We start from the raw sequence: 72,089 nt of genomic DNA, 5'->3' as shown, positions 1-72,089 counted from the left end.
TTTGAATTATTTAAGTCTTTGTCCCCCGAGCTTCGCCACTCGCCTCACATCATTGTCACCTAAGGCGATCCGAAACTCTAGACGATCATCCACATACACCAGAACTCCACACACCTTCACTTCCCCGACGGTAGACCTTATGCCCCGCGGGAAAGCTGCAGAAGCTCCGAAAATGCCCTTTGACATCTTTTCGGAGCGGAAGAATCCTAGAGAATCAATAACAACCGACTTCTCCTTGCCTGCCTCAATCATCGAGATATGTCAACATCCACTCCTCAGATCCAGCACGTTAAACCATGTCGCACCACACAAACAAACCATAGCGTTCTTGACCCTCAGGGCCGTATTCTGGTCAATGACAGTGCGTCTGGTCAGAGTCCTATAATCGACAGATACGCTGCCTACAAATTCCACGTATCCAGGGGCCAGTCGCCGCGACCCCTCTTTCATCGAGGTGTCTTCAGCGGTCAACTCTCCTCCCTCACGAAATTTCGGAGCGTCTACTAAGAGGGTCCTATCCTCATGTACTTCCTCAAATCCGTACCACCAACGGCTCTCGTTTAAATTTCGTACCAGTCCAATGCTGCTACACACGTCCTCACAAGCAGCTCGAAACACTGGGTGCACAGAAACGCCCCTGACAGCTCTCACCCGCCTCCTCCTGGCAGGCACCCATACGCCTCGTCGTCGGCCGGGTATCGGTCCCCTCCGGAATCGAAACGCTGCCCGTCTCAACAGTGTCCGGTCAGGTCAGCATTAACGATTCACGAAACTCAGAGACCTCCACCTTTTCACTGACCCATAATCGTTTGCTGGGTAATCCCCACTACTCATGTTCCGAATTTACAGAGCCCCGAATGGTTTCGAGAGTAAATGCTTCAAATACCGGTTGTAAAACGAACTGAACATCAACTACACTTGCACCCCAGTGTCGAGGATTGCCTTAGCATAGCTTCCATCTATCCGTAACGACACACGTGGGCGGGGTCACTCTAAGCCTGAAAAAATAGGGTATTTTCCTCTCGCAAGTTCCTTGGTACATTGCTGGGAGCGTGTTCCCCAGAGACCCCAAGCCGTTCCCACACTGGGCCTCCACTGAGTTTCCTGACACCTCTCTGGTCAGCTGAACAACTGAGGTAGGGGCTGATCCACTGAAACGATCCCCCTGGCACTGCAAGCAATTTACCTGCCCTCCTAGCCAGAGGAGATACACTGAAAGCTTTTCTCCAAATTCCTGACACAGGTATGGAAAGCACCCCCCACCCACCCCGCCAGATGCTGCATTTTACTTCCAGTCAAAACAGACGCATCCCCCCCCCCCCCCGCTTCAGATAACTGACCGCTGTCACTACGGGGTAATTGAACCTGACAATTCTAACACCATCAACAGCCCGACTACTCAAACTTTCAACCAATCCCTGTTGCTCTCCCTCAACTGAGCACTGCCACTCATCCACCAACTGAGAGATCCGCTCCGCCCAAACCATCCGCCCCTTTAGGGTGGACATTATTCTAAAGATAGGGGCCGAGCCCACCATAGCAGTAAAAATCCGACCACTATTCCCCCTCCCTCATGACAGCATGGACAGGCCATATCCCCGCCTCATGTGGGGAATCAATAGACACTGGCAATCCCAGCTTCGTGGAGTCAGCGCTAGCCCACGCTGAAGCAAGTTCTGAGCCCGACATTTTATCAAACTTTTGTCCTGGGGTTTCAACTTCACCATCAGCTTTAACCGTACCCAAAAATCGAATTAACAGTTCATCCAAGGTACGAATATCCACCCCTCTCAACCCGTTACTAACCGCAATCCCACGGAGGTACTCAGTATTAACTGCAATTCGAAAGACACACAGCAGTGACTTAAACAGGGCAATCACAGAGCACGCTACAAAAATCCATATCCAGGACGAGCCGCCACAATGTAGGCCTATAATAAGCCTCAGACTCACTGAGCTCGCTTTCGTCTGGGGAAAGCAGCCTTCGGCCCCGCCGCACTGGGCAATAAAGTTTGGCTGGATGATGTGTGTTGTGTCTCTCGTGTAACATCAGTACCCAGAAATAACATTCATAGAAACATAGAAAATAGGTGCAGGAGTAGGCCAATCGGCACTTCGAGCCTGCACCGCCATTTATTATGATCATGGTTGATCATCCAACTCAGAACCCCGCCCCAGCCTTCCCTCCATACCCACTGACCCCCGTAGCCACAAGGGCCATATCTAACTCCCTCTTAAATGTAGCCAATGAACTGCCCTCAACTGTTTCCTGTGGCAGAGAATTCTACAGATTCACCACTCTCTGTGTGAAGAAGTTTTTCCTAATCACGGTCCTAAAAGGCTTCCCCTCTATCCTCAAACTGTGACCCCTCGTTCTGGACTTCCCCAACATCGGGAACAATCTTCCTGCATCTAGCCTGTCCAATCCCTTCAGGATCTTATACGTTTCAATCAGATCCCCCCTCAATCTTCTAAATTCCAACGAGTACAAGCCCAGTTCATCCAGTCTTTCTTCATATGAAAGTCCTGCCATCCCAGGAATCAATCTGGTGAACCTTCTTTGTACTCCCTCTATGTCAAAGATGTCTTTCCTCAGATTAGGGGACCAAAACTGCACACAATACTCCAGGTGTGGTCTCACCAAGGCCCTGTACAACTGCAGTAGTACCTCCCTGCTCCTGTACTCGAATCCTCTCGCTATAAATGCCAGCATACCATTCGCCTTTTCCACCGCCTGCTGTACCTGCATGCCCACTTTCAACGACTGGTGTATAATGACACCCAGGTCTCGTTGCACCCCCCGCCCCTTTTCCTAATCGGCCACCATTCAGATAATAATCTGTTTTCCTATTTTTGCCACCAAAGTGGATAACTTCACATTTATCCACATTCAATTGCATCTGCCAGAAATTTGCCCACTCACCCAACCTATCCAAGTCACCCTGCATCCTCTTAGCATCCTCCTCACTGCTAACACTTCCACCCAGCTTCGTTTCATTCGCAAACTTGGAGATGCTGCATTTAATTTCCTCATCCAAGTCATTAATATATATTGTAAACAACTGGGGTCCCAGCGCTGAGCCTTGCGATACCCCACTAGTCACCGCCTGCCATTCTGAAAAAGGTCCCGTTTATTCCCACTCTTTGCTTCCCGTCTGCTAAACAATTCTCCAACGAGAACAATACCTTACCCCCAATACCGTGTGCTTTAAGTTTGCACACTAATCTCCTGTGTGGGACCTTGTCAAAAGCCTTTTGAAAATCCAAATATACCACATCCACTGGCTTTCCCCTATCCACTCTGCTAGTTACATCCTCAAAAAAAATTCCTATGAGATTCGTCAGACATGATTTTCCTTTCACAAATCCATGCTGACTTTGTCCGATCATTTCACCGCTTTCCAAATGTGCTGTTATCACATCCTTGATAACTGACTCCAGCAGTTTCCCCACCACCGACGTTAGGCTAACCGGTCTATAATTCCCCGGTTTCTCTCTCCCTCCTTTTTTGAAAAGTGGGGTTACATTAGCCACCCTCCAATCCTCAGGAACTAGTCCAGAATCTAACGAGTTTTGAAAAATTAACACTAATGCATCCACTATTTCTTGGGATACTCCCTTAAGCACTCTAGGATGTAGACCATCTGTCCCTGGGGATTTATATGCCTTCAATCCCTTCAATTTACCTAACACCACTTCCCTACTTACTTGTATTTCGCTCAGTTCCTCCATCTCACTGGACCCTCTGTCCCTTACTATTTCTGGAAGATTATTTATGTCCTCCTTAGTGAAGACAGAACCAAAGTAATTATTCAATTGGTCTGCCATGTCCTTGCTCCCCATAATCAATTCACCTTTTTCTGTCTGCAGGGGACCTACATTTGTATTTACCAGTCTTTTCCTTTTAACATATCTATAAAAGCTTTTACAGTCCGTTTTTATGTTCCCTGCCAGTTTTCTTTCATAATCTGTTTTTCCCCTTCCTAATTAAGCCCTTTGTCCTCCACTGCTGAACTCTGAATTTCTCCCAGTCCTCAGGTGAGCCACTTTCTCTGGCTAATTTGTATGCTTCTTCTTTGAATTGATACTATCCCTAATTGCTCTTGTCAGCCACGGGTGCACTACCTTCCTTGGTTTATTCTTTTGCTAAACTGGGATAAACAATTGTTGTAGTTCATCCATGCAACCTTTAAATGCTTGCCATTGCATATCCACCGTCAATCCTTTAAGTGCCATTTGCCAGTCTATCTTAGCTAATTCACGTCTCGTTCCTTCAAAGTTACCCCTCTTTAAGTTCAGAACCTTTGTTTCTGAATTAACTATGTCACTCTCCATCTTAATGAAGAATTCCACCATATTATGGTCACTCTTACCCAAGTGGCCTCTCACGACAAGATTGCTAATCAACTCTTCCTCATTGCTCAAAACCCAGTCCAGAATAACCTGCTCTCTAGTTGGTTCCTCGACATGTTGGTTCAAAAAACCATCCCGCATACATTCCAAGAAATCCTCTTCCTCAGCACCTTTACCAATTTGGATCACCCAGTCTATATGTAGATTGAAGTCAGCCATTATAACTGCTGTTCCTTTATTGCACACATTTCTTATTTCCTGTTTAATACCATCTCCGACCTCACTACTACTGTTAGGTGGCCTGTACACAACTCCCACGAGCGTCTTCTGCCCCTTAGTGTTACGCAGCTCTACCCATATCGATTCCACATCTTCCCGGCTTATGTCTTTCCTTTCTGTTGCGTTAATCTCTTCATTAACCAGCAACGCCACCCCCACCTCCCCTTCCTTCACGTCTATCCCTCAGTCCTATCATTCAGTCCACAATGTGCGGTTAAACGAGTAAGATTTTATTTTTAAGTATGGAGTTAGTAGAGAACAAAAGAAAAGGAAGACAAATAAATGGCGCCAATAATCTCATATAGATTTCCAATGCACAAACGTTGGAGCTCACGGATTCCCTGTTGCTGATCCTCCTTCGCTCGTCGTCGAACCGTGGGCTCCTGCCCTGTCCCCAGGCCCCAGCCGGTCTGGCAACCGTCTCCTCTAGCCACCTCTTCGCTCTTCATCCTCCTGCGCCTTCTCCTCAAAGCCCGCGCAACTACCAGCTTTCACACAGGCAGAAAGAATGACATCTATCCCTAATTGGTTAATACATGAATAAAAGTCCGGTTATCACTAATTATAACCCAGACATACTGCTATAGATAATCTCTGTCTCAGCAATTAACTCTACAGAAAAAAAAAACAATTTATTGACCTTAGCAGTAACAAATAAGAAGAACCCTTTACACCTGTTTATCTAACATCGCTTTAAGGTATTTCCCAGTGAAACAAGACACTCATTTGTTGCGTAATGAACCAGCAGTGGCAGAAATTTGACCTTGTACTTTTGGAAAACAATAATATTTGTGATTTCACTGCAAAAAAATAAATAAATAAATACATAAATAAAAGTCGCAAAGCCCTCTGCGTGTTCTGCAGCTCATGGCTGTACATTTTTTTTTCTTTTTTCCCAAACACATTCTGAGCGTAATTCGAATAACTGCGTATCAATCCTGGTTCTGTTATTTACATACACTGTAGACAGAATTCTGTAAGTTGACCTTCTGCGAATTTTGATAATGGTGGGAAGATGTGCCTGGATGCTGTGCAAGTTAGCGAGGTCCTCATTGAATACTTTTTTTTCGGTATTCAACAACGAGAGGTAACCTGATGAAGGTGAGGACAATAAGAGTGAGGTTGGTGTTTCAGAGCATGCTGATATTAGGGGACAGGAGGTGTTGGAGTTGTTAAAATACATTAGGACGGATAAGTCCCCGGAACCTGGTGAAATATTCCGAGGCTGCTCTACCAGGCGATGGAAAAGATTGTGGAGCCTCTGGCTGGGATTTTATGTCCTTGTTGTCCACGGGAATGGTAAGGGAGGATTGGAGGGAGGCAAATATTGTCCCCTTGTTCAAAAACAATGTAGTAGTGATAATGCGGGTAATTATAGCCTAGTGAGCCGTACGTCTGTGGTGGGAAAGTTATTGGAAAGGATTCTCGGAGATAAGATCTGTGGGCATTTAGAGTAGCATGGTCTAACCAGGGACAGTCAGCATGGCCTCGTGAAGGGCAGATCGTGTCTAACAGGCCTGACAGTCTACTTTGACGAAGTGATCTGGCATAGAGATGCGGTTAATGCAGTGGCTGTTATCTACCTGGATTTTAATAAGTCATTTGTCAAGGATCCACCCAGTAGGCTTATTCAGAAGGTCATAAGGCATGGGATCCAAGGAAGTTTGGCCAGGTGGATTCAGAATTAGCTTGCCTGCAGAAAAGCCGAATGTCGTGGTAGAGGGAGTACATTCGGATTGGAGGGTTGTGACAAGTGTTGCCCACAAGGCTCGTTTATGGTACGTCTACTTTTCGTGTTTTTTATTAAGGACCTAGATGTCGGAGTAGAAACGTGGGTTGACAAGTTTGCAGACGACACTATTATGGATAGTGTAGAGATTTGTCACAGATTGTAGAGAGACTTTGATAAGATGCAGATATTTGCTGAGAAGTGGCAGATGGAGTTGAACCCCGAGAAGAGTGAGATGGTAGACTTCTGAAGGACAAACTCCGAACCAGAGGACAGAGTAAATGGCATGATACTGGGAAGTGTGAAGGGGCATAGGGACCTGGGAGTACATGTCCACAGATCCCTGAAAGTTGTCACATAGGCAGATAGGGTAGTGGAGAAAGTTTATAGAGTGTTAGCTTTTGAGGGATAGAGTATAAGGGAGGCGGGGTAATGATGCTGATCTATAAACCTCTGGTTAGGCCACACTCGGAGTACTGTGTCCGATACTTGTCGCCTCACTATAGGAAGGATGTGGAAGCTTTGGAAAGGACATAGCGAGATCTGCCAGGATGCTGCCTGGTTTAGAGAGCATGCATTATGATCAGAGATTAAGGGAGCTAGTGTTTTACTCTGTGGAAAGAAGGAGGATGAGAGGATATATGATAGAAGAATACAAGCTATTAAGAGGATATTTGCGAATAAATATCATTTCTGGATGTATATTGTATTCATTTCTCTGGCACTAAATTTGACCCATTAACCTTCGAACCTTTGCACCTTTGAATATCTTGAATCTTGAAATATTATGAAATATTTCCAAATTTAAAAAAAAAAGCAATTCCAGAACAAAAACAATTTCCAAAATTTATTTCATCAGCAGTTTGAACTGAATACGACTGCACAAACGCGGGGACGTCAGCCAGTGACAACAGCGAGAAGAGTTTTGAAAAAGGACAGATTTATACAGCGGTCGTTCCAGAAGCGGACGACGGTGTAGAGCTTTGGATCAACGGGGCTTCGAAGATAAAGGGACGAAACGATGTAGCTTATCTGTGTAGAATGCAGACAAGACGTATATGTGTTAGACTGGATTTCTGTCCTCGCTGTCAGACGTGGGAGGTCCTGGAAACACCCAACCTTCCAAACGGCCAAATCTGCACCAGGGGCGTCGATCTGCAGCACTTAAGGACCGGGCTGGGGAACTGGAGATGCAGCTCGGTCAATGTCTTCTGGTCAATGAAAGTGAGGAGGTGATAGAGAGGAGCTATAGGGATGGAGTCACTCCAGGCACTGGGGAGACAGATAAGTGGGTAATAGTCAGCACTTTTGTGGCTGTACCCCTTGACGATAAGTGTCCTGCTTGAGTACAGTTGGGAAGAGGGTGGGGACGGTCTAGCTGGGGAAGCAACGGTGGTCCCGCCTGTGACACAGATTTGGCCCTGCGGCTCACAGTGGTAGGGACAGGAAAAGGATGGCAGGAATACAGGGGTCTCCAGAGCTAGGTGGACGCAGGAACGAAACGCGGATGGTATTTTGCCTTCCAGGTGCCAGGGTCCGGGCTGTTTCTGATTGCGTCGATGATGTTCTGAAGTGAGACGGAGAACATATAGCGGTCGTGGTCCATATTGGTACCAACGGCATTGGTAGGAACAGGGAGGAGATCCTGAAAAAAGATTACTGTGTTTACGAAAGAAGGACCTCAAAGGTATTAGTAAACTCGGGATTACTGCCGTTGACACGTGACAATGAGTATAGGAATAGAGGGAGGTGGAGGATAAATGCGTATCTGAGGGATTGAAGCAGTGCAGGGATTCAGATTCCGGGATCATTGGGATCTCTCCTGGGACAGATGTGACTAGTACAAAAAAGGACAGGTTGCACTTGAATCTCAGGGAGTCAATATCCTGTTGGGGAAGTATGCTTAGGTTATTAGGGAGACTTCCAACTACAATTTCTGGGGGAGCAGGAGTGCGAACCAAACTGAAGTGACGGAGGAAAGGGGGTTTGGTTTGTAAATAGTGAAAGCTTGGAGATAATCCGAAAGGAGGAATAGGCAGTAGATGGAGAAGGGATGGTTTGAGATGTGTCTATTTTAATTCATGGAGTATTATAAACAAAGCGGATGAGCCTAGAGCGTGAAACAGCACTTGGAGCTGTGATGCTGTCGCCGATACAGAGACTTGGATGGTGCAAGAGCAGGAATGGCTACTTCAACTGCCAGGATTTAGGTGTTTTAGAAATGTCAGGAAAGTATGCAAAAGAGTTGGGGGTGTGGCTCTGTTGATCAGGGGCAGTGTCACGTGTGCAGAAAAGGGAGGAAGTCATCAAGGGGTTGTCTACGGATGTTCTTTGGGAGAAAATTAGGAATAGGTAAGGATAAATAGCTCTGCTGACTGTTTTTGTTTTTTTTACAAAACAGTCAATAGGGACAGGGATATCAGGAGCAGAGAGGGAGACAGATTCTGCGAAGTTGCAGTAATAACAAGATTGTTGTGGTATGAGGTTTTAATTTCCCAAATATTAATTGGCAACATCAAAGAGTGAGGTGTTTAGATGGGGTTGAACATGTTCGGTGTAATCAGGAGGGGTTGTTTTTTTTTTTCAATACAAAATCCAGATAAGCCTACAAAAAAAGAAAGGCTGTACTGGACGTGTTTTTGGGAAATGAACCCGGTTATGTATCAAGTCTCGCAGTGGGAGAGCACTTTGGAGATAGTGATCACAATACTATATCCGTTACCATACCATTGAAGAGAGATAGGAACAGACAAGTTACAGAAACGTATAAGTGCAGTAAGGGGAAATATGAGGTTATCAGGCAGGTATTTGGAAGCCTAAATAGAAACAGTTGTTCTCAGGAAAACGTAGGGAAGAAACATGGCAAATGTGCAGGGGATATTTACGCGGGCTTCTGCATAGGTACTTTCCAATAAAACAGGGAACGAGTGGTAGGACACAGTAACTGTGGTGTACAAAGGCTTTTGTAAATCTAGTCAAGAAGAAAAGAAGAGCTTAGGAAAGGTAAAAAAAAAAAACTGTGTAATTATACAGATCCAGAAGATATAAGAGGATGCGCTGGACCTTTATGAAAGCATCAAGTTGAATGTCACCGGGACCGGATGGGATGTAATACTGTCTACTATGAGAAACGAAGGAGGGGATTGTTGCTACTCTGGTGATGATTTTTACATCATCAGTGAGGATGGTACAGATTCCGGAGGATTGGACAGTTGCGCATGTTATTCCCTTATTAATGAAAGGGGGTAAAGATAGTCCACGAAGTTAGAGATCAGTGAGCCTTACTTCAGGAGTTGTAAGTTGATGGAGAATATCCTGAGCGGCATGATTTATGAACATTTGGAGAGGCATAATATGATTGTGATAAGTGAACATGGCTTTGTGAGAGGGAGCTCGTGCCTGATGAGCCATATTGAGTTTTTTTTTTTCAGGATGTGACTAAACACATTGATGAAGGTGGAGCCGTAGATGTAGTGCATATGGATTTCAGAAAGTCATTTGTTAAGCTACCCCATGCAAATCTTATTGATAAAGTAAGGATGCATGGGATACAAGGGGACATTGTTTTGTGGACACAGAACTGGCTTGCGAAAAAGGCTAAGAGTGGTTGTAGATAGGTCATATTCTGCATGGTGGTCAATGTCCAGTGGTGTGCCTCAGACATCTGTTCTGGGACCACTACTTTTCGTGATTTTTAGAAGTGACCTGAATGAGAAAGTGGAGGGATGGGTTAGTAAATTTGCTGAAGACAGAAAGGTTGGGTGTGTTGTGGAGAGTGTGGAGGGCTGTCAGAGTTTACAGCGGGACATTGATAGGATGCAGAGCTGGGCTGAGAAGTGGCAGATGGAGCTCAACCCAGAGAAGTGTGAGGTGCTTCATTTTCGTTGTCAAACATCCTGCAGAATATAGCACTAATGGTAAGACTCCTGGCAGTGTGTAGTATCAGAAGAATCTTGGTGTCCGAGTACATCATAGGACACCCAAAGCTGCTACGCAATTTGACTCTGTGGTTAAGAAGGCACACCGGTCATTGACCTTAATCAACCATGGAATTGAGTTTAGGAGCAGAGAGGTAATGTAGCAGCTCTGTAAGACACAGGTCAGACCCGTCTTGGAGTACTGTGTTCAGCTCTCGTCACCCCATTACAGGAAGAAAGTAGAAACTACAGAACGGGTGCAGTGGAGATTTACAAGGATGTTGACTGGATTGGTGTGCATGCCTTGTGAGAACAGGTTGAGTGAACTCGGGCTTTTCTTCTTGCAGCGACGGAGGATGTCAGGTGACCTGATAGAGCTGTACAGGATAATGAGATGCATTAATCGCGTGGATTGTCAGGGGCTTTTACCCATGGTTGAAATGGATAAAACGAGAGAAGTTAATTTTAAGGTGCTTGGAAGTAGGTACAGAGGGGAATTCAGGGATAAGTTTTGTTACACAGGGAGTGGCAATTAGGTGGAATGGGCTGCCAGCGGCGGTGGTGGAGGTGGAAACGATTACATCTTTTAAGAGAGTCCTAGATTGTTACATTGTCTCGAGAAAAAGTATAGGTTGAAGGATACGTCTAGCTAGTAGTAAGATAAGGACATGATCTGCAAGGCTTTGTGGCCGAACGGCCAGTATCGTGCTGTAGGTTTTGCATGTTTCTCTGTTTTCATGATTCTGGTCCACAAAGGATAAAACAGATTGAAAGAAAATAATAAAGAAAATTTTCGAAAACACTGGTCGCATTCCAGCGAACTAACAAAAAAAAAGATATATTTATATAACAAAGGCACAGACCAACAAGTTTGGAAACATCTTTTGGAAACATAGGTCTTAGCGATATACTGATATTTCTGTCAAGCTAACATCGTTGAGTACAGACACTTTTCCTCCTATAAACATATCAGTTACTGACGTTCTAAATGATATAACACATTTATTCTGCGAGCATGCTTGATCATGGGAACTTACGAGTCGGTTTGTCTGAAATAACCTAAGTTAAACAGATCACTGACTTATATTTTAGAAAGAATTAATAAAGCAGGTGCAGTGACTCTCTACAAATGTAGAGCTAATTTTTTAAAATTGCTTTCCATAGAGTGCTTTGATATCTTCAAGCTGCTATCTATTTCCATATAACAAATTGAAGACGAACTTCCATTTAAATCCAGAAGTAAAAAAAAATGAACAACAAACAATATAACTGTTGTTTAATTACAACTGCTGGTTCCCTTTCCAGTTGCAGCTGCTACTGGAAAAGCATGCTTAGCAAACCTCAGTTAAAATGATTATCTTCCACGCACAGATTTTATGGGTATACCTCATCGTTTCAGCCACATCTGTAGATTTTGTGCTGAATAATTGTCAATAAGTATTAGGGATATTGAGGGCGCAAAAAAATTGGCAGTAAAATTGAAGTCTCAATGCCATCAATCATATTATTTTGGCAAATTCCCAAAATCTGCCTGCTTATCTGCTCCTTCTTCTCCAGGTGACCACAAGGAGGTCTTTGGAAGTTCTGGTCGTCTCCTAACAGGAAGGATGTGGACACTGTAGCGCGGTGCAGAGGAGATTTACAAGGATGTTGCCTGTATTAGGGAGCATACCCTATAAGACGAGGTTCAGTGAAATGAGTTGAGTGAATAGATTGCTTTCCTCAAGTTCCCGACTTCTGCGCAGAACGTTTTTTTTTATATGTCCCTTCGCTACTTTCGACAGCATCAACATTTCTGGTCATACATTCAGATCCACCGATCTGCAGCCCTGGGCCCGAAACCAAATGGTCAGCAATGCATTTATCTGCCTGATAATTATATTCTTACCATTACCGGTACACGCCACAAACTTGAATGAAGAGAGTACTACCCACTGGATTCTGCGCTTCTTTCCTTTCCTGTTAACTGCATTCTCAATTCAGAACAATATTCTTTATCCAATTTCTGCCATTGTTACTATTGCATACCATGCTAAATATCTGAACCGATACGCCTCAAGAATGCAGTGTCATTTACCCAATATATCCCTGACGTTCAGGCCTGAGAGCAATATACCATTCGGGAGATTCGCGACCGTTAATGGAATCTGTTCCCAGAACCAATGAATCGTCTAATACTGTTAGTCTTCTTTCCTCTCGCATCTCCACTTTCCTTGACAGACGGAGGAAGTGCCAAGGACCTGACTACTATGGTACTCTTATATAAGTTTGCGAAAGTTAAAATAACATGTGATAACGAATTGTGATTATTGAGTATGGTTATGCTATGGCTAACAAAATGGAACAATCCAATATGCTGCGTCAGGAAATCATTTATTTTGTTTTTGCTGCACAAGTGCACTGGATGCAAGAAAACAGGACTAATGTCGTAGTTAAAGAAATCGAACATATGACATAATTCATGGAAAGAATCGACTTAGGTGTACATGTTGTAAAGCTTTATGAATTACTGTGCAGTTGCAGTGATGAGCATTCCAGTTTTAAAACAGAAATTCAGACCATGACTTTGCTAGCTTCAAAAGGTGGTACATTCCGGCACGTTAACTCAGATGTCAAGAGTTCAATAGGAAAAAAATCGACTTTTTCCTATGTTCATACTATCACTTCACCTGTGAAAACAAGAGAAATAGAGAAAATACAAATGAAGTAATGGTTGTGAGATTTCAGCCCCCGCAAGAAATTAACGTCATGAACATTTGGTCATCATCTCCAAATGCGGGGAAAGATAAGTGGACTAAATGTTCTGACCTTCACTAAAGTTAGGGCAGCGCTGTAGGAAATGCTCAGGAAGAACAAGATTATGAATGTGGAAGCAGTTGTCCATAAGTTGTCTGTGTCTTCCGCATAGCCTTCAATCCGGATGTCTTCTGCAAAATCTGCCGAGAGCAGAAATGATAGACATTCACGTTTTTTGTCACTGCAGGATTTCATTTACTTCTTGCATTGCTTATTTTTAACATGATATAGGTAAATTTACATAATGAATTTCCCATGAAATGTCGGTATCAATGTCGTAATTATCAATAATTGCTAAAAGCAATTATAAGTTGATTTCTGAATTGCAGTGAAAATGCACTAATTGTTAGATTTATAAAGTTCTTGCTTTTGAACATTCCTATTTGTATAACACTTTGGGTAAGAATTAACTTTGGTTATTACTGAGCGATATTTGAAAGTAAATAATGTTGCTGTGCTCAAGAGATCATTGGATTATCACGTTTGATAATTCACACCTGAGAAATCATTGACACAATTTGATGGACAGAAATAGAGAGCGAAATAAGGGTGACAAAACATTATGATTAAAATAGCAATTAGAGAGAAATTGTAAAATATTGCCATTGGGATCATGAATTTCTGTATATAATTTAGAGATATTTCGTGTTTACTATCAAATGTTTGTGTATCTGCTGTAAGACTCAGTCCGAAATCCATTTGGCATGAATTGCGCTGAAGCATTTTTTTTAGTGTAAGCTTATCTGATTTTTTTTTCCCCCACAGGGATGTTTGTTTCTATATTTATTCACCACCTTGTCTCTATAGGTGCACATGTACAACAGACTGGTGGCCTTGTGCACATGTTTCCGAACATGTCCGATGAAGCCATAGTGGCTTCAGCTTGTCCATTTATGAACGTCCTCTCAAATTTATCTGTTTATGTGCAACAAAGGTGGTAATTTTGCTTGTGTGTATGCTATGATTAAGAATATACGGACATGATTATCTCTAGTATTAATGAAAGTTTAAAGTGAGAATGTCTGGATTTCGGTAACCGTAATGCTGATGTAAGCTTAAACATCATTATGTATATCTCTAAACTAATGTTTATATGTTTGCATTTTACAGAGGTTTCATGCACCGAGGTGTAATAAAAGAGAATAACGAAAGAATGAATGATGTAAAAGTATATGGATATATTATTTCTCCTAAATTTGCGAGAAAGATATGTTAACAGAAGTGCTCAATCAGACTAATCTAATCAGAGAACTGATCTTATATTGACTGAGTTGGTACTTGAATCTTACCATAGATCCTTAATTAAATTTCATATTTTTGCCTCAACAGATCCACTAATACGATGATGCAGAGCAGTGCATTTACGGAGTAGAAAATTAAAAGCACAAGTTGAGATTCCTCGACCTTTTGTTCTCAACTGTTGGTCCATTTTCCTTAACTTGTATGTCTTAGATATTTATTCATGAAAACGAATTGACAATGCCTTCTCTGCCCCAGACTTACATAGCAAAGTAGTATATTCACTTTTTGCAAATTCTAGGGATACAAAATTCCCCCTTTTTTGATAAATATATAGTTGCGTGCTTGTTAGTGACTGCGACTTAGTGCAGAAGTACTTGAGTGATGTGCAGATGTACCTTGTTGACCTGCTGTTCAAACCATATTCCTCCGAAGCTGTGTTGTGCATATATTTCACTTGTTGGAAAGAGCATTTGAAAAGACTTTAGCATCAAGAACTTGATATCCATTTGAGTGCACTCATATTATCAGGCCTGGAAAATAATTTATTTGATTCCGACAGTTTTTTTTTTAATCCGGAAGTGCTTTTGCATTTTCGGGTACGCATGAGAACCTCGTCACCGTATAGTGTAAAAATTCTGTGCTCCTCTCGGTTTGCAAAATGTGTTACACATTTCTCTTAGGACCGATTTTCACTGCAAAGCACAATAACTGAATCTATTCTACAGTTGTGAATAAATGGGACGCGAGAAAACGGCAATAGGTAGTTCCAGTACTCTGGATCGTATCTGGCGAAATTGCGTTCTAACATGTCTTGTAATCCTCTGAGGACGGAGCTATCAATTGTCTTATAACACCTGGTGTATAGGGGTCCACGTTTAAAAAAAAAACAACTCGGGACCCTCGAAGGTCTTATGTTTTGAAGCATCAGAAACCATTAAACGCTGTTGTGGACAGTTGAAAATTTGCTGGAAAGAATATTTATTGATATTTATTTAAACATTTAATGTAAATGATAAAATTATCATTGACAATAATCGACAGTATCCATCAGTACAAGGGATACGTTGACAAAACTGGGTTTACCACTTGATCGATTAACGGTTCTTGTGATGATCTTCATCGGGAGGGTTTCATGTGCTACAACACAGGAGAAAGAAGCACCTCGGGACCACTGTTCGAATCGAACAGGCAACAGACTGTACATGAAGAACGAATTGCTGCTGTTCTCTGCCGCAACTGCAGTATTCGAGTAGTTGCGTGAATCCACCGGTGCGTCATCGACTGTCCATGTGACGAAAATCCTTCGAGTCGAAAACCCTCTCACTAAGCAGGTAAGGATGACGGTGTTTTTTTGTGGACTTTTCACTTGTTGGCGGAAGGAGGACAGAGACGGAAGGTTCCTGAGGATTCACAGCTGCGTACAAACGGGGAGAACAATAATTATACCGGGAAGTAATAAAATGAAATGATGATAGTTTAGACTAGACGATACGGTGATAATTTGTGAAATATGTAAAGTACAGCATTTCTCTACTGTGAATGTTTACAGTATCCGAGCTTGTGTTCTGGGGTAAGAAGAAGCTGTCATGGAGGACAGCATCACTTTCCTGTAAAAGGCACAATTGTTTGAAACACGAGGCGCATTACGTGAGTATTTGGCCCCTCAGATGAATGTTAATATTCATGCCACTTGGTCCTCTGCTGAGAGTTTAAACATATATTTTAAAGCATTCTTTTTTTTTTTTGGGTGTCGGGAATATTTCAGTTATCCAGGTCACTTGAATTAAACTTTATCAATTCCTCGTTATGTCACAGAACATATTCACAAATGGTAAAACTGAGTTAAACGTTCATTGGAGGACTGTTCCGGTGACGTGATAAAGGACAGCTAATTAATGTTAATTTGCAGAGATGATGAAAGCGGAAGTTATCGTAGAAAGGAGGTTGGACATTAATGGAGTGATAAGGTATACAAAATGGACATCAACAAGTTCGCTCTGCTCTACCTGTAGTTTCCTGCAGGTCTTACACGCACTCAGACTGAATAGGATTAAGGAACATCTAATATTCCGACGATGTGTTCAGCAGATCAGGCAGTGAGGAATAAGAAGACCACATGGTTTGTCGAGGCACTCCAGCCGGACTATTTTCCGGAGATATTGGCAATCTGCTGAGTGGTCTCCACCAGTTGTTTTGATTAATCCCAAAGAAAAAGAGTGCCACCCACCCCCTCTCCACCCCGACGAAAGACATATATTACCAGCCCCAGCTTACGTTTTTCCCAGCGGATGTATGCTCTTCTTGGGGTCGGCCATTCCTCGTGGCTTACCACGCATTCGACTAAGTCCCCACTCAGCCAAGCTTGTGTCGATATATTCAGTTGGCTGATCACGCTATGGTGGGAGTCTCCTGGCTGGTAGGCAGTCTCTGTTTTCAACTCATTTTCTCCTTGCCTCCAGGACACTTGGACGTCGTAAGGCGCATTAGTGATGACGCAGGTTAAGGTGACGGTCGCCTCCAGTAACACCTGCTCCGCTGGTGGCTGTTCAATTGTTACTTTTACTTCTTCGCATGGGCATGTTTCTATGGCAAATGAACATCACTTAAGTTTCCACAGCTGAATCAGGAATCTGAAATTAATCTTCTGAGTTTGAAATAGGTCAAAAACATTTCCGATCTCTCGGTTTCTGTACAGTTCCCCCCCCCCCCAAAAAAAAAACGGCTATAAACAAATCATCTCACTGATCAGATGCCTACATTATGAACAGAATAACATGCAGTTCCGTGTTTCTCTTAATGTCAATGAAGTTCTGACTTTGGGCTGAGGTCGACACTGACAGTGGCATGCTACTTTCCCCGGATACGTCTCTTACCTTGAGATTTGCTGATATTTCGGCTTTGCATATAATTTTTGTGTGTAACCTGGCATGTATACACATAGTCTGCGAACCATTCCGTCGCCGTGAAAGTCACCTGGCTTGTCGCTGAGAAGTTCCCATTCACCGCAAAAGCAGGGGAGGTGACGACGCCGGAATTCAACGGCTGTCCATTTTTCAGCCAGATCACGGTGAATTGCGCCGGTTGGAAGTTAGTCATAGAGCAGACTGCGGTCCCTTTTCTGGTCCTCTTAATATCTTCAAGGGAGTTCACGGAGATAACGACGATTGGATGACGCACATCATCTGGAAGAAAACAAATGTGTTTGAAATTGGTTTTAATATAGTAAGAAGCCATTGAGGAAGGAAAACGTTAATCATCGAGGATTGCACAACACAAGCAAGAAACGAATCAATTGAATTTCCCTTTCTTCCGACGCAATATGGGCACATGCCTCACAATATTCTAGTAAATAGCTGAAGTACAGATAGGTATTAAGTTGTAGAAAATTGCATGTCTTTTCTCTGCAATGCATTTTTCCATCTCCATGATTGTGGGGATCCCGCCAAGGCACTTAAAGAGGCCGCTTCAAATGGTCAATGAGGCAGAGAGTTCAACATTTCAGTTACATTTGAAGAGATAAGCTCGAGTACCTTCGGGTAAAGGGTTGGCAGCAGACCTGTAGCAGGGGATGGAGAACTAAAATATTTTATTGAAAATTTTGGCCTGTACAAGAGGGATGTGTTCAACCAGAAGTCATAGGGGTCTTTTTAGAGCTGTTGGGTAGGGTTAATTACTGTTCGCTGGGGCTGGGCAGAAAGAGTGTAAAGAGACTATGAGGAAAGAGTCTGTTGAATAGCTTGAAAATTAAAAGATTGTTAAGCTAAAGTATGATATAATCAGATCATGCATCAGTTCTTGGAAAAGAGATGATGTTGTAATTACAGGAGGGATCTGCCTCAAGGGCAGAAATGGCTGCTGTATTTTTCCCTATTTCGATTCTTCAAAATAGAGAGGGAAAGAGTTAACAGAGGGGTGGAGTAGCATTGGTTATGAGTGATTTTGTCACAACTGCGTCTCAGGTGAAGCCATGGAATTATCGTTTAGTGAGATATTCCGAGAGAGGGTTTTGAAGAGATATAATGGAATCAAGCTGTTGGATGTATTCTATTAACACCACCCAGAGTAAAACAGAGCAGATGAGTAGGATGGGAGGCAGAATTTGAAAATTTGCAAATGTAACTGGCTTGTTGTCATGCGCTCGAAAAAAACAGTTCTTAATATTGTTTGAGACCACCCTAGTTTAATATAATTTGATGGAGCAGAATGTGATAGCTATATCCATGATAGATTGCTGATATAGTAAGAAGACCTGCCAACTAGAGGAAATGACGTACTGTCTGGAACTTGCTGCTGAACCTTTTGAAGTGACAGGTCTCCTGTTGGGTAAGCATTTAATAGGTTGCAACTATGACTTCCTGACCAGTAGCATAACATTGGACAAATGTGAGCAGTCAGTATATGAAAGTGTACAACCGTAGGAGAGCCGATTCTCATGTTGTTAAGAATAAGCTTGAGTCTGTAAATTGGAAAATGATATACTCAGGGAAATATCAAATGGAGACCTCTTGGTAGTTTAATGCGCATCTGTAAAAGAGCTCTGGAAGGCTTGCCGCGTTGAAGCAAGGAAAGGACAGATGGGTAAGGGAGCATGGATGATATGTCGATGGGGCATTCGATCAAGAAAATGATGAATACATACATAAGGGGTGTAAATGGAAAGTTCAAATAGGGCTCTTGAGATTTCTAAAGCCGGCAGGAAACGACTAACTAAAGGTCTTGCGAGTGCAAGATTGAAACAGGAGAATGATAGCCGAGTGGGATTAACGAATCATCAACGTCGTTCTGCTCATATAGGAATAACAGGTGTGTAAGCATATGTGAGTATAGGGGTGGTCAGTTATGAAATAGGAAACATATATGCAGTACCGGAGGAGGTAGAGCACCCATTTAAATAATAATAATAATAATAAAAGTATAATTTAGTGTTGACCGGCAAACTGGAAAATGGCGAATGTGAAATCAGCATAGAATTGGCTATTCCGCCAAATAGTATTACGTTTGAAAAGTTCAGTGCTGAAACAAACAAAAAAAAATGGATATATGAATCTGATGGGATGGAGGGCTATAAAGGACAGGTATATACAATATTACAAGATAAATCAGTGGAAGATATACCTACACATTTGGCAGTGGCCTTTATTTTCTCAATGGTCAAAGGATTACTACCAGAAAATTGTAGGCCAGCGAATATGTGTGTTTTGCTGATGAATGTTGATAGGGATCATTACCATCATTGTCTGCAGTGTTGTATGACTTGGAAAATGGTTTCCAAGAGAATGATTACTTTGTTTCCTTGGAAAAGACGGCAGAAGTGGCTTGCGATTTCTTTCTTCTGGCCTGTGACTTTACACGAGGACTGACTCCAGCTATTATCATACTCTTCAAAAATTTCCAGTCTGGCTTCCGTGCACACAACAAGGACGTTCAATCCAACATTTGCTCATATGTCAATCACCAATTGCTCTCACTGCTTCAGTTAACACTGATTGTGGGCTAATCAGATATCACATCTTTCCCAATAGTAGCATTTAGGACAGCTGAGTGAAATTGCGCCTTATATCGGCTTTGGTGGAGACTTTTTTCTCCAACCTACCTCCCGTTAAGTGCGAGGTAGGATGGAAATTCACTGAAGCACAAAGTTTGAACGCCTTGGAAATTGCAGAGACAGATATATTGGAAGAATGTTAGAGAGTGTAATGCTCATGCATCAACAAAATTTTGAGAGCTAAATCGGATGAATGTGTTGGATTGATCTTGAAGTGGTTGAAAACCTCGGTGCAATAGACAGGCCTATTCTGCGCTGTACTCATTTCTGTGTTATATTCAGTGTCCTTTTGAAATAGATGGAAAGTGTCAGTAATTAAATTTATTGATGCTCGCATGTTTTTGAACAGTGCGCAAAGAGAAAAAAAAAAGTGTTTCAAATTCACGACGCACTTCGCGATTTCTGCACAGTTCTTATTACTTTAGAGAGGAAAAAAAAAGAATAACGAGTTGCTCAGACTTCCAGTCTTTCTCTTATACGTCTGTTCTGCGAAAAAAAAAACTCGCAGTGGAGGTTCAAACAACTAGGCGTTATGTAAGTATAGAGCTAGGATAAAGAAAAATGAACTGCAAACGTGTTGCCACCCATGGTAAAACATCTGTGGAATAGTATCTAAATGTGCGTTACAAAATAGTATTTGATGGTCCAAAGCCACCCTGCAGATGGAATGTGGCTTGGAGAATAGAATCTTCTGAAGACGTTAATGTACTTTCAGTGCAATGAAAACATATCTTGTCTTGTGTTTGAACCTTACATTCTCTACATTACTTTTACCCACAGTTATCCCAACACTAACCTTTCACTGGGATTTCCTGAGATGAATTTTGATGCTGAACGACACAATAGATGGTGCTTCTCCCTGCTTGTGTCTCGGTGATAGTTAACTGGCTGCTCCGTGTGTAAGTTCCTTTCTTGTTCAACACAGCCGGATAGGTGCTCACTCCTGTTGTGATTGTCGCTTCATCATTCTTCCAGGAGACGATGATTCCCACCGGGGAGTAATCCGTCGCCAAGCAGCCGAAGGTGATTGTTTCAGTGGCACTGGATTGCTCACATGAAAGGAGAGGGTAAACGGTGGGGTGGGTATTTGCCACTGAAAGAACATGATCACATAAGTAAACTAAATGTTTTATTTTTGGCTTATTCGATACTCAAATAAATAGAATGTTTAGTGCTCAGGAAATAATTTTCTAGGTATGACACGGACATAACCATATCTTAAACCATCGGCTAAGCCTTCAAAATGTGTTTCAATCATAGCGAAATACAAATAGCATCTACATAATTTGATATGCTTGCCACAACTAAATACGCAAAGCGTTCTCCGGTCAACGCGGCAGGATAGATCTACGTCTCAGAATCAAGTCACTTTCACCTGTATATGCTTGCGCTCTCGTTATCATGGGAGGAAAACACCTTTACACTTCATTTTGATTTGTGTTCCTTCCTGCACCAATTCTCTGGAAACCAGCTGTAACGATGCTTACACAAGAAATAGCACAAAGAACGGACATACAGGTACCTATACGTTCCAAATTTGTATAATAGAATCGTGGATTAGCTAGTTTAGAACTTCATGTTCTTCGTGTCAGTCAGCCATTTGAAAGTGAGAGATTATTTGGGAAAAGAGTCGTAATTTAGTTGGAGAACACCACCTTGAGTGGCGACGATATTGCCTTCCCTGTAATTCCGTGTGCAGATCAGCAAAACTCTTTCTATATATATATATTCAATACATGCAGATAAATCAAAAAAAAGTTGTTAAGTGCTAAAGTGCTATTCCATACAGTTCAGCGTAGCATTCCTCTAGAATGACCGTTGTCTCAATTAGTTAACTTGAAGGACATTCTCCAAGCTTGTAAATTCCACACAATGCAATCTTGTGCACAGGTTTACTCGAATGATTGGTCGTATTCACGCAATTCACTTATTTATGTTTTCAGAGCTTCCAAACAAATTTGTTTTTGGAACGATCAGATAGATGATACTAGTCGAGGAAATGTTGCTAAAAGTTTCCCAGTTATTGGCATCCGTTAGTCTCGAGAGAGCATGGATTTGCGCATCGGAAGGCCTTCCAGTGCGCAAGCCTGGGCAAGATTGAAAGGGAGACCGGCATTTGCCCATGCTGCAGGTCTCCCCTCTCCACGCCAACGATGCTGTCCAAGGGAAGTCATTAGGGCCGATACAGCTTGGCACCAGTTGCGTCGCAGAGAAATGTGTGTTTAAGTGCCTTGCTCAGGGACACAATAGGTTGCCTCAGCAAATGCTCGAACTAGTGTCTTTCAGATCACTAGACCGACGCCTTAAGCACTCGGTCGCACGCCAACAGCTTTCCTCGTTAAATCTGATATCTATAAAACTGGCACACAGTTTGAAAAGATTGCATTTGTGAGTTTTAAAGGAACACTCTCGCAACAGTATCTAACAGAGAACTATAAAGATTGCATATTTTCTCAGAAGAAATCCTGCACAATTAAATCTATGAGCAAATGTCCACGTTGTCAAATCGTACAGAGCACAACAGCAGACAGCATCGCAGTTACACGTTTTTTTTTTCTTTTTTTCCCGTCCGGCCGTATTCGAGACCAGGGCTATTCCTCTCGAAGTCCAGTTCAGATGCCACTACAACCCCGGCCAGCACAGTCACACCGCATTAGAATAACATAGATATCCGTACAGATGTTAATAACGATATTTCGATTTGTCTATTTGAACTGTAATGATTTATACACAGACTGGTACGTCCTTGTACACTCTACGAATTGTAATAGGAAAGACACATTTAAGAGCGACATATAACACACTATTAGACACCCACATAGATAGAGGAAAATCTCTAGTATTGTACAGCAAGTTAGGTTGATTGGAGAGCAGGTGAAGAAGTCTGGACAATTTTGTGAGCCGCATGGCCGGAATGTTCATATTTCCCAGTCTTATACATTCGAATTATTAGGGGTAAACCAATAGACTTTATTTATTATAAAACGCAAACAACAGGATTTCTGCAGATTCAGGAAATTCAAGCAACACACATCAAAGTTGCTTGTGAACGCGTCAGGACGAAAGGTCTCGGCTTGAAACATCGACTGTACCTCTCCCTAGAGACGCTGCCTGGCCTGCTGCTTTCACCAGCAACTTTGATGTGTGAGACTTTATTTATTTAGTTTTTTTATGCTTAAAGACCCTTCAGTCACACTCCAATCAAATTATTGTCAAGATGAAATACCAAAACTGTTTCTTCCTCCATCGATGTTGCATGATCAACATATTTTTTTTAAGAAAAAAAAACGGGGTTCATTTAGTTTTAGGCATTTTCTTTCTGCACTTTTAAATGCTCATACTTAAGCTAATATATTAAATAAGAATGTTTAAATCAACAGCTTTTGGATAATAAATTAATTGTGCTTTTGCGGTAATTTCATGTGACAATTTATAAAGTAGAAACACTTGCTGCCTCTCTTATGGAGTGAACAAGACCCTCCATAGAATCCCAATAGTACCCGCATTTATTAAACAATGCCACTCCCGACCAGGTCTCAAAATGGAACCTTCAAAACTACTTCAGTGCAATGACATTGAGAAGATTATTTATCTATTCAGTATCATTGATCTGTCTTCAGTTTACAAATTATTCAAATAGCCCACAATATCACAGTAAGAATTTGATTCCAGGGACTGTATTTAACTCTGTAATGCCGTATTTGCATTACTACAATAGTGCTTAAAGTTTCCAGATCACATGATTTCAAATTATCAGTAATGATTTGTTCGTGTTTGATGAAACTCTTTGTTTTCATATACGATTCACCTAATATATGCTAGTGTTTGAATCAATGGGTAGCAATGTAATTCGGCAGTATAATTTATACTTTTAAAAATGTAGCTATTTTAACTCCAATTTGTCGGTTTTCTTTTTGTCCTCTAAGTACAAAAATATATCAATACAAACTGCCTACATCTGATGATAACAAAAACAAAATCAAATACATATGTTCCAGATTAATCAACAGGATCATATGACCATAAGGTTTATGAGATGTTTCAGATCATTTGGGCCACAGCTTCTGCATTGCCTATCGGTTTTGCTTTTTTATGTCCATTTTTCTACCTCCTCATAATCCCCAGTTGCACTATTCCTCAGGCGACGCTCGGAACCGTATGTATAACAACGGACTTTGCAGAATCCATATTTCATACCGAAATAAACTGCTTCTCATTCATGATATGATGGACTTACTGGTTAATTTCAAATCAAATGAAATGGCCTTTTAAGTTTCGGATACTAGTTTTTTTTTTCCCCCGTGGAAAAAAAAATGTTCTGCACATCGATTTTATCCGGGCCTTTGCAAACAAAGAATGCCTAATAGCTTAAAAGCCTGAAGGCAGTGAGAGGAACGAGAACACGCATTCCCTGAGATAACGCTAAATATCCGACAATCCTTGAATTATTGTTCCATGGATCGCTTCATAAATATCAAGATTTTGTTCTTACTGTGATATTACTTCTAGTTGCAAGACCACGATAAATCAATTTAGACAGATGCATACATTTTTGAGTCCATGATTCTTGAAGTGCTGCAGTTTTTGGTAAAATAAAAACTTCTCCTCTGCAAGCCATGTTGGGAGCTGGTTCACTGGTCGATAATGCAATTCCACTAATGAATGCATATGTTCCTAACGAGGTTCTATTATACTCTCATTCGTGTTCTGTTTTATTCTCCGTAGATAGGAGAAACAGTTTGAAATGAAATGTCTTCCATTGTACAGAATGGACATATATTGTTTAGGTTTCCCAAATTTGGAATTCCTAACAAACTGAGAGCATCGGGATGCTGAAATGGTGATCGGTCATTATTTAATTCAGTAAATGAATAGTAAATCATGAATATTTTAGTATCAAAGAGTCGAAAATACGCTGAATTCCACAATATAATTGGACAGAATCACAAATTATTTAACAAAGCGACATTAGTCGAGAGTTCACTTGAAGACAAAACATAATCAGAAGAAAGAATAATCAAAATCACAAACTAACCATAGAATTAAATTTCAATTGGAACACTTTTTGAAGAACAAGTTTTTCCTTCTTACCGTTTGTTACCGTTAACATGGTGCCTCCTCCCCAGTAATCTAAATAGTCACGGTGCTATATTCCCTGGTCTGCATCACACAATTACCGGCTCTGTAAATAAGAAGGACAAGTTCGACAATTGTGCATATAGCCATAATCCAAATAAATTGAAGTTATATTTGATTATTAGAAAACAGGAGGTTGTAAAAAAAAAGCTTGCTTAACCGACAGAAGATCAGATAATACTGTATTTCAGACACGCTGCCGAAATTACATGAGACTTCTTGAGAGATAAATCATGAACATATCCAGGCTGGTTCATTCAGACTAATTAGTGTTTTATGCACATGTAGAATAAGTGCATCAAGACTTATACAGAAATATCGAATGAAAGAAGAAGAAATTAAAAAAAAAACAACAACTAAAGCACACAATTAGCGATCAGATTTTTTTTTTGTATTGGAGCCACACACTGTGCCATCCAGTATACACAGTGAGACAAACCCTGATAAATATTCTGCAGGTTGTCCGCTCATGTTGTCCTCTCGCATCCTGTCCATAGATGCCTCCGCTTTCGTGGGCCAGAACGCCATGTTTTTTTTGATTTTGTTCCTTTTGTAGCTATAAATATACAACTCAACATCGATTTATTTCAATATCCATTCGGTAGCCTCTCCTGCTGTGTTGGCATGGTCAAGAGGCAGTAGACTACCTATCCAGGTTTTTGGACGAGAAATGCGCCGCTTACAGCACAGTGTACCCACTGTATACGCACAGTGAGACAGACCGTAACAAAAAAACTGCAGACACTATGAAGCACAAGATTCTCTTGAAATAGGCTTTGAATCTATTTTAAATTATCCAGCAGTTCACAAACATATTTAATTTTAAATCAACCCATCCTTTCTCTCTCCCTGCACCTTTCACATTGGATCCAATAAAGTGTTCTTCTCCACAATTATGAACAGCTGGTTTCAAACAGGAGAAACAGGAATAAAATGCCACATCAGTGTATTTGATATTATGTGTGATACTGCGAATATATCATGGAGGAACATGTGCGCTCATTTTATGTCCTCCCATTGTTGCAAATAGAATAATGACTCACTGTTAGTTGATGATATAAAATATAGTCTTTCATCTCACCGTTATTGTACAGGCTCGACTCCTGTTCGCCGCACTGTGTCTCTCGCACAGTAATAGACAGCGGTATCGTCCGTTTGTAGCTGGGTCACATCAACGGTGAACATATTGTTTGTGGAGTCTTTGGACGGAGTGAATCTGTTCTGGATCCCTGGGGCGAAATACTTGTTTGAAGGATTCCTGTATGAAAGGAGCCATTCCAGCCCCTGTCCGCTCACCTGACGTACCAAGCTCATATAGTAGCTACTGAGATCAAACCCACTGGTTTTACAGGTGAGCTTCACTGATCCTTCGGGTCTGGCAGTCTCCGACGTGGGCTGAGTTAACACGACATCGGAATGGACACCTGTATGTTAAATACAAAGATAAAAACCTGAAAATCAATTTTGCGACAATGACTCTTATCGTTAGAACTTATAAATTAAAACTCTAGAGACTGAATGCAATGGAAGAATAACTGAATCAGAGAAAGTGAGAAATATTTCAACCCAAATTACGCACGGGTTAATAAAGCCAGGAACACGCCGACTGAAGCAAGCGATTTCATCCTACTGACGCTTTCAAACGGAGCGACTCTGCACAGCACTTGACGGCATCCGACTGCGGGGAGTTTGAACTATGCAACGATGGCTGACATTTAAGCAACAGAATATATGGGCGTGATTATGGGCGGAGCCTATAGACTGAGACCTCTATTTGCTTAAGCGATGTTACACCACCCACATAACAACCAGCTTGAGTCACACCTTCAAAATAGGTAGCAATTAAAAATAAACGCAACGTCTACACTTAACATTTAGCAGCCTTCTGCCACGCGATTCACGGCTCTAATGATTATCATCCTACTTATTGATATAAATATCGGTGTTCCACATCACGAATGGAATAATGTTTTTAAAGAAGATCAGTCAATTGTGATTTTCAAGTTCAGTACATTTCTCAGTAATTTCGAGCTACTGATGCTGAAAGTTATTCTGAGTAAAATAAACATCAATGCCCAGAGTATGTGGTGGGTGAAGGCGAATTAATTGGTTACATTTGCCACGCATGAAAAATGAAATCAGTGCAGATGCATTTCAACATATTTTTTTTGTTTTGTTTTTCTGTTATTTCCCTGCTTCATTTTTTATGTTAATAAGCCACATCTGCAAACACCCCATGCCGGACTGTATGGCAACTTAAATATGGAAATTTGCTTAAGATTGCACTTCATTCGGTAAGACATAGATGATGTCAACAGTGCTATCTTTGCGCATCCAGGTATTTGTAAGGATATGCTGTGATTCAGACCTGCTATGGAACTTAAGCCGCTTTGCCCACTTTTAAATGCTACTTAATAAATACCAACGGTTAAAAATGTCATTGCCAAAGATGCAATTTCAATGATCTTGGTCCGTCTAACACAAACATTTGCAAAAGTGTATGCATGCACGGAACTAGTTTCGAAAGTAATAGTTAAGGGAAATTCATGTTTAGGCGAAAAAAAATATATATATATTTTCTCGCAGTTGGCTCTTTCTATGAATGGCAGTTCAAATCGTTGAGGCGATCGAGAGCATCTACTTCGAATTCCATGCAAAAACCAACGTACCTGGATTATTTTATGTTCTGTAGATGTGTTAAGATATTTCTAAAATCTGCATAATACGAATAGTGAGAACTATTTCCAATAAACTACAAGCACAGGTCGTCACAAGCACAGAGACAGTGAGATAGGTAAATATTTAGATAGATAGGCAGGTAGATAGACAAGTAGATGGATATAACCTGTCAGAAAGACCTACAGTTATTTCTGTGATTATACAGATATAAATGAAATTCTGTCTGTCTGCCAAATGTGAATACTGAAAAGTTGGGGACTCATACATACTGTGCCGTCATTCTCTTGTCTTTCTCTTCATACATATCTATTGACTTTATAGAATTTTACTCCTTCCACGAAAACTCGGTCTATTCAACGTCTGCTCAGTCTAATGTACACAGTGCTTCAGCAATGAATTGTAGACCAATTCAAACATAAACAAAAAAAAACAAACAAACATATACTCTGCTCTCAAAGTTTCGAAACCAATCGTTACACTGTCTTGGAGTCTAGAAATCAGTGAATTCGAATTAATCGAGGACAGTGGAAGTAGACTAACAGATTTTTTTTTCATCCCTCGTGCTTTGTGATGAAGGCAACCAATTTGTGAAACACTGTATTTTCCATTTTGTCAGCTGGAAGTGCTTGGCATGGTCAATATTTTGCAGATGACTCAATGGTGCTCCAGGTAAATTTCTGGACTAGATTCTATTTCCAAAAAAGAAAAATAAAATCTATTTGTATAATGCTCCTCTGTTGCATAGAACATGCAAGTTTGTGAATGTTACGTTTGGTGCTTGCTTGTAGTTATTCGAACTGATTGGTGACTGAGAGAAAAAAAAGAGACATAAATCATCGACTGTTTTTGATGGCAAGAGAACAATAAATGGATGATGGGTTGGAGCAGAGCAATAACAAGTAATTAATGGTCAGGGACATAAACTATGGCCAATGACACTGGAATGCAATATTTAATTTGATAAAGAACGATATGAATGTGGACACATCCTGTATAATGTCAAAGGTAATTTAGAAGAAGTACCATCGCGGACGCAAGTGTGTGCAACCCTGTTTGGAATACGTGGCGAGTAAATGGGGACTACGAGAAACGCGTGGACAGCGGAGATCCCTTTGCCCAAGTAATTCCTCTGGTGTTCTATGACTATTCAGAAAAATCAAGGAAAGAAACTGCGTGCAAACATAAGACATCTATTGTGTGAATTCACGTACTGCTTACGTTAAGCAATAAAGGTTCATGTCGGTAAATACGGACCTGCCTGTACCTCACTGACCATTGTTATAAGGAGTAACCCTGACAACAGGATAGTTTCACTGATACCATAGATATATTCAAATAAATATTGTGTGTAGGCTTCAACGAGAACGTTGAGCAGCGAGAGGAACTCTAGAGGCCTGGATTTAAAAAAAAATGAAAAGAGCATTTCTGACTGTTCTGTGGAAGATGCCTTTCGTGACATTTGTACTTCCACGGTAAATAATGCCGGTAGCTACCGATTTGTTGTAAAACATGAGATTCAAACATTTCATAGGTAAAGATAAAATAGTGGAGCAAGATCGAACTAATGTGTGGCCTCCACTTATTATTAGTTATTCTTGGACAGAAATGATCATTAAAATATTTAAAAAAAAAAGAACTGTGAAGAATGTTGACGAATGATTTTGCATTTTTCTCTTATTTATGTTGTATTCTATTGGGGAAACGTCTATTAAGAATCTGTCTGTCAGCTGCTGTACTTGGGTCTGTTTCTGATAATGTTGGTACTTATCTAAATCAGCCCTTATGGTTTTCCTCCTATGTTAATTAGAGAGGGAAAGAGAAAGAGAGAGAAAGAGGGAGAGAGGGAGAGAGAGAGAGAGAGAGAGAGAGAGAGAGAGAGAGAGAGAGAGAGAGAGAGAGAGAGAGAGAGACAGATGTGGGGAGAGATTTAGTTAACGCATGAAACGATTCCGTTCAACGGGGACATTAGTTATTTTACATATACTGACACTTAGTGGCATTTTAGCGGGATTAATGAGTATTCCGTAGATTTACTTTTGTTCAGAAGACATTCGTTGATGTATTCCCTTTAGTGTATATGTTTCATTGCAAATCATTTTCCGATTAGTACGTTATTGAAATCGATTAGATAACTCCCTATGTACCAAAATGAATGTCGATTTGAAGGAAGGAATGGCAGGTACAAATACAGACTTGATTGGAGGGCGCACCCTGATAAATATAATTCTAATAATGCTTTATGTCCCTGGATAGCAGGCCGCTTCTACACGGGTCCTACAAATTCTTCAGAACCTAACTGCTTATTTATCTTCCCTGGCAGCGCTCACAAGGCACCTAGCATCATTATCTATGAACCAACAAAAACACAGCTTCGTAAACAAAATATCTGTACAGTTATATGCACTCTCGTATTAAATATGTAAACACAGAAAAAAATACTGTAATTTTCCCTATCCTTTACGTCTTTCAATAACATTATACCTTTCTGTCAGGTGTCGCCTGAGACTCCGCAGTTTTAGTGGAAACAAACTGCAACCGAGCACGTCCAGTCTGATAGCACATACATTTCATTCTAGCAGGGACATAATACCTCATTATTGAATCTACACGTAGTCTCCACAACCTGCCTATACTCTGGGAACCAGTATTAGCTTATACATCGTCGATATACAACGATATAACACAGCACAGGTCATTCGGTACACGATGGTGAAATTTAGATCTGCTCTGGGAGTAATCTAACTGTCCCGCATACAACGTCCTGCATTTTCCTATCAGCCATGTGCCTTTCTCAGAATTTATTAATTGACCCTGCATCTACCACTACCATCACCCTTGGAGCTCTTTCCACGTACTACCGCTCTCTGTTTATCTATTTCTTTACTTATTGACATTTAGCGTGAAAGAGACCTGACAGCTATTCGATCCACGCCGCTCAGAAATTCCCCAGTTTAACCCGAACCTATTCACAGGAAAATGTCCATTGACCAATTAACCATACTACCGGCAAGTCCTGGGACTGTGGTAGGAAATTGGAGCACTCACAACTACTATGCTACAGTATCGCTCCAATACCTTTATCATGCCTCCTATGCTTCTTTCCAATCGCCTTGAAGACTCGGTATTTGCCATTTTTGGGCTGGGAGAAAATGTCTCTCGCAGTCTACATGTGACTGTGTGTCACTTATCGCCTTGTACACCTATGTCATGTCATCTCTCATTTCCCTTCGTACCTCAGAGAAAAAGCCGAAGTCCACAAATAGCCATTCCGAAAGATTTTCTGCAAACCAGGCAGCATCCCAGTACATCTCGTCTCCAACGTCTCCCAATATTCTATGTAATTCTTATAATGAGTAGATCAGAACTGAGCAACCGTTGTCCATTTTATAGTGATGCTGTATTATCTCACGGCTCATCAATCCAAAAAGCAATGCAATTACATTAAAATAAAATCTCCAGATGAGGATTTTGTAGATATATTTAAAACTGCAGCATAAACTCGAGACTCATAAAATCCAAAGCACGAAGAATAAAGTCAAATATTTGGTTATGTACGGACGGAATGATGGTGGTCTTGGTACCAAAAAACTCCGTCACGCTTTCTTCAATAATTTGGTGTATGTGCAATCATGATTTGGGATCCTATCTATTTTAACGTTATTTCACCGAGCAGCCTTACATTTTAGTTTATCATAAAATGTCTGAATTCACTCGGCCTCCACTGTTGTCGCTCTTCTGCCATCTGCGCCATTTGCAGATAATGTTGGAGAGTACACATTTCGGAACGAGCCCATAGCATACTCTTGCAGGAACAACTAGCCTTCCTTTACCCTAGTTTCGTCCACGCATGTCAGCCGTTAGCCTCCTACACTTTATATATATATATATATATATATATATATATATATATATATATATATATATATATATATACCTCGGGACGTTATCGCGACACTTGCCTGGAATTTTCATGCATCTCTGCAGTCAAAGAGAATAGCAAATGGACGATACACGTGCCGAAATGTAAAGGCGTACAATATGTAAATACGGTTTCCTGAAAGCATTTACTGCAAATTAAAACTAATACTTTAAATATTTGCTATAAAAGAAGTTACAAAAAAAAGATATATAAGCAGAAACAGACATATAAACCTTTCAAAAAAAAAAGACAAATTGGGCAAAGAAATACATGAGAGCATGAGCAGTAAAAGTGCTTGAAAGCGAATCTCTTGGGTGCAGAATCTGCTCTGGATTCTACTGAGTTAATTTAATCATGCAGATTCAGGAGCCAGATAACTTCAGAGCAATGACTGCTCCTGAAATCGTCCGCGTGACATATGGCTTCTGTGTTTCCTGCTTGATTGTCGTAGCATGGCTACAGAAGGGAGCATGGCCAAGGTAGTGTGAGAGTTTGAGGATGAATGCTTCCACATCCTTCCTATAGTGAGGTGGCCAGAACTGGACACCATACTCGAAGTGTGGCCTAACCAGAGTTTTATAGAGCTGCATCATTACATCGCGACTCTTATACTCTAACTCTCGACGTATGAAAGCTAACACCCGATTAGCTTTCTTTATTACCCTAGCCACCTGTGAAGCAACTTTCTGAGGACATGTACCCCGAGATCCCTCTGCTCCTCCACACTGCCAGGTATCCTGCCATATACTTTGTACTCTCTCTTGGAGTTTGTCCTTCCAAATTGTACCACCTCACACTTCTCCAGGTTGAACTCCATCTGTCCCTTCTCAGCCCACTCCTGCATCCTATTAATGTCTCTCTGCAATCTTTGACAAGCCTCTACACTATCAACAACACCACCAACCTTTGTGTCGTCTGCAAACTTGCCAACCCACCCTTCTAACCCCGCATCTAAGTCGTTAATAAAAATCACGAAAAGTAGAGGTCCCAGAACAGATCCTTGTGGGACACCACTAGTCACAATCCTCCAATCTGAATGTACTCCCTCCACCACCACCCTGTGCCTTCTGAAGGCAAGTCAATTCTAAATCCACCTGGCCAAACTTCCCTGGATCCCATGCCTTCTAACTTTCTCAATAAGCCTACCGTGTGGAACCTTGTCAAATGCCTTACGAAAATCCATATAGATCGCATCCACTGCACTACGCTCATCTATATGCCTGGTCACCTCCTCAAATAACTGTATCAGACTTCTTAAACACGACCTGCCCTACACAAAGCAGTGCTGACTGTCCCTGATCAGACCATGATTCTCTAAATGCCTATAGATACTATCTCTAAGAATATTTTCCAACAGCTTTCCCACCACAGACGTAAGGCTCACTGGTCTATAATTACCCAGACTATCCCGACTATTTTTTTGAACAAAGGGACATAATTCGCCTCCATCCAATCCTCCGGTACCATGCTCGTGGACAACGAGGAGATGGACATCCTAGCCAGTGGCTCAGCAATTTCTTCTATCGCCTCGTGGAGCAGCCTGGGGAATATTCCGTCAGGCCCCAGGGACATATGTGTCCTAATGTATTTTAACAACTCCAACTCCTCCTCTCCCTGAATATCAACATGCTCCAGAACATCAACCTCACTCATACTGTCCTCACCATCATCAAGTTCCCTCTCATTGGTGAATACCGAAGAGAAGTATTCATTGAGGACCTCGCTCACTTCCACAGCCTCCAGGCACATCTTCCCACCTTTATCTCTAATCGATGCTACCTTCACTCCTGTCATCCTTCTTTTTCTTCACATAATTGAAGAATGCTTTGGGCTTTTCCTTTACACTACTCTCCAAGGCCTTCTCATGCCCTCTTCTTGCTCTTCTGAGCCCCTTCTTAAGCTCATTTCCTGCTTCCCTTCATTCCTCAATAGACCCATCTGATCCTTGCCTCCTAAACCTCATGTATGCTGGCTTCTTCCACCTGACTAGATTTTCCAACTCACTTGTCACCCATGGTTCCTTCACCCTCCCATTCTTTATATTCCTCACCGGGACAAATGTAACCCTAACATCCCGCAAGAGATCTCGAAACATAGACCACATGTCCATAGTAAATATCCCTGAAAAAAAAACATCCCAACGCACACCCGCAAGTTCTAGCTTATAGCCTCATAATTTGTCTTTCCCCAATTAAAAATGTTCTTATCCTCTCTGATTCTGTCATTTTCCATAATAATGCTAAGGGCCAGGGAGCAGTGGTCACTTTCCCCCAGATGCTCACCCACTGAGAGATCTGTGACCTGACCCAGTTCATTACCTTGTACTAGATCTAGTATGGCATTCCCCCTGGTCGGCCTGTCGACATACTCTGACAGGAATCCGTCCTGGACACACTTAACAAACTCTGCTCTATCTAAACCCTTGGAACGAATCAGGTACCAATCAATATTCTGGAAGTTAAAGTCACCCATAGCAACTCTGTTATTTTTGCACCTTTCCAAAATCTGCCTCCTAACCTGCTCCTCTGTACCTCTGCTGCTGCCAGGGGGCCCATAGAATATCCCGCAATAGAGTAACTGCTCCCTTCCTGTTCCTGACGTGACGTCCACCCATATTGACACAAAAGAGGATCCTGCTACATTACCCACCCTATTTTTAGGTGTAATAGTATCCGTGACCAGTAATGCCACCCCTCCTACTCTTTCTTTACGCCCTCTCTATCCCTTTTAAAGCACTGAAATCCAGGAATATTGAGAATCCATTCCTGCCCTGGTGCCAGCTAAGTCTCTGTATTGGCCACTACATCATAATTCCATGCATGTATCCAAGCTCTCAGTTCGTCACCTTTGTTCCTCAAAGGCTCTCTGTACGTTAGATCTGGCTTTACTCCATGCACGTCTATCGCTGCTCTATTGCTCTGGGTCCCATAACCCTCGCAAATTAGTTTAAACCCTCCCAAACCATGCTAGCAAACCTACCAGCAAGGATATTGCTCCTCCTCGAGTTCAGGTGCAACCCACCCAATCTGTACAGGTCCCAAATTCCGCAGAATAGATCACAATGATCTAAAAATCTAACACCCTGCTCCCTGCACCAACTCCTTAGCCACGCATTCAACTGCCATCTCCTCCTATTCCATAGGCGCACCATGTGATATCATCGTTGCAATCAATGCTTCCACTTTATCTTTCTTTCAAACTGAACACAACATCTTTTCCGATATATGACCATACGATATTGGAGCAGAATCAGGCCATTCTGCCCACCAAGTCCTGTCCGAGATTCTATGTTGTCGGTTTTATTATCGCTTATTATTGCTCTTAACATTTGGCAGACTTGCCAAAGAAGAATCAATTAAATGTAACGTTAATAATCTAACAATTACAGCCGTCTATGGCAATGCATTCCGCAGACTGCTCGTCCTGTAGCTAATTAAATTCCTTCTTTTCTCTATCTAACGTGTCGCCCTTCTATTTTGCAATGGTATTTTCCGATCCAAGATTATCTAATCATTGGAAAATTCATATTCATGTGCACTCTATCTAGGCCTGTTAATGTTTGGTAGGTTTCAATGAGATTTCACCATTTTCTCCAATTCTATCGAGTAGAGTTTCACAGCCAACAAGGGATTAACAAACGTTTGGTTCTTACTGCGCGAATTATACTGGTGACATGCTCCAAACCCTCTCCATTGTGACCTCATCATTTCTAAGATATGGGGTCGAAATTGCTTAGAATTCTCAAGGTGTAATCTGACCAATGCCAAAAAAAGTTTCAGCATTGGACATTTGTTTTTTTTCTCTATACTAGTCCTCTCGAAATGAATACGATATTGCTATCTGCTCCTGACGACTGACACAGCATGCACGATAACCTTTACTGTTTCCAACACGATGACTCACAACGCACTACCAATTTCTCAACTTTCCTCCACCATCTGTTTATTCCTTCCACCAAGGTACCTGAAGATATCGGCCACTGCTCTATAACACATGGGCCACGGCGTTGACAATTCTCCTAAGCTGTTTTCGTATTTGCTCCAACTTCAGGTCTCCTGAACGCCCTAAATCCGAATGTCCAGAAGAACGTTTCCTTCCTTTATTCTGTCTGGCCTCATTCATCGCCACATACGCCTTATCTCATTCACTCATAAATGTTAATGTTTTTCATGATTATTCCTTAAATCATTGTCAATAGTGCTGAAACATTCCTTTCTGCCCATCCTACTTTCGCATGTTCGCCCTAACTGATATAGCCATAGACAATTTCACTGATATATAGACTTTTAGAATAACAGAAAACATGAATTTTAACATATTCGATATCACTGATGTGAAAAGAATGTTCAGCACATTTGATATATCTTTCCACGTTTTGCAATGCAGGCATAAACACACTGCCACATACTGTGCCAGAATTATCACATTGAAGGAAGTGTCGATTAGGTGATTGCAGAGTCCTCTACACAGCGCATTTCGATTCTCCCTAACGGAGTATGCTTTATATGTCGATCTTTCTTCCTTCATTTCTATGACACCAATCATTATTTGATGCGATTTAGAGTAGGCTGTTAAACCTATCAAATAAGTTATGTCTAGATATATTCCATTTTATATCGAAGCCCAAAGGAATCCATTACACAGAATGCCACTCAGTACTATAGTACATTATATTTTTTGTGATACCATACTGATCCCAGAAACCCTGCAAATATTGGTGTGGCTGCATAAAGCTGCAGCTGTTTCACGTTTATGCTGCTTCGTTTCCAATGTTTGGATTAATGTAATATGCACTGATCTACTGTATTTCCGTGAACTAGTTGCTACCCGGCATCATAACTAGTGTTGGTAAGGGACATTTTGAATAAACACAAATGGAGGGATTACTAAATAAACTTTTATCTCAAACTTCACATTAAAAAAAAACATGTATCATAGGGAGTTATACGGGATTAATCAATTTATCACTGGAGGAAATTAGTCTGTAGTTAAACGCTGTTGTTAGCCTACATTGGATCTGATGATATGTACAACAGTGTCATGAAGGAAGTACTTATGGAAATTAGAAATATGCGACAGACGGTCAGACGGTGCTGATGCTTTGTGTATAGGGGTAAGGAACTATCAGGGTAAACAGTTCCTGAAGGGCGTGGTGCACAGACCACCCCAAGCAGTAGTCAGCGAGTGTTAGAAAATCAGAACTGGATATAGACAATACATACAAAATTGATAATATTACAATATATATGGGGGAATTAAATATGCATGGATATTTGGAAGATCTATTAGTGCTAGATTCGAGCAAAGGGAGTTTCTACGGTGCCTACGAAATCGATCTTCAGAGCACATCATGGATGAACCCAAGTGGTGATCTGATTTCTGCTTTGTGTGTACTGCAATGAACCAGATTTAATGGAAACCTTAAGGTTAAAGTACACATCGAGGAAAATGATCATAATATGATAACGTTCACCCTGAAAAATTGAGAATAAAAGTCAGATGTATCAGTATTCCAGTGAAATAAAAAGGAATGACAGAAGTATCAAAAAGGAGTTGGTCAGATATACTTGGAAATCACAATGCAGGGCTGGCAGCAGAGAAGGAATGTCTGGAATTTCTGGAAGGTATTCGGAATCTGCAGATTCTATGTATCGCAAAGACGAATATATATTCTAAAGGGAAGATGGCAGAACGTTGACTAACAAGAGAAGTCAAGGCCAACATAAAAGCCAATCTTAGGGCATATATTGCAGCGGAAAAAATAGTGCATATTTAGAGCATTACGAAACCCTAAGTAGATGCAACTGGGCCTGTGTGTACTCCGAATAATTCAGTATGTTGAGGGGCTTGCAGGTTGCATACTTAGAAAGGTAGTTTTACCCACGGGGCAGGACACAGGAAACTGGGTGATACTCGCGAAGGGAAAGGTGTTAAGGAGCCAGTATTTCACCTCAATAACTTTGGATTAGGTTCAGGTGGATGTCCTAACAGAGCAAAGATTCAGAGTTCGAATCTATACCACCGAGTCGGCCTATATGCCTCAGGAAGGAGGAGGGAGAACAAGAAAGTGGTATTGATAGGGAAATCGTTATTTAGGTATACGGACAGTAGGTTTAGTTGACGGAAATAAAAATCAAAGGTTCCCCAATAGAGTGGATCCTGCTGGGGTCCAGGGTCCAGCATATTCTTAAGTGGGAGCCTAAATATCCAGTAGACGTTGTCTAGGTACAGTAGGTATCACTCAAATGGGCATGATGAGTGACGATGTTCTGAATAGCTTGTTCAGCGAATTTGGTACAAATTAAAGAGCAGGATCTCAGGTTTTGTGATATCAGGATTGCTACACGTCCGACGTGCAGGTGAGGCCAGAACTGGAGAAAATATAAAGTTTGATCTGTGGCTCAGAATTTGGTAGTGGAAGGGCGGCATAAGATATTAAGATTATCTAATGTCATCGACGGATGTTTTCTTAATGCTGTACTATGTGGTGTAAACTAGAGTTGCAGGGCGATGGGAAGCCCAGTGTAAGAACATTCAGTGTAGACCTTCTGGTGACAGATGATGCTACGTCCTTTGAAAAATATTAATAATCAAAAGTTGAAGCATCGTGCGATTAGGTCCGAGCTATGTTTATTTCAAAGCAAGAAATATTGTTGGCATGGCGGACAGCAGTGCTGAAGAGAGTTAACTGACTTGAAATCAACCAGGTAAGGTGCCGTGTAAGGTACGGAAAAAAAATCGAAAATGGTGCAGTTCCTGTGCTCCAATCCGCGCAGTATACAATATACAGAATAAGGTAGATGAACTTGCAGCACTGTTGCAGATTCGATGTTATGATGTTCTAGGCAACACTGAAGAGTGACTAAAAGATAGTAACTGGGAATTTAATGTCCAAGGATACGTATAGCATCGAAACAATGGGTAAGCAGTAAAGGGGGCAGCGTTGTTCTGTTGGTATGATATATATATATTTTTTTTTAAATAGAGGTTACAGAGGTTCAGAAACTATTAAATCATTATGGGTACAGCTAGAAACTGCAGTGGTTAAAATACTTTGATAGGAGTTGCATATAGACCCCTAAACGTTCGTAAGACTTTGGCTTACAAATTAAGGTTGCTTATAGAAAATGCATGCCAAAGGGTATTATTACAATACTCATGGGGGAGCTTAAAGTGACAGTAGATTGGAAAAATGAGGTTGGTGCTGAATTAAAGAAGTTTCCAAAGTGTCAACAAAATGTGTTTCTTTTTAGAACAATTGTAGTTGAGCCCACGAGAGGATCAAGTATTCTGCTTTGGCTGTTGTGCTACGAACCAAGATTGATTGGAGATTTGAAGGTAAATTCACTCTTCGGGGCAAGTGATTATAATATTATTGAAAATACCCTGAAATTTGAGAACGAGAGGCTCAATCCATATGGATGATTATTCCGTGTGCAGTGAAGGCAATTACAAAGGCATGAGGGAGGAACTGGGCAGAAATCGTTGGAAAATAACACCGGTAGGTATGACGGCAGAGCAGCAATGACTCTAATTTCCCTCAGCAATTAAGGAGGAACAGAATATACACATACTAAGCAGGAAGATGCATTCTAAAGAAAAAAAATGACAAGACTGTGTAAAAACAGAAACCAAACTTAACGTAAAAGTAAAAGCGCGGGCATATCATAGAGCAAAAACTGGTTTGAGGGTAGAAAATTGGATAACTAAAACGTTATCAATAAGGAAAAGAAAGCATGTTAAAGTAAGCCGGCCAATAATATGAAAGAAGATACCAAAATGTTCTTCAAATGTCAAAGTGGATATCAGAGTGCAGATTGTCGAAGTGATTCAGAATAGAATTTACGGCGTCATTTAATAAAGAGCGCAATAATTGTATTTTATTTCACGTCAGGAAGGCCCCGGGAGCTGTAACTGTATAGTATCTATTTCGAATATTTCGTTTTTTTGTGGGGATTGGCGGGGGGGGGGGGGTGGGGGCGGGATTCTGGTGAATATCTGTAAGGTGCGATATTCCTTTGTTGCAGACACAGTCGTGTTTACCGTATGTTTTCAGGGCCTGGCGTACACATTAAAGATTATGTATTGTGGTCACTCATATGGAGCCTCCGGAGTGATGAAATAAATAAAATATTTCGGTTTCTGCAATCGATTGGCGGCTAAATACGGTGAATAGTTTTATTCAGATGTTTCCAGAAGTAAGGGGCGACGCTTCACATCGAATCGACGTCAATGATAACGACGAAGTTTACCATATTCTTTCAGAGATAAGTGATACTTTAAATATCTATCTCAATGGAAGTGCAGAAGGAAACTCTCAATAAGTTCAACATGGGAATTTGTTGAAATTTAAATCACAAGGGAGATAATTGATACGGGATCTATTCGAAAAGTGGCACCAAGACTAACACATTTTATACAGAGGAAGATTAAAAGCGAGAGTTGGTCCGAGAGGTGAACTACCCTCCTGCGATCTTTTTTTTTAATGAATGTCCGTGTGTTTGGTCATTTCCATGGTACTGCTTGCCTCGTTTAGTCCATACAGCATGTTACTTCTATATTTTTATTTTTTTGCAAGATAACTTACCATGCAGGTACGATACCAGTATTGTACCGCATCCTCAAGAAATTTAAATCACCTAAGGTGAAGTAAAATAAAATCATTGCGCCATTTTTACAAATAATGTCGGGCATTGTCTCCCTAATGACATGGTTCCAAATAGTTACTCACACGGTGTGACGACATTCATTATTTAAATGCGGTGATATGTATTTAATTATGAATGATTTAATGTTTAATTGGGGAACTTCATCGAAGCAGGAAGACCGAAGCAGCAGAAGACCATACGGCAGTTCGCAGCTGTCCCTTCCTGGAATTTAATCATGGCTGATCGTCCAAATTTCAGTCAGTATTCCTGCTCCTCTAGATACCATTCTGGAAAACCCTTTTCACCACACACTTCTATAAACCTATGTATTGATTTGATACTTGTTTTTGCTCCCGTTCCATACACATCTCTCACAGCACAGCGGCCTGCAGTCTACATAGTCAGGACGCCAGCATGATTTTTTTTTAATCAGAACGATCAAGCTGGCTAGCATTGTGGCGCGTATTAACAGTACAGCATGTTACTATCGGGGCAGATTTTGAAGTCGTTGTTGAGGAATGGCCTTGACAGGCATTCGTCCACTGCTGGTTGTGCTGGGAGCAACTTTTTTAGGCACAAAATGCACAGCTGTTTCCGTTCAGTTACATTGTCAACGTCTATTCCTGCCGGACTGTGAAATATGGCATTCTTGTGACAGAAAACCGTTAAAATGTGGAGTGAGAGAGAACTGAAAATACAGTTTGTTTACCCAGTAATTTAAGTTGATTATTAAAACAGTTATCTAATGTATATGAAGGAAGATCAGCATGGTTGTGTGATACAGAGTGTGGAATCAGTATAGGGGACTGATTTTGGACGATAGCTCTAATTAAATTGGATGGTATCAATTGACTGATGGAATAGTTTACAGGGACGATTAATCTGTCGGCAGTTTCTTGTGCTCCATTTCCTCAGTCATGGCAGTAATACACCGTGTGGTTGAAATACTTTCCTTTAAGATTGCAAAGCAACACAAAGTTAAAGATAAACTAGTCTTTCATATATTGCATTCATCTATTCTACTTAAACTGACCGTTTATTACTTTCATCAATATTGCACTTTTAAATGCGATTGCAGGCGAAATGTATCATGGAGGGATTAACGCTTAATGGAATTATTGCATTTAATTTATTTTCCCGTCCACATGTAATCTGCATCTCTCATTCAATATCTGTGGCCGGAGTCCAGCATTTGACTTTAATGAAGCAACTGAAAGGAAACACCTGTGTGCCTCATGCAACGAAAAACAAACCGATTCCAGTCGGCTGCGCAAAGACAGAAAGTAATTGGTTATGAAAAAGAACACCATGAGGTCAACATCTTCCCAGCAACAGGTCTCACATACTGCCAGAAAATGGTCGTATTGGTCAGGTGGTGCAACATTCAGATTATGTGCAAATTTAGGTTATCTTTCACAGAATACAAGGGAGCTGGGTCTCTTTTTATTTTCAAATTCTCAGACAGAACTCGACAGGTTACTTCCCTGCAGCGACCATTCCTCATCAAGAAAATATGGGGATTTCGATTAACGGTAATATTGAGATAAGAATATAGAAATGGTATGTCCCTGCCATCGCTTCATCACCCCTGGTAACACATCCACTGTTGCACTTGCACGTGGAAACTGTTCCACGATCGCCCAAGCTCGCATTTTAGCTCCTGGATAGACCGAAAGATAGTTTTGCTACAAAATGTCTATCCATTTGCTCATTCTTGGATTGCCATTTTTGGAATATCCGATCGCGTCAGATGGAAAAGCGTGACATTACTGATGGAATAGAAAGGGACCACCAATACTGCACCCCACCCTTAAGCACGGCAGAGGAATCCATACCATTGATTCTGAACATGAAAATCCCCCAACAGCATTCCATAGAATGTGTCGGTAATGGATACGCCTGAATAAAATGTCAAAATTATTTGACCATGGCCAAGAAATATAGCAGGGCCATAAAATATCATTTTAGAGCACATTAAAATTCCAAAACTCTCCTTTTAAATGCGACTGACCAACGGAGAACACAATCCATTGAGGTTGAGATTATTAGAATAGGATCTCCAAAAGGGTGATCACATTCGATCATCTAAATCTGCCCTTCCATAACGTCTCGAACATCGTTTTTATGGAACGTCCACAGTGTAAAGGGCTACATTCGGTCGCTGTGAATTTTAGCCATGTTTGAGAAAAGCTTCCCTTGAAATAATCACTTTAACAGGTCTCAGAAAACGACAACGTGAATCAGAATTCAGATGTTTTGTTTTCTCTGATCTTGCGTCTGATAAAGGAGAACAATGCAGAGAATAGGGATGTTATTGCGGAGATTATTAACACACATTTCGAACTAAATTACAAGGTAGTGTTGGGTATCTTGAAGAGGTTTGAAGTCGATGTATCCGGACACTTTCCTTGGAAAAGTTACCGACGATAATTAATATGGAGAGGATTTAAGAACATTGAGAAATCATTTTCCTAATTAATATGAGCCTGTTGTAGTTTGTACAGGCCCATCAGGTCTTGCCCTAGCGACCGATTTTTTTTTTTTTTTTCTTTTTTGAAAGGTGCCAATGCTAATTGACGGAGTATAGCTGTGAATGTTGTCTAGATTAATTTTAGTCAAACATTCATCAGATTAGTCACGGGACCTCATCAGAAAAACTAAGATGCAAGAGATGAATGCTTAATACGCCATTTTGTATTCATAAATGGCTTGTCCAGGAGAGAGAGAGAGAGTTGACGGTCTAAGGGCCTTATTTTAGCAGGAGTTATGGATTTTAATAGTGTTGTGCAGGGATATGTGCTGGAATCTCAGTTAATTGTGAGATAGATAAATAATAGCATTAACCTATTAATGAGTGGGTTTGTGAAAAGTTTGCTGATGTTGTGGATAGGGTAGACAATTCGTCAAACAGAGTAGAAAATGGAGCTGTTGCAGATATGGTTGGTAAAATGAAAATCGGATTCAGCCCTGCCAAATGCGCAGTACTGCAGGTTGGTAAGTTAAACGTAAAGATAAAATACACTATTCAGTTCGCTACCCTGAAGAGTGCAAATTAGCAGAATGATAATAGAGTATAAAACCATCTTTGAGAGAAGGAACATCTCGGACGTAAAGAGGAATTTATTAAATCTCGCTCGATCTGTACTCGGTATGTTAAGTTTCCCTAAGAGTACTGGAAAAATATCCTGAACGATATTGATTGATACCTATTTTAATACACTGCAGCTGACAGAAGGATAATTGAAAGGTGAATCATTACTACTACATTGCTTGATTATTTGCATATTTCTCCCTCCAAATACGTTCTGCGTTGGTGGGGAAAATTTGGTTCAATTTCTGTTCCTCCACATTCTAACCTGGGACTTGTATTTCTGAGAGTATTTATGTCAGCGCCAACCGCGAGTCCATCTGCGATTACTATAGATTTTAGAACATTAAATAAGCAGATAAGTAGATTCCCACACCTGAGCATAAAGTTACGTGTTTGTTTGTGTTCTCTTTAATGACTACTTATGCAACATGCACTGCAATTTTGCGGGTATTAACATCAGTCTTGGCAAACAACACAATCTACCACTTGCAACCGACTGGATACCAGATAACATTTCACTTCTGTTAATTCTGTTTCTGTTATTGTGTGCAGTTTTGGTCCGCTAATCGGAGGAAAGACATTCTTGCAATAGAGGGAGTACAAAGAAGGTTCACCAGATTGATTCCTGGGATGGCAGGACTTCCATATAATGAAAGATTGTATCGACTAGGATTATACTCTCTGGAATTTAGAAGATTGAGGGGGGATCTTATTGAAACGTATAATATTCTAAAAGGATTGGGGAGGCTAGATGCAGGAAGATAGCTCCCGCTGTTGGGGAAGTCCAGAACGAGGGGTCACAGTTTGAGGATTAAGGGCGAGCCTTTTGGGACAGAGATGAGAAAAAAAAAATCATCACAGAGAGAGTGCTGAATCTGTGGAATTGTCTGCCACAGGGAACAGTTGAGGCCAGTTCATTGGCTATATTTAAGAAGGAGTTGATATGGCCCTTGTGGCTAAAGGTTCAGGGCGTATGAAGAGATAGCAGGTACTATTTATGAGTTGGAGGATCAGCCATGATCATACTGAATGACGTGCAGGCTCAAGGGGCCGAATGGCCTGCTCCCGCACCTATTATCTGCGTTTTTAATTCCTCAGGTGAACACAATCTTGAGCCATCATGCAGTGTCTGAAATGTTTTCATAATTCGAAAACGGGGAACAGTCAGCAAATATGCAGGAAACGTTCGAGAGCAGGAGTTAACAGATGAGAAAATAAAGGATGGCAAAAAAGGAGATAACCTGGCAGAACATAAATAGTTGAACGATATATTCCTACTTCTTCTCTTAAATGTAAATGTTGTGTCCCGGTTTCATTTAAGATAAGCCTGTCTTAACTTTCTAATATGGCGTAGCAGTGCAACGAGTTGTGTCACGTTTAATATGCTGCAATGACATGGAAGCGAATAAGTTAGCTTAACTCATTACAGTGCAATATTTAAGTTAGGTGGCGCATTCATGCTGAAGGTTTTGATGATTTTCAACGTTCATTCCGTGACAACGTCGCTTTTGCCTGGTAACATCAATTTATTTCTCATCCCTAAAACATACGGGATAAACATATTCTGTTGGCGCTAGAAATGTGGCGAGACTTGGTGATGTCGTGGGGAGCGTAGCCGACGCACTAAGACATCAGCGGAAGCTATTGCAGGTATGGGCGGTGAAAGGTCGACTGTATTTCGCTCTGCCAACTGGGTAATGATTCAGCTTCGTAAGACAAACGTAAAGATAAAATACACTGTTAATTTCGATACAGTGAATAGTGTTGCGAAGCAGAAGGATCTTGTAGTGCAGGTTCACAGCCACCTGGAAGTAGCTACATAGGATGATAGTGTGATTAATAAGACACCTAACATCCTTGCAGTTAAAAGTCGTTGCATGAAATTCTAAAGTCAGGAAGCTATTTTGCTAGTTTACGGATGTCTGGTTAAAAGCACTTGGAATTTTGCATAATTTTCTGTTCACCGCAATATGGGAGATACGTCGGGGATTCTGTGTGGTGCAGAAGGTTTCGCGAGGATGCTGCCTGGATTTGAAGACATATGATACCACGTGTGGTTCGATGCGTTCCGATTATTCTCTCTGGAGTGGCGCATGGCGCGGGGAGATGTATGGAAATTTATACGATTCTGAGAAGATTAGAAAAATATCGGCGAACAGCACCTTATTTTCAGTCGTTGTCCTTTTCTGTTTTCTGTGTTTTATATATATATATATCTTATGGGAGAGGGCATGCATTTAATGTGAGACAGGGTAATTATTTTCAACGGAGGAGAAGATGGCGGAGCGACGGCAGCGCGCGCGGCCTCTCCGGTGAATGATATCTGTGACGTGTTAAGTAGGGGACCGTGACCAATTCTAATTTAATGAAGACGGGCGTGAGAGTACGGAGGAACAGCTGGGAAACCTCTGAAATGCCCGCCTCGCTGCCGCTGCTACTGTATGGTAACTGGAATCTCCAGAGCAGAAGGCCCCGAATCCTCGGCTTTGCTTGGTTCAGTGGCAGGGGATAGGTCGAAGGCGCTCGTCAGAGGATAGTGCTTAGGAAGCTGTATCAGAGGGACTGGTCGGAGGCTCGTAGTATTCCGACGGACGGACTCAGTGTCGGCAGTGTACGGCTGCTTCAAAGGTATCGGCAAGTTGACGGTGCCGGAGGGTTATGGCAGGGAGTTCTTCCCCCCCCACACCCTTTTGTCGCCGCTATCGGGGACACGGGAGTCGTTCGACTCGGGAACTTTGAGATTTTGTTTTACTGTGACCATGGTTTGTTCTTCATCAAATTATGCCATTGCTTTGCACTGCTGTAACTATGTCTTATAATTATGTGCTTCTGTCAGTGTTAGTCTTTGGTTTGTCTTGTTTTCTATGATATCACTCCGGAGAAACATTGTATCATTTCTTAACGCATGTATGCCTTTCTAATTGACAATAAAAGTGGACTGAGTGTTTTTATAATCTATTTTTTTTAATTACATATAGATTCGTGAGTACATTGCCCGAAATGCACTGTAAGGGGTGGTGGTAGAGGCCTTGTCACAGATCATTAACAGGATCAATGCCAAATCCAACTCTTTCAGTTTCTGCCTGGGAACATCTTTTGATCGTCGGAAATGTGTTCGTCCATCGTCGACGTCGTTGAAGACCTCGACACGATTATGATGGTGTTGAGACTAGCGAGTCATTTGGATTTAAATGAGGGGGAGTTGCGCAGCGTCAGCCTCACTCTCTCTTCTCAATTCCCATCTGGATTCAGTGGCAAAACAGTGTCAAGACGGCTGGAGATGGGACAAGGTGCAGTGGATGACCAGGACTTCTTCTGTGTGTTGACGTGCTCTACACGTTCCACGACGCTTGCAGAGACCGCCGTCCTGACCGTTGGCCCATCCATTGGTCTCGTCCACTCAATCCGCTGGAGTCTGTCTTCACATGCTGGGATAGACAACTCCCTGTCTCACCGACCGTTTGAGACCCGTCGGCTACCCTCTGCTGGTTTAGCCCGATGTTCGAAGCCGTTGCCCGGGGCGTGGCCGCTGTCGCATGGATACGGCTACGGAGAGACACAGGTGAGAGCTGAGTGTCAGTTGGCGACCAAAGGTGGCCTAACCGCCTTGAAAAGGACACGACATTTCCTGCACCAGACATGCTACCCCACCCTGACAGCCCATACACCCCCAGTGGGAAATACATTAACGATGGACGACAACAACTCCAGCAGACACTGCTCAGATCAACAATTCAGACGATCATTTAATTAATATGATGATGGTGATTATTATTATTATTATGGAAAATATCTATCTATCTATTTATCTATCTATCTATCTATCTATCTATTTATTTATTTATTCCTTCATTCATTCGGTATCTCTGTATAAAACCAGTTCTGAGAGGAAAAAAAGAAAACAAAAAAAAATATAATTAGGACGATAACTGGGCAGGGATAAAGAGAGCGGGTGAGTTATTGAATTGCACTGGACCCGTAATCAGTACGTTCCGATTCCCTGTGATTACGGGGAAAAAGACCCAGATTGATCCTGAATAACATTTCTAATTTAATCTCCTCCAGCTGACAGAAACATAACTGATACATTAACCATTACTGGTCGATAGTTTGAATATTTGCATCTCTCTCTCTGAAAATATGTTATGCGTTGGTGGGGACAAATATGTTCCGTTTCTGTCCTTCTGCATTCTAATCTGGGATTTACATTTCTGACATTATTTATATCAACACCTAGCTCGAGTCCATCTGTGATCACTACAGATATAATCACATTAGTAAGCTGATTAACATTTTCCCACAACTAACCAGAAAGTTCTCATTTGAATGATTATCATTAGCTTGTGCAGCATTCTCTCAGAATTGTTGGGCATTCACATCAATTTTTAAAAATATTGCAACCAGCTGGATGCCAGATAGCATTTTTGATGTTAAAATTCCACAGAACAGCGCAGACTTGAGTTATTCTGCAGTTTTCAAAATGTGTTCATAATCCCTGAAAAGCAAATACTCACCAAATGCACACATATATATATATATGCGCATGACAAAAGTTGAATGTCAAAATGAAGATAACCTGACACTAGTTGAGCGATATGATACTGGTCCTTTTCTTACTCTTATGTACCGATTTCGTGTCCCGATTTAATTTAATTAAAGGCTGGCTTTTCATGCTGACATGGCATAGTAGCACATCATGTTGCACAGCGTTCAATCTGCTGCAATGACGTGGTAGAGCACAAGTTAGCAGAAACCATTAAAGCGATAATTCTCCGTTAGGTCGTCCATTCCCGATGACGCCTGTAATGGGTTTGTACGTTCTCCACGTGCCCACTTTGTTTTAGTCGGGAATGTCGATTTATTTCACATTCTAAAGAATGACGTAATAAGCATGCTACGTTGGCCCTGGGAATTACGCGGCCCTTAAGAATGCTCAAACAAGTAAATCACATGGCTGTAAAACATTGGAGCAGAATAAGGTAATGCGTCTCAGCGATTCTGCTCCTCAATTCTATCACGGCTAATTTATTAACACTTACAACCCTATTTTCCTGTCTCCCCCCCCCCCCCCCCGCGTCCCGGAAACCTGACGCCCTAACTAATCAAGGACATATCAAAGGCCACTTAAATGTCTTGTGACACTTGGCGTCCACAGCGCTTTTTTTAAACACTGAATTGCAAAGAATACGCTCCACTTCGATGAAGAAAATCCTCCTCCTTTATGTTCTAAGTGGACATCGCTCCGGTCTGAGGCACATCGACAGCAGGGGGAGAAACAAAAAAAGAAAGAAAGAAAGAAAGAAAGAAATAGATAGATAAATAGATAGATAGATAGGTAGATAGGCAGATAAATAAATAAATAAATACAAATATATATATATATATATACGTGTGTGTGTGTGTGTGTGTGTGTTGTTTGTGCCTAATATTGAGATTCTAAATTGGTGAAAGGCCAGTGCAGATGGTATCACAAGGGATCAAGCAAGTCTGAATTGAGAGAGCTTGCTTACTGGCAAATGTGTACTTGTAAACAGCAGGTCGTCAAAACTGAAATATTGAGATACCGACGCGTCTAGGATAATGTCAGAATACAAAATAAAGATACCAGGTGCAGGGAACCTTGATTTTCAAAAGAAAAAAAAAACAATATCGTGTCCCTGGCGGAGAAAAAAAAATGAATGTCTACGTGACGATGAGTTTGATAGAACAAACGGAAGAAACAGTGATGTCGAAGGTAGTTTTGATCGTTAAGAAAGCCTCGGGCACTTTGGCTTTGATGAATCAAAATACTGAGTGTAGTACATGGGATGTTATTTGAACGTTAGATAAAACACTGCTGAGGCTCTACCTGTATTATTTTCTGATTTTTTTCCCCTTATTTGCAGAGAAAAAGAGTGTAAATAAGGTTGAAAAAGTGTAAACAATGTTTATAAGGACGTTCCGCATCTTGAGAAGCCCAGTTATAAGGAATGATTAATTATTTCAGAGTCTTTTTCGGTGGAACATATTAAAATCACAGAACATATTTCTTAGGTTTAGGAGATGTGTGCAAAGGGTAAATGCAATAGTATTTTTTCCCCACTGAGTTTACGTGGGACTAAAGATAATGTCGAAAAGTGTAAATTGAACATGAGGGGAATCTTCTTCACTGCGAGCTTCGAGGGAATGTGGAACAACTGGTGCATGCAAGCTCTATTTCAAAGTTTAATCAAAGCTTGGACAGGTACGTGGACAGGAATGGTATGGAGGCAATGCTCCCTTTGCAGGACAAGTGCAGTAGGCCGTTTAAATAAGCTCAACATTGACCAGATGGTCTAAAATGCCTGTTTCTCTGCTGTGCTGTTCCATGTCTGCATGACCTAAGTCCGACTATGGTGTTCATATTAACACATGAGTCCATGCATTGCCTTCGATCCTGTGTTTGTACACTTTAACCTGCCTCGTTTCAAGGAATATATCCATCGACCGAGTTAAGACATCATTTTTTCTTAATCTTGACACTGTTTGTCGATATTATAGGAAGTTTTGCATTGGCTACATTTTACTGCGACTGAACTTTCAAAAATAGTCTCCTTGATTGTTATACTTGTTATTTACGAAGTACTTTTAACGGTTATTTTACTGTCTAATAGCAGGAACAATGAGACATCGCCCTCTTTTTTTGACTTCTTTATCACCATTTTTCTTCTTTTTTTTGTTTGTTTCCAATCTGGTGTTGGAACTGCATTGATCTCAACAGTCTAACTCTAACAACTATATATCTCTGTATTGGATTTAATTCATTTTTTATACAATTTAGTTCACAAAATACGAATTATATTACATTCGTATGATGGAGTGCGATTGTTTTTTTAATTTTACGGCCAGTTTTAGTTGTACAATTCATGCTCTGCATGTTTCAGACATTTGCTGCAGTAACGGATTCTCCTTATTTTGCTGAATAAAGCAATATTATATTCATAAACAATGCAGAGGATCCCAAAATCTACTGTCCACGTCCAAACCACACGTATTGACAGCTACACACATCAAAGTTGCTTGAATTTCCAGCATCTCCAGAACTCCTCGTGTTTACATATTGCCTGCTGATCAGTGCAGAATTTCAAGCTTTAAAATGAATTTTGCGATCTGTGTTCATCGAGGTATATTTGGCCTTTTCTTTATTATTTTTTTAATGCCGGAACATGTGTAATTATCCAAGTAAGGGCAAGTGGCAGATGCCGGAGGTTACCCCACTGGCTAACCCTTTAACAAAAAGTAGTCATGTTTGAGTACTGTTGGATGAGACGGCCGACCTAGGCGAAGCAACAGCGGCCGGGACTCTACACAGAGTTTGGGCCTATAGTTCAGAAATGTAGGGAGAGAAAGAGGAGTCAGCAGTGATATAGGCTCTATAGTTACCATAATTCCAAATAAACTGATTCTTACTCTCCGAAACTCAGATCGTCAGCTGGATCTTGAACTTCCTTACAGACAGAACCCAGGCTGTAAAATCGGGGACAATCTCTCCTCTACACTCACGCTGAGCACGGGTGGCACACAAGCCTGTGCGCTCAGCCCCCTGCTGTACTCACTGTACACCCATCATTGTGTAGCCAAGTTTCCATCGAATGCAACACATAAGTTTGCTGATGACACCACAACTGTAGGCGGTATCTAGGGTAATGATGCGTTTGAGTACAGAGAGGAAATTAAGAATCTGGTGGAATGGTGCGAAGACAATAACCTATCCCTCAACATCAGCAAGACGAAGGAATTGATTGTTGACTTCAGAAGGAGTAGCGGACCGCACGACCCTATTTACATCGGTGGTGCGCAAGAAGAACAGGACAAAAGCTTTCAGTTCCTCGGGGTCAATATCACAAATGACCTGACTTGGTCCAACCAAGCAGACCCGCCAGCGGCTTTACTTCCTGAGAAAGATAAAGAAATTGGGCCTGTCACGTAAAACCCTCACTACTGTTTTATAGATGCCCCGTAGAAAACATTCTTCTAAAGTGCTCACAACCTGGTATGGAAGTTGTCCTGTTCAAAACCGGAAGATGCTGCAGAAGATCGTGAACACAGCCCAGCATATCAGAGAAACCAATCTTCCGTCCTTTACACCGCACACTCGCTTTACACCGCACACAGTCGGAGCAGTGTTTCCAGGATAATGAAAGACACGACCCGTCCAACCAGTACACTTTTAGTCCCTCTTCACTCCGGGAGAAGGGTCAGGAACTTGAAGACTCGTATGACCAGTTTTGGAAGCAGCTTCTGTCCAAGTGTGATAGGACTGCTGAACAGATCCTGACACGGATCTGGGCAGTACCATCCAAATATTCGGAATTGCCTCTCGTTTTTTTTTTTTTTTGCACTAACGCCTCCCTCCTTTTTCTATTTTCTATTTATGATTTATAATTTACACGTTTACTACTTACTCTCGTTTTGAACTTCAGGGAGCGCGAAACGCATCATCAAATAATGTTGTGGTGATTTTATGGTCTGGTATCAATTGTTTAGCAACAAAAAAGTAAAGTGAAGTAAAATAAAGTAAAGTAGCTATGGGGTCAGACAGGCGATTCTGTGGCGCAGGAAAGAAACACGGATGGTAGATTTCCGCCAGGTGTCAGGATCCGAGATGTTTCTCATCGCGTCCACAATATCCTGAAGTGGGAAGGAGAACAGCCAGAGGCAGTGGTACATTTTGGTACCAAAGACATAGGTAGCAACACTGGAGGAGAACCAGAAAGCGGACGACAGGGAGTTAGGGACGAAGTTGAGAAGCAGGACCTCAAAAATAGTAATCTTGGGATTACTCTCTGCTGCTCATATCAGTGAGCATAACAATAGAATGAGGTGGAGGATTAATGCGTTGCTTAGGGTTTGCAGCAGAGTGCAGGGATTCCGATTTATGAATCATCGGGGCCTCTTCCGGGGCAGGTGTGCCATGTACAAAATGGTCGGATTGTGCTTCAATCCCAAGGGGACAAATATCCTGGTGGGGAAATTTGCAAAGACCATTGGGGAGAGTTTAACTAGAATTGCATGGGGATGGGAAGCGAACGGAGTAACGGAGGAAAAGGTGGTTGGCTCACAAATAGAGAAAGCTTTGAGACAATGCGAGAGCGAGGATAGGCAGGAAATCGAGAAGGGATAGTGCTCATACCGATAGTTTAATTTGAGATGTGTCTATTTTAATGCAAGGAATATAATGAACAAATTGTTTGAGCATTGAGCGTGGATCAGTACTTGGAGATACGATGTTTTTGCCATTACAGAGACTTAGTTGGCTCAAGAACAGGAATGGTTTTTAGAGTACCATGATTTAGATGTTTTAGGAAGGACGAGGAGGGGGGAAACAAGGTGGGGGCGTGGCACTGTTGACTATGAATGGATTATCTACTGATTCTCTATCGTTGGAAGTTAGGGCGAGGAAGGGGTCAATAACTTAACTGGGTGTTATTTATAGATCAGCCAATCGTAACAGGCACATTGAGGAGCATATAGGGATACAGATTCTGGAACGGTGTGATTATAACAGGGTCACTGTGGTAGCAGATTTTAATTTGCTAAATATCGGCTAGCGTCCCGCTCAAGCGAGGAGTTTAGATGAAGTCGGTTTGTTAGGTGTGTTCAGGAAGTTTTTTTTTGACACGATATGTGGATAGGCCTACATTCCAAATGGCCTGTATTTGATCTGGTTTTGGGAAATTTACCTGGTCAGATCTCAGATCTCTCAGTGGAAGATTATTTAGAGATAGTGTTCAGAATTCTATCTGCTTTACCATAGCATTGGAGAGGGATAGGGGCAGACAAGTTAGGAAAGCGCTTACTTGGTGTAAATGGAAATATGAGGATATCAGACAGGAACTTGGAAGAGGAAATTGGAAACAAATGTTCTCAGGGAAACGGAAGGAAAAAAAATGTGGCACATGCTCAGGGGGTATCTGCGTGGGTTTCTCCACAGGTACGTTCGAATGAGACAGGGAAAGGGTGGTAGGGTGCAGGAACCGTGGTGTACAAATGCCATTGTAAATCTAGTCAAGTGGAAAAGAAGGGTTTACGAAAGGGAAAGCAAGTCCTTTGACTGATGAAGTTAAAATAGAACTTTTTTGCCGCAATGAACAAAGCTATGCTTGGAGAACCCCTCTCCAACTGTTTAGCACGGGGGTGGATGATCATGCTTTGGCCTTCTGTTGCAGCCTGTAGCACAGGGAACATGTACAGGTAGAGGGAACAATGAATTTAATTAAATACCAGAAAATGTTGATAGAATGTATCACCGCGTCTGTAAAAAAGCCGGGGAAGAAAAGAGGATGGCTAAGATAACAGGATAATGATCTTAAACACACCTCAAAATCCATAATGGATTACCTAAAGAGGCGCAAGCTGAAGATTTTGCCATGAACCTCACAGTCCCCTGGCGTCTGACATCATCGATAATCTGTGGGTAGACCTCAAAAGAGCAGTGCGTGCCTCTTGCAAGGACAAAGGGGCCAAAATCCGCAAATAAGAATTGAAAGTCTCTTAGCTGGCTACAGAAAGCGTTTACAGGCTGTGACGCTTTCCAAAGGGGGTGTTACTAAGAACTGATGAATGCATGATCTCCAAACTTTAGCTTCGTACTCGTCCCTTTTTTGTTATTTTGAAACTGCAAAAGATGGGAAAAAACGTTTTCCTGCTTAAGATATTACAGAAATGTGTGATCTTTAACTTTATGCCTTTTAGAAATCTGTTCATCTTTTACTCGCTTAGCTATTCCCAATGACAGAACTTTTTACCAGATGTGGCCAAAGTTCTGCATGCCACTGTATATGTTGTCAGAGAATGTAACAGATGAGGCTGACAGAACCACGGGTAGGAGATAAGATGCACATCGCTGAATAGCATATAAAAAAAAAAAAATTATACTCCCACGGGGAGATGATGGCTCCTTGCATTATGAGCGGCCAGATACTAACATTACTGCACTGGGTCGTTACTTTTTGTTTTTTACTATTACGGCAATGACTCAGAAATGTATATAACATTGGTGGTCACATGAATTCGCTGCGCATAAAGTTGATAGGAACCACGTGTGACAAAACCTATACACATCATAACCTTAATGATTTTTTTTTCAGAACTTCGTGGGCAGAATATCCTATTCATGTTCTGTACATTTCCATGCTCTATGTTCTGCTGTGTGCCATCTAAGGAATCAATTTCTGATACATTTTGAGGTCCGATGACCACAAAATATTTTATCATGTTTGCCTTTTATTTGTATGTACCGGATTAGGCCAGTATACACTCACACAGTCATGTGCCTGTTTATGGCAAAATGCTTAATGTGCCTGCAAGTATCAAGATATACGTTCACTCTGTGTTCATAGCACACAAGAGTCTGTAGGTTCCTATATTACCGCCGGCCCTGCTGCAATAAATGCTATGCTGTACTTTTTTTAAAAAATCTGTTTCTTAATGGCCATCCCTGCGAATAATAATAATAATAATAATAATAATAATATCCGTTAACTCTATTTTACTAGTCCTGTATAAGTTTGCATCTCATCTTCACTTGAAACGTTGCATATTATGCGGACCGTTGCCCTTGGTTAAATGACTGATGATCCGTTACCATACAGATTCAAATTTCACTTTAAAGTGCATTCACTTGTCCCAGCTATATTCTGCTCTATATGAATTACATAACGACTCTGTTCATATTGTATTCTACTTACCTCCGTATGGCATTGTAACTATTGTACTGTGTCGATGTTGCACATTTTGACACTTTCTGAAATACTATCCAGGGATAAGTGTGAGTCTTCCGGGCGCGTTGTGATCCTGATCGAAGTATGCCAGATAGGTGTTTAGAACGGAATGTGTAGTATATCTGAATATACATTGCACATCTCTATGTAAAGGGATATCATGGTACTCTGAGCAAATACACTGGCATTACATAGGTTCTGGAGAGACAGTATCGCAAATATGTCTTCAACTCAGTCAACTATATTTTTCATTATATCTCACAAGATCTTGTGCTTCTTTGTATTACAGGGCTAGTATTCTGTAGCGTTTCTCTTTATATTATGACAGACATTTTGTTCTGTTTTTTTTTCACACAATGCCTCGTCACAATGCGACCATCTCGGCACATATACTGTATATGTATAGATGATACTCTGCACTGCCTCTGCCTTGACCAATGTATATTTAGAGCAGGTTGTCAATGTGTACATTGTCTTGAAGGCTCTCCGTATTTGGGTGCATTGTGTTCTCCGTATATTGTTGGCACTTTATATCAGTGACCATTATTCCACACACCCCTCTTTACTGCATAAATCCTACAATATCAAATTTTCAAGCTCTTGGGGATGTTAGAATTGCACAGCTTCATCTACATGTAATGTTTCATTGGGCATGTGCATTGCGTCACTTATATTTGAGATCAGTCCTCATATATATTTCATCAGGTCCTGCGTAGCATAACACAAAATAAACCTGCATGTCTTTAAATAATAGACATGCAACCGCTTGGTCATATATCGGAATGTCACCAGGCGTTTATATCAAAGCAGGCTTTGCCTCTCTGTATTATGGATTGTATCAAGTTCCTGCCGAAAATCAATTGAAACTCGGGATTAGATCGAAACATCATTCTGATGTATTAACGTTGATTATACTTCTGCAGACGCCTCTCCGGCTTCTGAATAACCTTTGCTGTCATGTCACACTTGCAATATCTGGATATGATATGATGAAAATCCCACTGAAAATCTTCTGGATCATTACCATCTGGTCAAGCAGCGTCTCTGAAGGCAAAACGATCGTTCACGCTTCGGGTATAATTTGTTTTTTTTTTAATCAAATCCCAGACTTGAAAGCCGTAATAGCGAGAGATAGAGGGAGTATAGAGAAAACAAAACAAAACTAAACTAAACAAAACGTCATGAAGAACTGGAAAGCTCTTGGTGCATGCAGGTGTGGAACGGTGTTTGAAAGGTGGAAGCATATCATAAACGGAAGGCTGGTGATAACGCGAATACATGGAGGTATTGAGAGTAGATAATTGCAGGTTCGTGAATACGGTATTAAATAAAAAGTGCAGGGGCCCAGGAAAGTTGTGGAGTCTGAGCAGATGGCGGCATTTGGCAAAAGGTATATATTTGTTCCATGGTATCAGGGAAAAGCAAATCTATTAAAGTCTTGAATTGTAGGACACTGGGAAACACGGGACTGAAGGTGCTTGAAGTAAGAGACTTATGGAAGCACTTCTGCGGATAAAGAGAGAAAGAAACAAACATGGAGTGAATTACATGATATCTGTGAATTGAATTTTCATAATGTTAGATCGTAGACGTCTCGGGCTATCTGGTAATTGCAGTTAGAAGGAGAGGTGTCCTAATTCCTATCGTTATTGGGAACCCCCAGGAAATTAGAATCGTTGGTCGCAGATGATGAAACATCTCATGCATGGCAGAAAGAGTAGTCACATAAAATGACGAAAAGAGGTAGGGAAAAAAAGACGCAGTTTTCTCGATGAAGGAATTGCGAGACAGCAAGACTGGATGAAATGTGACTGTTTCGTTTCGTTATTTGTCTGGGAGGAATGCACATGGAGTGGATAAGCGTTTCATCAAACTGTGTAAAGTTCAGAAAGGAGCATGTGTTAGTGAAAATAAAATAATTTCAGATATCCCTGCAGCACAGAAACAGCCAGGAAAATGAAAGAACACAGTGTCATTTTTATTTTATTTTTTTTTTAGCAAGGCGGGAGACGTCGAATGTGCGGTTTGTAGGCCATTTAGATATTAGTCGGTCTTCAAAAATTATCACTAATATCTGCGTTCCATAGCTTACTTCGAGAAAGACAAATCGTATATAAAGCAATGCTTCGGTCGATGCTGACAGTCTCAATTGCGCCACGTAACGCTCATAAGTGGCATGACATTTATTTTCTCCATTAATAAAGTAGGGAACTTATGCTGATCTGGTTTTCTACTTTACATCTCGCGAACCAGAAACACAGAAGAGATGGGTGATATTTTCAATTTGTCTTTACTGATATTAGGCTCAATCCCGGGTGAAAACTGCAGAGAATATATAAATCATCTTCTATTTGCTAGGGTTCTAAACTGCTCTTCTCTACATAATTCTTCATCCGATGATACACATCCAAAAAGAGATGTTTTTTTTTAATGGAATCATTGCTGCATATGTCCTTTGGGCAAAAATATGCAATGGAATTTCCTATTTGCTCTCCGAGGTTTAAGATAATGTCCCTCCTTCACCATTAACACATCAATTGACAACAAGCACAGCTTCTCTTAATGCAATATGAGCTATAGATGAGTTTACTGATTGTGCCACTTATAATATAAACTCTGATATTAAATAAATAATTCGCCGCTCCCGACATGACGTGTGAGGTGGTACACTTTGGAAGGACATACTCCAAGGCAGAGTACAAAGTAAATGGCAGGATAGTAGTGTGGAGGAGCAGAGGGATCTCGGGGTACATGTCCACAGATCCCTGAAATTTGCCTCCCAGTTAGATAGGGTAGTTAAGAAAGGTTATGGGGTGTTAGCTTTCATAAGTCGAGGAATAGTGTTTAATAGTCGCGATGTAATGATGCAGTTCTATAAAACTCTGGTTAGGCCACACTTGAAGTATTCTGTCCAGTTCTGGTCGCCTCACAATAGGAAGGATTTGGAAGCATTGTAAAGGGTACAGAGGATATTTACCAGGATGCTGACTGGTTTAGTGAGTATGCATTATGATCAGAGCTGCGGCTTTACTCTTTCGAGAGAAGGAGGATGAGAGGAGACATGATAGAGGTGTACAAGATAATAAGATGAATAGATAGAGCGCATAGCCGGCGCCTTTTCCTCAGGTCTCCACTGCTCAATACAAGAGGACATGGCTTTAAGGTAAGGGGTGGGAAGTTCAAGGGGGATATTAGAGGAAGTTTTTTTTTACTCAGAGAGTGGTTGCTGCGTGGAATGCACTGCCTGAGTCAGTGTTAGAGGCAGATACACGAATGAAGTTTAAGAGACTACTAGACAGGTAAATAGAGGAACTTAAGGTGGGGTTTATATGGGTGGCAGGGTTTGAGGGTCAGGACAACATTGTGGGCCGAAGGGCCTGAAATATGCTGTACTATTCTATGTTCTATGTTCTATGACATGCATAGCATGCAGAACATTTTCGACTTCTGGTTCTGAGGACCAGGATCAACTGTAGTGTGTCTGTCGCCACAATTTGACGACCGCGGATACCATCTCTTGGCTATACATGCGGCCTTGGATCACTTGGATCATACAAACACTTACGCTATCCTGCAGTATATTCACGATAGCTCTGCTTTAAGCACAATCAGTACTGGAGGTCTATCCAAAAAGCTACAAAATCCGTGCTCCACAGTGGAAGACCACAGTCTTTGCCAATCGGAAGTAAATAATTTACCATGTTTATAAGCGACGCTGGTGCATTTAAAGGACGTGTGCTTAGCACACTGCTCTACCTCTCTTCCGCACCCCTACCCCCGCCCCCCTCGCCAATAACCGTTTTACTCGGAACACCTTAAATGCCATCAAAAAAATTTTGACGACTCAAATATTTGTCATAAGGCGGTGGCTCGGAACGTACCCAAGTGCAAGGCACAGACACTGAAGTACTAGGGACAGGACAAGGATACAGGCTGAGGGCAAGGACATGGACACGAAAACCGGGAAACAGGAACAGTACTGGACAAGACAGCTAGAAGCCCAGGCTTGGACTCCGAGTCAGAGACTGGACAAGGACCCAGTACTTGTGTCCTGCCTCTGGCTCGGACCCCAGAACTTGGCAAGGACGAGGCTTGGCAGGCAGGCAGGACAAGGCTGGAGTTTTCAGGCTTGAGGCTAGAGGCGAGGCTTGGCTGGCGGCAGGAGCCTGGAGTCTTCACGCTTGAGGCTATAGGCGAAGCTTGGCAGGAGGTAGGAGGATGGCGTCTTCAGTCTTGATGCTAGAGACTTGAGGCGATCCTTGGCAGGAGGCAGGAGGCTGAAGTCTTCAGGCTTCAGGTTAGGAAGGAGGCTGGAGTCTTCAGGCTTAAGGCTAGACAGGAAGCTGGGGTCATCAGGCTTTAGGCTAGGCAGGCTCCTCCTGGGCAGGGCGCGGTCCTCCTGGGCAGGGCGCGGATCTCCACCCGACGGAGGCAAGGGGCAGGAAGGTCAGAACCAGCCGTCGGTAACGGCAAGACGGTCTGGCTTACCCGACGGAGGCAAGGGACAGGAAGGGACAGACCAACCTCAGGTAACGACAAAACGGCCTGGATTCCCCTACGGAGACAAGGGACAGGAAGGGACAGAATCAAGCGCAAGTAACGGCAAGACGGTCTGGATTACTCGAAGGAAGCAAGGGACAGGAAGGGACAGAATCAAGCGCAAGTAACGGCAAGACGGTCTGGATTACTCGAAGGAAGCAAGGGACAGGAAGGGAGCTAGGTACCGGGTGGCTCCAGGACAAGACAGCAAGACATGTCAAGGCTTCAGGCAATGCAAGGCAAGACATAACTTCAGGCGAGGCGAGAGTTACCGGCACGGGAAGGGAGGGCTTCAGACATTGCAAGGCGAAACGAGAACTCCAGGCGAGCGAGAGTCACATGCAAGGCTTCAGGCAGGAAACAGAAGTCAGAGGAAGGGATACAAGGAGTAAGGACAAGAACAATCCAGCAGCCACGCCCTAGTCTCTGAAGGTATTTATGCAACCAGCCCCAACGAGCATCAGTTGCCTCAATTAGAGCTGAACAAGAACATACACAGGGTAGACATGAAAACCTGGAGCAAGGGTCGATGGACCGGAGCGTGAACCGGAATACGGACTTCACGGACCAGACCATGACACTATTGTTTGCAGAAATTCACAAGTTGACCAGATGACGGAAAGGAGCTAGATATCGACAAAAATGTAATAAGCTTATCAGTAAAATTTGGTAATTTTGTTCTTAGAGTCTGGCCTTCCATTTCAACATTGTTGAACTATATTTCCTCTCAGTCCTAATCTGTTGCCTTTTCCCTGCATCCCTTCATTCCCCGCCAAAAAAAATAATAATAATCTATCAATCTCTGTCTTCAATGCATAAGAAGACCTGGCCTCCACAGTTGCCTGTGGAAAACAATTCATCAGACTTAGCACTCTCTGGATAAAGGGATACCTCATCATTTCTTCAATCTATTCGTAGGCTCTGTCCTCCGATTTTATACTTTCCTACCATCGAATACGCCCTCTCCATATTCACTCCATTACTGTTCGATAAATTGCAATGTCACATCTCATTCTTCAGGATAGTGTTGAACACATGCCAGGACCTTTAAGATGACGGGTCCACAACATCTCACGGTCTTTCAGTTGAGGCCTCACCAGTGTTTTATAAATCCTCAGAATTCTGGAAGAATTCGGCAGGCCAGGGATCAACTTTGAAAAATAAAATACTTTCGACGTTTCGGGCGGAGATCATTCGTTCTGCCGAAAACAGTTTTTTTTTTCCCTCAAAGATGCTGCCTGGCCTGACTAGTTCGCCCAACATTTTGTGTGCGTTGTTTGAGTTTCTAGCATCTGCAGATGTTCTATTGTTCCTCGGGATTCGATACTTGACTTCATATTCTAGTCCTCTTGAAATGAATGCCAACATCGCATTTGCCTTCCGCACCATAGACTCAACCTCGAAATTAACCTGAAGCTAAACTGTGCATGAACTGTCAAATCCATTTGTGGCTCAGGATTTCTATTTTCCTATATTTTTAGAACAGTCAATCCTTTCATTTCTACTACCAGCCTGCATTACCATACGCATTCCAACACTTGTTTCAATTTCAAGTTTTCCTATTTCTGCAAATCTGTCCAATTCCTTCTGTAGCCACTTTAATTCCACAAATATAACTGCCCTCCACACTTCTGCTAATCGTCTGCAATCTTTGTGATAAAACGCTCAAAGTCGTAGTTAATTCATTGGCATACAACGGTCCCAACACAGACCCTGAGAAATACCACATTCAGTGACAGACATCATCCTGAAAAGGCTCCACTTGTCCCGACACTTTGCCCTCTGCTTATCACCCACTGTTTATGCATTGCAGAATATTCCCTGAAATACCTTGCGCTCCTAGCTTGTAAAGCCATATTTGTCAGGCAAAATGACTACGGCCTACTTAATCAAGGTCCTGTAAAATTCCTGAGCTCACTACCTTAATTATCTTCTGCAACAACTTCGACAAAAGGGTCTGAGCTGAGATAAAATAAACTGTCCTACTGTTTCCTTTCATTTTCCTCTCTGTATTCTTGAAGAATGCGATGGCATTTGCCATATCACCGTCTTCCAGAACTTTCCAGAGCCCAGTGATTCTTGATTCCAGAGCTGAGATCAAATAAATTGTCCTATTGTTTCCTGTCTTCTGCCTTTTTTTCCATTCTTGAAGAGTGCAGCGATATTTTCTGTATCACTGTCTTCCAGAACCTTCCAGAGCACAATAATTCTTGAAATATCATTGCTAATTCCAAAACAATATCTTACGACATCTCTTTTCAGGGCACTTGTGTGTACAGCATCTCGTCAAGGTGAATTCTACCTTTAGTCGTTTTTAGTATCCCAAATACCTTCTCTCAAGTAATGATAGGTTCACACAACTCATGACCACTGACAGCAAAAAAATTCCAACATACTGTTCGTACCTTCGATGGTAAAGACTGTTGCAAAATACCTATTCAGTTCCTTTTGCAATTTCACTGTAACCCATTACAACATCTCTACCATAGTTTTCCATCGGCCCGGAATCCATTCTCGCCTTTCGTTCAAGACTCTTATATCTTGAGAATCATAGTTTAAATTCAGCAATGTATTTTCGTCGGTTTATTTTGAAATTCAGCCTTTACCATCTCTCATCGCTCTGTAACTCACTTTACACAACCGTAATACTGATACTTATGTCTTCTGTTTCGCTGTCTCAGGCATTCAGGTGAATTAGCTCATATTATGATGACTTTTCCCAAAAGGATCCATTACCGCGATCTGTCTGAGCAAGTCTGGCTAGTTGCACAAAAGAAAATCCATAATAACTCATCCCCCAGTGGGCTCAACCACCAGATCAGCTCGTTGAGTGGTGTTGCACCAACAACATTGTACACATCTTCAGTAAAATCAAAGAATTGAACGTGGACTTCGGAATGTGCAAGACGAGTAAGCACAAAACCATCATCATTTACGGATCAGAACTGGGAAATGTGGAGTAATCTCAAGCTTCCCTCTATCATTATCTCTAAGGATCTATCCTGACCCAAGTGTTCGATGCAGTTCGATGAGATTGTGTATGCTTTCAAAGATACTCGCTAATTTCTACAGATGTATCGGGGACACATTCGAGCTGAATATATCAACATCAGTTATGACGGAAAGGGCACTGCAAATGATCGAAATAATCTGCAGACACTTGCAAGGCCATTCAGTTCCAACGCGAGCACTGGCCTGTATGTTAGCCAGGACATATTCGGGACTGATGCCTCAAAAAGGCAGCTCCCATCATTGAGTATCGGCTTCGCACAGAGCATTCTTTCTTGAAATTATTGCCATCAGGTAGGTGGTAAAGTTGCTTGAAGGCAAACACTGAACGGTTAATAACACGTCATTCACTCCTGCCGTCAGATTTATGAATGGAAATGAATCCATAAAACTATATCACTACCTATTGCTCTCCTTCATAATAATGGCCCTGACATATAACGAAAAATGAATTGACAGGAAAATAAATCACTTTTGACCACTACGGGCATGGCTCCCATATTCTCACGCATTGTCTCCTTCCAATAGGCCACTGTTTTATCCATGCTGGAAACTTTCCGATAACACTATATGCTCGTTCCTTGTAAGTAGCCTCATGAGCGGCACCTTTTCCATCGCCTTCTCTAAATCGGAGTACACAATTATTCTTTGTCTATTCTATTTTCATGTTTTCAAATAATTTCAGCAGATGTGTCAGGCGAGATTTTCCGTTCAGAAAACCACGATGAATACCATTGATTTTATTGTGTTGTTTCAAGAATTCTGAGACATCATACTTGGTAATAGCCACTAAAATCTTCCCAGGCACTAGAGTGAGCTTCACTGTTCATAGTTTTCTTTCCTTTGCATCTCTCGTTCCCTCGTTCTGGACGTCCTCAAATCGGGAACAATCTTGCTGCATCTAGCCTGTCTAATGCCTTTAGAACGTTATACGTTTCAATCAGATCCCTCCTTAATCTTCTAAATTCCATCGAGTATAAGCCTAGTCAATTCAGTCTTTCATCCTATGAACGTCTTCGCATTCCAGGAATTAATCTGGTGATCCTTCTTTGTACTCCCTCTATGGCAAGAATGTTTTTTTCCTCAGATTAGAGGACCAAAACTGCACACAATACTCGAGATGTGGTCTCACCAAGGCCTTGTAGAACTGCAGTAGAACCACCAGGCTCCTGTACTCGAATCCTCTTTCTATGAATGCCAGCATACCATTCGCCTTCTTGAATAGTGGGGTACATTTGCTTGTTTCGAGTCTTCAGCAACCTGGACAAAATCGAGTGATTCTTGAAAGACCAACGCTAATAAGTCCACGAAGTCCTTAGCGAAATCCTTCAGAGCTCTGGGCTGTACGCCATCTCGTTAAGATAACCTGGCTACGTTGAGCGCTTTCAGTTTCAAAATAACCTTATTTCTGTTTCTGGTAACTTCCTACACTTCATGAAATGTGCCCCCATGGAAATTCCACCATACTCTATTCCACAAAGGAGACTGGCGCAAAATACTTTTCAGTTTGTCCGCCAAATTCGTGTCCCATGACTCCTGTCCCATGATACTCTCATATCCCTTTTGCCAATCAACTGTTCAGCTTTTGGCTCCATGCCTCCCCCTCCTGGTTTCTCCGATCACTTTGGATCTCCCCCTCCGCCTCTTACTTTCAAATCTCCTACTAGCTCTTCCTTCAGTTAGTCCTGACGAGGGGTCTCAGCCTGAAAGGTCGACTCTACCTCTTCCTAGAGATGCTGCCTGAACTGCTGCGTTCACCAGCAATTTCGATGTGTGACGCTGTATCAAGATTTTGTTGATGGAAATATATGAGAAGAAAATTTATCTGACTTTTTTTTTAGTCCCTTGATCCTCGTCCCCTTCTGCTCTGCGCACTGTAAATGTAATTGCCTTCATGTACATAGTGTTGACTAGAATTTGCCAGATTGGTTCACGTCAAAATATTATGCTATGTAAAAGGTTAATATTGAGATATGGAACGTGTTTGTTGACATTGATTTATTTCTAATACTGAGGACTATTGTGCAGATTGTCTGTGGTTAAAATACTTTCTGTAGACATTTTCGAATCATCGCATTCTGATATATTTGCTTTTCTTATGGATACCCCTTTACTTTCATATTTCTATATTGATCCATCGATTGTATTTTGGTCTTCCATTTCGATAGCTCTATTGCAAATCCTTTTATGATTAATGTTTTCCGATTTTCTCCTCCAAAATTCAGGCTTACGTCTTTAGGATGGTGGGGACAATTCTACTCTTAAAGCAAATGTTTTCCAAAGGGAACATGTGTACATTATTTGTCTTTTATACGTATTTTCATGAAGTGGTGGACTCTGCTGGGCTCTAAATGTCATAATCGGGTCCGTCAAGTCCATATTCCGGTTCACGGTCCGGTCCATGGACCCTTGCTACAGGTTTTCCTATCTACCCTGTTTCTGTCTGATTGAGCTCTAACTGAGTCAGCTGATGCTAGTTGGGGCTGGCTGGATAAATACCTCCAGAGACCAGGGCATGGTTGCTGGATAGTTCTTGTCCTTACTCCTTGGATTCCTTCCTCTACTTTCTGTTTCCTCACCTGAAGCTCTGCCTTGTCTTGCCGGTAACTCTCACCTCGCCTGAAGTTCTTGCCTTGCCTTGTCTTGCTGACTGGTCCTGGAGCCACCCTGTACCTAGCTCTCTTCCTGTCCCTTGCCTCCGCCCAGGTAAGCCAAGCCGTCTTGCCGTTACCTGGGGTTGGTTCTTTCCATTCCTGTCCCTTGTCTCTGTCGGGTGGTGATCCGCGCGCTGCCCAGGAGTACCGCGCCCTGCCCAGGTGATCCGCGCCCCGCCCAGTTGATCAGCGCCCTGCCCAGAAGGAGCCAATCCTTGCTTCAAGTTTCAAGTCTCCTGCCTCCTGCAAAGCTTCACCTCAAGTCTCAAGTCTCCTGCCTCCTGCCAGGCCTCGCCTCAAGTCTCAAGTCTCCAGCCTCCAGCCTCCAGCCTCGCCTCGCGTCGCCTCAATTCTCCAGCATTCAGCATCGCCTAGCCTCAAGTCCCCAGCATCCAGCCTCACCTCGCCTCAAGTCTCCAGTCTCCAGCATCGCCTCGCCTCAAGTCTCAAGTACCCAACCTCGTTTTGCCTCAAGTCTCCTGTCTCCAGTCTCCAACCTCACCTCGCCTCGTCTCCAGCCTCCAGCCTCTATCCTCCACTCTCCAGTCCCCAGTCTCCATTCTCCAACCTACAGCCTCCAGCCTCCAGCCTCGCCTCAAGTCTCAAGTCTCAAGCCTCCAGCCTTCAGCCTCGCCTCGTCTCTTGCCTAGCCTCTAGATTGAAGACTCCAACCTCTTGTGTACACCCGAGCCTGAGGACTCCAGCCTCCTGCCTAGCCCCGAACCTGAATACTCCAGCCTCTAGCCTCTAGCCTCTTGCCAAGCCAAGTTTCTATAGTCTAGCCTCTTGCCAAGCCAAGCCAGGTCTCTGGTCTCTAGCCTCAAGCTTCAAGCCTGTAGATTTCTGCCTCGTCCTGCCTGCCTGCCAACCCTTGTCCTTGCCTAGTTCTTGGGTCTGAGCCAGAGGCAAGACCCAGGTACTGGGTCCTTGTCCAGCCTCTGGCTCGGAATCCAAGCCCCGGCTCCCAGTTCTCTTGTTCAGTCCTGTTCCAGGTTCCTGGTTTTCTTGTCCATGTCCTTGCCATCGCCCTGTATCCTACTCCTATGTCTAGCACTTGACTGTTTTGGTCTTGCACTTGAATCCGTTCCCAACCACCCCACGTTATGGCACTAATAGCTTAATGTTCTGTTGTTCTTCCCCATCATCGAGTTGCCCGTTGGTAAAGAAAATGAAGGATCTGATCACCGTTCTGTTCCCTGCATAGTTGCACGTTTCTGCTAACTTATATATATATGTATATGTGTGTGTGTGTGTTGTCGTTGTTTTTTTTTTATTTACCGCACCACAGGCTGCGATGTCGTCTGATTACAGCTGCTAGCGGAGAGGCTTTAGAACTGGCAGCTTCACTGGGTGTGTTGTGACGCGTCATCCAAGCTGCAGACGGTGCCGTCCAGCATAGTTTGCCCGTCAGAAGGTAAGCTCTGTTGGCGTAGTAGACGTCCAAATTGCGCGGCACTCTTGGCGGAGTACTGAACATTTTCTTTTCGTAGTTGTATCTTATTAATATTGGAATATTCTTGTTATCTTGCACGTCTACTGTGTGCTGTGTAACGCTTGGTGCTCCACATTGCACCGTGGCCACGGAGGAACACTGTATCGTCTCGCTTGACTATATTTCTGGGAATTTATGCAAGGTTCTTTCGCAATTAAACTTGTACTGTATTGAGTTCAGGTATATTTCGCTTAGTTGTGCCTATTTTCTTCCGATCTTGTGATTTAGCGACTGTTTTAAAGTGGGACTATACGATAGCTGGCTTTGAGAGACGACACATAAAGGCTTGGTTTATTTTGATATGTGTATTTTTTTTTGTTGATTGTTAATATATACGGTGGTTAAAGTATACAAAAATGCATCAGATTTTGCAGAAAACTGGAAATTGATGGGTGCAGTTTATATTTATTAACAGCTCAGGTTGCACGTGAGTGTGGGACGGAAGCAAATACTTCTTGGATGGCAAAATAACTATGTTGTGTACATAAGTCTTTTGATGCTTCTGGACACATCTTCAGTGATGTTCCTGGAATCATCGGGTGTTTCGGGTCTTTCAACATCATACAACCTCCTCCAGGTGACCCAGCCGGGGCTGATCAGACCCCAGATTGCGTCCAGATGGCTACCTACTTATGACTCCATGGCTCCCCTCTTTTGAGCCACAGCCATCTTGAGGCCCTCTCTGCCGCATCGGTGGTACTGCGGATTACTCTCCTCTTCCTCTCTCCCCTGATGCCCAAAATGCTGAAGGCTGTAACTGAAGAACGGGCTATGAATCTCCTAGAACCAACCTGCACTGGGAGACCTCTCGCTCTCCATCCAGCCTGCTGTCAGTTGCTGACCAGTCCTGCGTACTTGGAGAGCTTCCTTTCAAAGGCCTCCTCCAAGCTACCTTCCCATGGGACTGTCAGCTCCAGCAGCACCACTTGCTTAGTAGACTCAGACACTAGGACAATGTCTGGTCGCAGGGTGGTGGCTGCGATATGGTTGCTGAACTTCAGCTGCTATTCGAGGCCCACCAACAGCTGCCAGTCCCTTGCAGAGGCCAGAATGCCTGCAGATGTTCTTTTGGCAGGTATTGGCTGCTCCCCAGCTCTGACAAAGCCAATGGTCTGCTTAGAGGGTCGGGACCGCTTCGCCCACTCAGCTCATGTGCTGACAGCTTCAGCGATGGTCTCCAGGACCTGATCATGGCTCCACCTGTACCGTCCCTCATCAAGTGCCTGCACAGCCGCTGAAGATGTGCTCCAGGGTTCCTCGTTTGGAGCACAGTGGGCTCGCAGATGACTCTGCCTTGCCATTGTGTGCAGGTTTGATGGGCTTGGAAGCACATCGTACACTGCCTGGATGAGAAATTGGATGCGGTGTGGTTCGGCTTTCCAAAGATCAGCCCAGGTCACTTTCCTCTCAACCTCATTTACCCATCTTATCCAAGCTCCCTGTTGTTTCATTCCCACTGTCTTTCAGGCTCACATCTCCTCCACTATTGCTCCCACCTCCTCCTGAACTAGACGACGCTTTTCCTTCCCTGTGGTGTCTATTTGTGGAGTTGCAAGGATCCTAGCCCAGCTCGGCCTTGTGTGACCACTCCCACTAGCCTCCTCTGACGCAGTCTCGTCTCTACCTCCTGAACAGCTTCCTGTGCCCTCCACTTCCTGCCAGTAATTACTTGGATCCCTGCTCTAGCCACCTTCGGGTCACTTGAGTCCCTATACTGTAGCACTTCTCTGGCTCTTGTTACCTTGAATTCTTCCTCCAAGGATTTGAAGGGCGCTTGCAGTTTGTTGTGGTGTCCATAGAGTGCGATGCTGCTCAGGCTCTTTGGCAGCCCCAGCCATCCCCTGAGGTGTTTGCTAACCCTCCTCTCTAATATTTCGACTGTAGAGATCGGAACTGCAGAGATGAGTAGGACCCACAGGATTCTGGGAAGAATGCCATGCTGATACACCCAGGCTTTAAACTTCCCAGCTAGGCCAGCCTTGTCCACATATTTCAGCCAGCCATCCAACTCGGTGCAGGTTGCCTGAATGGATGTTGTGTCCTTTAAAGAGCTGTCAAAAACTTTGCCTAAGCTCTTGACTGGCTTTTCTGTGATGGTTGGGATGGCTGTGCCTGCAATGTTGAACCGGAACTTTTTCTCCATCTTCCCTTTCCTCAACACAATCAATCTTGATTTGGCAGGTTTGAAACGCATCTGGGCACACTCCACCAGCTTTTCGAGCCCTTGCAGAATCCTCCGGCAGCCTGGACTGATTCTGTGGTGACTGTGAGGTCATCCATGAATGCCCTGATAGGTGGTTGCGGTTGAGCGGAATTCATTCTAGGCCGTCTGGACTCTGGTTCAGCAGACTTCGTGAGCATGTTCATGGCTAGGGAGAACAGTGTCACTGAGATAGTGCACCCTGTGATGATGCCGACCTCCACCTTGCGCCAGGTTGATGTAATTGCTCCTGAAGAGACCCTCATCCTGAAGTTGCTGTAATAATCAGGGATAAGGTCTCTGATACTGCTGGGGACGTGATATCTGGTCAGAGTGAGCTGCACCATCTTGTACGGAACGGAGCCATATGCATTTGCCAGGTCGAGCCACAACACTGACAGGTTGCCCTTGTTCTCTCTGGCCTCCCTCATGAGCTGTGTCACCACCCCGATGTGCCCAGACAGCCCTGCATCCCTGAAAAGCGACCCATCTGTACTGATATATCAATATAGGTGATATTTGCTAGGTAGGTGCACAACCGGTTGGAAACTGCACTGAAGAAGACCTTCGCCTCGACACACAGCAGGGAGATGATGCGAAACTGACCTATCTGGGTGGCATTTTCCTCCTTCGGGATCCACACCCCTTCAGACACTCTCCACTGTTCGAGGATCTTTCACCTTCTCCAGAAGATTCTCAGGATCTTCCACAGACGCAGCAGCAGTTTGGGGCACTTCTTGTACACTTTGTACGAGCTGTTGCTTGGTCCTGGAGCTGATCTTGCCCTTGCTTTGCGGACGACCTCTCTGACTTCCTTTAGTTGCAGCTCTGACATATTGAACTGAACATCTGGTTCAGGTGGGTCGAATAGGATGCCGCACTCTTTAACCCACATGTTTTGGTCATGTCCCTTGTTGGAGAAATATTGGAAAGATATTTTTGATACTATTTCAACGGTCCTAAATATAGACTTACAACCTCATCTAATTACTGCTATCTTTGGACTACCAATGATAGACTTAAATAATTCAACCTCTTCATCACGAAGGATGATTGCATTTGTTATTTTAATGGCTAGAAGGTCCATTTTTTTTGAATTGGAAAGAGGTTAACCCTCCTAATGTATTTCATTGGTTTTCACAAACTATGGTGTGTTTGAATTTGGAGAAAATTAGAAGTACAGTTTATGACCCTTCCTTTAAGTTTGAAAAAACTTGGAGACCATTTATTCAGCACTTTCATTTGATGTAATTTGATCATTTCCAAACTTGTTTTATCTCTCTGTACTGTTGTTGGAGAGGAATGGAGTCGTCGACACTAAGGTTTTCTTCTTGTCTATTTTTAAGTTGTTAGTTTTCCCCAAGTCTTTTAGTTTAGTTGATTAATTTTGTTTTTTTTTCTATTTAGAATGGGGTTTGTTTTTTTTGTTTTGTTTTGTTTTCTTTTTCATGATTTTTTTTCCAGTATTTTTTATTGTTTTGTATTATCTGTTGTTAGTTCCACATGATTGGGAGCTTTGTTAATTTACACTATTTGATTTTACAATTACTTTTCTTAAGTGTAACAATATATCTCCTACTATTTGTATTATTGCTATGTTTTGTTTCTATATTTTGAAATTAATAAAAAGATTGAAAAAGAAAGAAAGGATGTCGCACTCTCCCAACTCCTGCTCTCTTTCAGGATCATTATATATCTTCAGATGTTGGTCTATGTCTTCCTGCGACAGGCCAGTTTTCCACTGCATTTCTCCCCCAGCAACTCCTTGGTGAACTTGAAGGGATTGGCGATAAAGGCAGCACGTTTTCGAGCAATTTCACGACGCCGCTGCCGATGCCACTCTGCCCTGCGGAGAACCCTTATCTTCTTTCGTAGTACGCACATCAACTGGGCCAAGCCAATGCGCTCTTGTTCTCCTACTTCCTTGTATTGGGACTTCAGCGGTTTCATCTCCTGCCTGATGTTGTGGATACTCAATGCTCTTTGGTTCTTCGAGTAAGATGTTTTGGAGCCTTCCTTCTCCTCTTCTCCGAACCGTTCAGCTGCGATACTAACAATAATTGTTGCCATGTCTTGCAGCTTCCTATCAACACCTCCCTTCGCCGCTGTCTCCAGAATTTGGTTAACATCGTCATCAAACTGCTTCCATAGTGAAGTCATGTTAGCTGCAGGCCATTTGATCCGCCTCCTGTAGACTTCATGTTCGCGGGATTAGTTTGCAATGCTTGGAGGTTCCCGGCACTATGGCGTGATTCCGGACCTGGCCTCTCCTTCATCTCACCAGGCTGGACACCTGCGCGTGGTGCTGCTCCTGCTCTCGTCAAACACTTCATCCTCGCTTGGTGGATCTTCAAGCAGCGATCATTCTTGCAGATTTTGCGACATGCACACTGCTTCCTCATCGTCGTTTGTTCATTCCTGGGTTTGATGTCGTTGTGTCCATTCGACTGGGGTGCACATCCTCCCCCCCAATCTCGGGCACCACTGAGGATATATTTTCCTTAGATTCTTTGTGGCTTTTGTGGGGGTCCTCCTCTCAGAGGTCGCAGATTGGGTTTCCAGCCCGTTCTGCCCTGGTTGCCGTTCTCCGGGCTGTCACTGACTCTCCAGTCGTCACCACGCTTTTCGTGTGACAGTTATATGTATTTCGGTCGGGTTGTTTTGGAATTACTGAATTTATTACGAAAGCCGAAAGTTCGTCGGAAAATTATTATCAAAGAACATAGAAACATAGAAATAGAAAATAGGTGCAGGAGTAGGCCATTCGGCCCTTCGAGCCTGCGCCGCCATTTATTATGATCATGGCTGATCATCCAACTCAGAACCCCACCCCAGCCTTCCCTCCATACCCCCTGGCCCCCGTAGCCACAAGGGCCATATCTAACTCCCTCTTAAATATAGCCAATAAACTGGCCTCAACTGTTTGCTGTGGCAGAGAATTCCACAGATTCACCACTCTCTGTGTGAAGAAGTTTTTCCTGATCTCGTTCCTAAAAGGCTTCCCCACTATCCTCAAACTGTGGCCCCTCGTTCTGGACTTCCCCAACATCGGGAACAATCTTCCTGCATCTAGCCTGTCCAATCACTTTAGGATTTTATAGGTTTCAATCAGATCACCCC

At 42.2% G+C, this 72,089-nt stretch overlaps 1 gene segment (V, D, J or C); it reads right to left on the bottom strand.

Moving 5' to 3' along the window:
• Positions 1 to 15,287: 15,287 nt before the first annotated feature.
• LOC134352444 (Ig heavy chain C region-like) lies at positions 15,288 to 26,670 on the bottom strand. The segment is given in 7 exon segments: positions 15,288 to 15,716; positions 16,577 to 16,917; positions 17,181 to 17,498; positions 20,658 to 20,954; positions 24,953 to 25,007; positions 26,114 to 26,421; positions 26,577 to 26,670. Coding segments are annotated over 7 exon segments (1,744 nt in total).
• Between the last annotated feature and the right edge of the window lie 45,419 nt (positions 26,671 to 72,089).

The sequence above is a fragment of the Mobula hypostoma genome, chromosome 10 (assembly GCF_963921235.1).
Source record: "Mobula hypostoma chromosome 10, sMobHyp1.1, whole genome shotgun sequence".
In the NCBI taxonomy this organism is placed as follows: domain Eukaryota; kingdom Metazoa; phylum Chordata; class Chondrichthyes; order Myliobatiformes; family Myliobatidae; genus Mobula; species Mobula hypostoma.
The sequence above is the reverse complement of the archived record's forward strand: the minus strand, read 5'-3'. Positions and strand labels throughout refer to the sequence as shown.